Source organism: Malaclemys terrapin, chromosome 3, assembly GCF_027887155.1.
Source record: "Malaclemys terrapin pileata isolate rMalTer1 chromosome 3, rMalTer1.hap1, whole genome shotgun sequence".
NCBI classification, from domain to species: Eukaryota; Metazoa; Chordata; order Testudines; family Emydidae; genus Malaclemys; species Malaclemys terrapin.
In genome coordinates this window covers 55,450,584-55,522,672 of record NC_071507.1, presented here as the reverse complement: position 1 = coordinate 55,522,672, position 72,089 = coordinate 55,450,584, and the positions used below count along the sequence as shown (strand labels likewise).

The 72,089-nt window shown below is 45.7% G+C and overlaps 1 long non-coding RNA gene across 2 annotated transcripts; it reads left to right on the top strand.

Annotated features, from left to right (window-relative positions):
• The first annotated feature begins 14,485 nt into the window (after positions 1–14,485).
• Positions 14,486–54,782, top strand: LOC128833618 (uncharacterized). 2 transcript variants are annotated; one of them, XR_008444304.1, is made up of 3 exons: positions 14,486–14,585; positions 53,570–53,631; positions 54,462–54,782. It is a non-coding gene; the product is annotated as an uncharacterized LOC128833618 (long non-coding RNA). The 2 variants fall into 2 exon arrangements; XR_008444303.1 differs by lacking the exon at positions 14,486–14,585 and adding an exon at positions 52,886–52,948.
• Positions 54,783–72,089: the final 17,307 nt, after the last annotated feature.

Genomic DNA, 72,089 nt, shown 5'->3' with positions numbered 1-72,089 from the left:
TCTAAGCCAGCATCTCTCACTGTCATGAAATCCCAATAAACAGAACAACCAATCTACAATGAGAAGGGATAATTATTGTTTTTGCGGTTCTGAATCAGGCTTTATCCCCCTAGTGCAAATATTCTCCCGCCACCCTATTGTCATAAGTGCCTTGCAAGCTTTGGCTGTGGTGTGTTATCATGTACAAAGAGCAACCATAGTCTTTGGGTCAGAATTACCTCTATTTTGCACTAAGAAAACAATGAAAGAGTACAAAGCTAAGGTCCCTGTGTGTGAGAGAAAGCACAGTGTGTATGTCTCCTCTGTAGCAGGTGGCCTCTGAACACAAAACTTCAGCAAGGAGAAGGGACCTTCTCATCCTGAAAAGGTTCAGAAGGCAGAAACAAGTCATAAAAGGGTTGATGTAGCTTGTATCTTTTTGTGAGACAGTGGAGCGGGAGCAGTATAAGGAACATGGTGGTGGGGAGAGGAAAGCCACAAAGGAAGTGTATGCTGAGCACTTGCTCTCTACCAGAGCTGTAACCACACAGTGTTACCGTAGCAGCGACCACCAGCTTCATCTGATAAATATAACCAAGGAAGTAAAGAGCACAAGAGGAGAGGATGTCATAAGCCAAGCATGAAAATGTCACAGCAGCTTTGGTTTTATTTTCAACACTTCCTTCTTTCTTCTGCACTTGACTTGTTTATAAAGCCCGGTATTTCCTGTGGAATCAGTTTGTACATGTGTAATGCTATCATTCTCCCTCTCCCAAACATTGGCATGACCCAGGTGCTTCCCTGACTCCAGGCGTTCATGCAAAATGCCCTCTTGGAGTTGGTGGGAAACTCATGAGCAGGGAATGCCTCCAGAATGAGGGCTGCAGCCTGCTTGCTCGAAGGAAGAGAAACACCAGAGGCCAGATCCTCAGCTGGGGGAAGGCAACACAACTGCATTGACTTCAGTGGGGTAGCATCAGCTGACACCAGCTAAGGTTCTGCCCACTTCTCCCCCCAGATGTTTGGTTCTGGGCATCTCTGTACCAGGAAGGTGCAGACAAATTGGAAGGAAGGAATCTGGTTACAAAACTCACTTATGGCCCAGTCTACACTTCAAACTGGAACTATGTTGCAGCTGGACTGGGAGACAACCAAACTGCAATCACCTGGTCTGTCATGAATGTAACTTTTATTTTTTGTCCATGCAAAGGGGGGGTGAGGAAGTGGTTGGAGTAGAGTTAGGGTTACCATACGTCCGGTTTTCCCCCGACATGTCCGGCTTTTTGGTAATCAAACCCCCGTCCGGGGGGAATTGCCAAAAAACCAAACATGTCCGGGAAAAATACCGCCAGCCGGGCACTTCCCCTCCCCTGGCTGCTGTGCTCCCTACCTTGACTCTTCGGCTCTGTTTAAGAGCCGAGCTGCCCGAGCGCTACCAGCTTCGGGCAGCCCCCTTGCTTCTGGACCCTGAGCCGCCGACCGGGCACTTCCCCTCCCGGGCTCCAGCTGCTCTGCTCCGGCGGCTGGGGTCCGGAGGCAAGGGGGCTGCCCGAAGCCGGTAGCGCTCAGGCAGCTCGGCTCTTAAACAGAGCCGAAGAGTCAGAGGAGGAGCACAGCAGCCGGAGTCTGGGAGGGGAAGTGCCCGGCCGGGGGCGCAGGGTCCGGAGGCATGGGGGCTGCCCGAAGCCCGAGCGCTACTGGCTTCACGGTTTGCTGGGCAGCCTCCAGACTCTGGGCCCCCGGCTGGGCGCTTCCCCTACCGGGCTCCAGCTGCGCTGGGGAAGCGCCGGCCGGGGGCGCAGGGTGTGGGGGCTGCCCAGCAAACTGTGACGCCGGTAGCGCTCGGGCAGCCCTTTTCGTGCGGGTGGGAGGGAAAAGGGAGAATGCGGGGCGCTCAGGGGAGGGGGCGGAGTTAGGGCGGGGACTTTGGGGAAGGGGCAGGGACTGGGCGGAGTTGGGGCAGGGAAGGGGTGGAGTTGGGGCGGGGCTAGGGGTGGGGCCAGGGCCCTGTGGAGTGTCCTCTTTTTTTATTTTTTAAATCTGGTAACCCTAGTAGAGTTGTGTTTCAAAACCTTGCTTTCTTTGACTCTCTCCATGCTGAGGCTTGAACTGGGCTAGCTGCAATCAAGTCCAAAAACATTTGCCTAGGGTAGTTCCTCAAGAACCCTGATTGGCCATTGTTTTCCATCATGTTTGATGCCAGCACAATTGCATTATGGTTGCCATGTCAACTCTGGACATGCTACAGAGGGGCAAGACCCCATCTATACTTCAAGGGGCCCATTTTGCAGTTAGCATGGGGAAGGCCCTGAATATGCTGTCAAATTGAATGAGGCGGTAGCTGGTCCCATGGTATTGTTGTAGCGGCAGTACAGACAGGGCCTTGTTTGGCCTGTAACCGTGTGCTTTTTGGATGCAAACTGTGTTGCAAATGGGTTTGTTTGGAAACCCTTTCAAACATGGTCACAAGCCCCACTCTGCAGAGGGCCTGTCTCTCAGTCCCTCTCTCATGCTTCAGCTCCAAGGCAGCTCTTTACCCTTCCCCTGGCCTCTTAAGTAATTGGACACACTCTTATTTTTACGTGGCCAGTTTAATCCATTAATGCTCCAGCCGAGACTGTTTGTGACACTCTTGTGAGGAGGGAAATTAATGACAGAATTAGAGTAGGATTTAGACTGTAAACGTGGCCTGATGGAAAGGGAGGACAGGGTGGGAGGTGGAACACAGTGCGAGCTACGTATTTCATAGAGTGCAGCTCTTCTCATAGGACACGCTGGGGCTTGTTGCTCCAGCCAAACCTTGATTTATTATCCCTATGTCTGAGTAGGAAGGAATTTAAATAGTTACCAATTTTGTGACCAGTCTGCCCCCCTCCCTCCCCATCTTGCTAATCTGAATTAAAATGGAGTTTGCCAAATAATTCAGAAGTCTTGACAGAGATTCATGGGATTCATCGTAACTGGGTGTTCAATCTGGGGCTACATAAGGGGAGGGGGGAATTTGGGCCTGGGTACCTGGAATGCAAAGTGGGTAATATGGGTGGGAGTTATACGCCCCCCCCCCTCAAAACTAAACACGCAGGGGGTAACATTCTCTGCAGAAGGCCATGGGTTCCTCAGGACATACCTCCAATGCAACCTGAGACTACTTAAATAATCAAGGGGTGTGACCACATCACCCCCCAGGACCCCGATGACTTCCCTGTGATGTTGCACCCCATAATGCTTTATAGAAATATGCTTAGAGTGGAAATATGACATAACTGGAATATGTTTTATGCTAGGTATGCCATGTAACATATTTTTGCAAAGGTTATGATCTACTGAATATATCCATCCTGTTTGTATGCATGTATCATTTTTATATCTGAAGTTATGAGTGTTGGCTCTATGCTTGTATTTAAAGTGTTTGCTGGAGGAAGCACATAAGGCAGATTTGGACAACTTAGTGTGAAGGGGTTATTCAAGTAATTGGGAGAACTTAACTAACAATGGACTTTGGGAAACGCCAGTCCACATCTGAACTTTCCTGGGAACGTTCAAACTAACATGTAAACAGTGGCATCGGCCTGCAAAAAAGCTGAATCATTCATAGACATGCGACTTGCCCAGGTGGCTAGAGACCCCATCTTGTGGCTGTGATGTTGTACAAGACAGAGAATATAAAAGGCCCTAGAAACCCCTCCATTTTGTCTTCAGCTGGCTCAAAAGATAGCCTCTCCACCCTAAAGAGATGCCTGAAAGACACTGTAACAAAGGACAGTAACTATGGGGGTCTGAGTGATTGCTGGACCCAGACTAGGAAGGAGTCTAGTCTGTAAAAGAAGCTTATTGGAACATCTCTGAGGGTGAGATTTACCTGCATTTAGTTTCCTGCTATGTTAGTCTTAGACCTGCGTGTTTTTGTTTTATTTTGCTTGGTAGTTTACTTTGTTCTGTCTGTTATTACTTGGAACCACTTAAATCCTACTTTTTATACTTAATAAAATCACTTTTGCTTATTAATTGACCCAGAGCAAGTAATTAATTCCTGGGGGAGCAAACAGCTGTGCATATCTCTCTATCAGTGTTATAGAGGGCAAACAATTTATGAGTTTATTCTGTATAAGCTTTATACAGAGTAAAATAGATTTATTTGGGGTTTGGATCCCATTGGGAATTGGGTGTCTGAGGGCTAGAGACAGGAGCACTTCTTAAGCTGTTTTCAGTTAAGTCTGCAGCTTGTGGGGGATGTGGTTCAGACCTAGATCTGTGTTTGTAGCAGGCTAGCGTGTCTGGCTAAACAAGACAGGGTACTGAAGTCTCAAGCTGCCAGAGAAAAGAGGCTCAGAGGCTCATCAGGTGCAGTCCCAAGGGGGTCGCTGTGACCCAACCCGTCACATTTCCATCCTGTTCAAAAGCCATTTCAGCATAGCCCTCCATGGACTGGCTCCAGCCCTTCTCAATTTCTCAAGCCCAAGTATTCTCTTTGGATCTTCTCACTAGCTTGCAGCTATTGACAGAGAGCCTTCTCCTCTGGAGCTCATTCCCTTGGGCTCAGCCTCCCTGTGTCTCTTGGCCTCACTGACCACCCATACACCTGCCCTTCACCCAGCTATAGATACTCCAATGTGCTGAGGAAGTGTGCCCCACCGCAATGAAATATTAGTCAGTGATTTTGATTAACCCTGGTCAAAAATTCACAGAGGTCCATCTAACAGAGAGAGGTGCAGTTTAGTGCCCTGAATGGTGGCCCGGAGCCAAGAAGTTCCAATCAAAACTCTGACACAGATTCCCTTCATGGTCTTGGGCTAGTCACTTAAACACCAATCCATCAAACCACTTGTGCTTTGTTGAACTGGTGCCTTGGCTTCATCCCATCTCCCAGATGGGGATCAACATTGTCAGTGTTGTGCTGGGCAAATCCATCTAGCCTAAGCCTGAACACACTCCTACGTTTTGCATCCAAAAGTTCGACTCATGCTCAAAAGCTGTCAGATTCATTTTCCACTGTGGAAAAAGGTGCAGGGTGAAACAGCTTGGGGAGTGGGGGTGGAAAAAATGGAGCAGGGAAGGGGAAGAATGAGAAAACTCTAGAGAGTGTGTGAAATAAAGTCCAGAGAGGGGGATGAGAGAAAATACATATGGCATGTACCCTCTTGAGCCATCTGTGATTTGGTGGGGAGGGAGAATCCCTCATACAAGCCTGATTCAGGAAAACACTTAATCACACACATAATTTAAAGCATGTGCTTAGATTGCATTGACTTCGCCATGTGCTTGAATGCTGTTCTGAATAGGTCCGCTTTCCTGAACTGGAGCCACGTAGCAAAGGCATCCCTCTAGCTAGGAAAACATATGTTTTAAATATAAATTCCCTTGGGGATAAATTAGTTTAAAGTACAAGAAAGAAAAGGTTTGTGAACTCAGGTTCATTTAGTGAACCCTCTGATCCCAGCAAGAACTGGAGAGGTTATGAACCCGTGAACTTTGCGAGGTTCTCCCTTCCCAAGCTGTGAAGATCAGTTAGGTCCATGAAGATTAAAAATACTCCCCTCCTTCCGGATGCAATAGGTTTGAATGGCTCAATCCTGCAAACCATTGCATGCGCACACACACGGCTTGACTCATTTGAATAGTCCCATTGAGGCCTATGGATGTATATGGGCTTGAGTGGTGCAAATACCTTTTGTCGATCCGCCACACACAGGTGAGTTTCACTCCTAACAAATGGCAAAATGGCACAAATCTATTCAGAGGAAATTCAGGGAATACATTATTCACTAGGAATTATCCTCTCTGCTCTTACTTTTAATACATAAATGCTGCAGCCTTAAGTAAATATTTCTCTTTAGTATTATTCCACCATCAGTAGATTTCCCTCTGTATTATTAATTATACCTGGCACTTCTATGGGGTCCTGATTCAAAACCCACTGAGGTCAGTCAGAGCCTTTCCTTTGCAGCGGGTCTTGTTGGATCATTCTCATAGAGCCTATTGCCAGACGATCTTCAAGCCAGACCCTCCACCAACGAAGAAAACAGGAGTACTGTCATTGTCTTAATGAGAACAGGATTTAGCCCTTAATTAATATAAGCTTTGCAATACCACCTGGTAGGTAAAGAACAGGTAAAACAATTATCTGTGTTTGTACAGCACCTAGCACAGTGGGGTCCTGGTCTATAACTTGGGCCCCTAGTTATAAATAAATAATAAACAACTTATTTTTATTCACTCTTCAGCTGGCTGCAGATTCAGGAGTGGAAACCAAAGTCTTCATGTCTGGTGTGTAAAGCAGTTTGCAGTCATACAATAGACTATATTGTATGACACTATAGCAGGGTGGAAGCATCATTAATGGGAGGGGTACTTCACATATCGGTAACTAGAAAGAGAGGTAATAACAATGCTTCTGAAATTTTATTTCGCCTCTTGCTGTCTAGTTTGCTTCCCAAGTGCCTGATCCTGCAGATATTTCAATGAAACTACTCACATGCTTAAAGTTACTCTGTGGGTGTCTGCAGGATTGGGGCCTATTTATTTCAATCAGCTGTCATATTCATGCAGAGAAAAGCAAACCCTGGGAACTGACTGCCAAGTTTTTGGCTGTGACTAAAACAGCGCGAAGGCCTGGCACAAGGAGAGGTTACTGACAAGAGCTGATAACATGCTGACTTTGCTAATTACTGTTTTAAAGTCCAAAGTCATCGGAAAAAATGACTAAAATTACTTTTTGCACACCAACAACAAGAGAAAAGCTTACCGGAATGTCTGAGTCATTATTCCAACCACTCTTAATTATATAGAGATGCATATTTTATACACTATATTACTTCGGGAAGCGCAACAGTTATTATTATAGACCCAGCTGATTCTGGGGTTTGGTGAAATGGCTGAACTGAGATGTGGTTGTGTTTTGAGGGGGGTAATGCGTAAATTGAAGCAAAGTTTCAAATGAGCAAACGGAACTTTGAATGTGTTTCAGTTTCTGGCTGGGCTGTGAGCAGACTGGGGTCAGTCAGTCTATCTGACTCATTCACCTCACACAGTGTGTCTCTTTGTTCTGCATTTGTACCTCACCTATCACAATGGGGGCCTGGTCCATGACTGGGGCTTTTTAGTGCTACAAAATACAATATAATTTTATATATATTCTGGGCATAAAAGAAATGTTCTAATTGGCTGAAAATCTTGTCTGTGCAGAGGACCAGCACAAGACCTATGCACCAAATATGGGTTTAGGTGAGACTGAGGCCAGGTCTACAGTAGAAAATTTTGCCTGTCTAGTAATGTTGGTTAGGTGTGTAATTTTTCTGCAACATTCTTACATCAGCAAAATAGAATAAGACACAGTTGTACTGGAATAAAAGTGCTTCTGCTGGTATAGCACGGGGCTGACTGTCCTTAACCATCAATAGCAACTAGTAAAACATTTGAATCAATAGTAGTTAAAGAGAAACCATGATCAAAGGAAAGTGAAACTAAACCTATAAACCCCAATTTCCCCTTGAAAAGAAGCGTCAACAAACTAGCCAGTGCAAAATATCAAAGAGCAAAAATCCACCAAGACGTTTAGCTGGAGCATTCAGCCACTTTCCTTTCTATTGCTTCCTTTTTCCCATTAAGGGCCTGATCCTGCTAAACACACGTGAGTAACTTTTGTTCATGTGAATGGTCTGACTGAAGCCAGTGTGGGAGCATTTGCAGGACTGAGATTTAGACGATATATTATTCAGGGCAGGGACTTGATTTCTTAGGGCTTGTCTACATGACAGAACTAGACTGATATAGTTAAACCACTCTAACTTCCCATGCAGGTACTCTTATTTCAGTGTAGCATATACCATTTTTTAAGTGAAATAAACTAGAAACAGGCCCTTTTATACTGGAATAAGAGTGTCTAGGGGTATGTCTACACTTAACAGCTACAACGGCACAGCTGCAGCACTTCAGTGTTCACGCTGCCTTCTCCAACAGGAGAGAGGGGTCTCTCATCGCCTCCCCGAGAAGCAGTAGCTATGTCAAAGGAAGGATTCTTCCCTCTACCTAGTGCTGGCTACACCGAGGGTTAGGTTGGCATAGCAATGTCGCTCAAAGGTATGGATTTTTCACACCCCTGAGAGACACAGCTACGCCAATGTAATTTCCCAATGTAGACCAGTCCTAGATGGGGAGCTGTACTGGTATAACTACAGCAGTATAACTCATACCAGTATAGTTCTGCCAGTAAATTTCCCTGTGTAGGCAAGCACTCGTTGTCTTTAAAGCCCCCGGCACGTTGATTACAATATAAAATAATAGGGCCAGATCCTGAGCTGGTGTAAATTGATGTACTTCCACTGAAGACAACTTACAAGCCACTTTGCAACAGCTAGGATGTGGCCTGGGATACTTAGGACTTATATAGCACATCCCATTTTCAAGGCACTTTACAAAGCTTGATGCAGGAAAGCCCTTAAGCATGTCCTCTAGTGCCATGGATGACATACTAGTCAATGCCTCTTGCTCCCCACTTCTGTTGTAAAGGACTCGCACTTCACTGCATGTGCCTGATGTTTATCAGCAAGGGATACAGGGAGCTGCATCCTTTCACCAGCAGAACTTTCCGAGTCCAGAGATGATGGCCCAGAGCCTGGCACTTAGCCAGTTCATTGCTAGCTCCCAGTAACAGCCCCAAGTAACTGGTGTCATTTATATTCTTGTTTTTCCTGGGTTACTTTTGCATCTATGTGACTGGGCTTTCACAGTAAAGCAATAAAGATGCTGAGGCCCCGGTTTAGAAAAGAGCCGTGTGAGTAGAGTAACGTAGCTAGTATCTTGAATGCAGTTACAGATAGCTGCGAGGCACAAGACTGTGGAAACCTCCAGCATAGAAAGGGTTAGGAACTCAATTGCATAATTCCTTTAATGGGTTGTTTTGTCATAGGCCATATCATAAACAGGCAGGCGCTGAGGAGAGGGGGAGGAAGAAAGATTCCTTAGTCAGATTGAAGCAGGACTGGGACTGTAATTCACTGCTGGGTGACTAACTTAATTACCTGCTTTTTGCATATTCCCCGCTCCCCCTCACTACCCAACGTGGTTTGTTTCTTTTGTGGTTTGACCTCTTTACTCTTCCTTTGTTCTAACCACCCCTCCCTGTCCTGATTATAGACACTCGCCCCCTCCTACCCAGAGCCAACGCTCCCACACCGTTCTGCAAAGCAGGCAAAGGAAGGAGCTCCCTGTATGCACCCAGGGCTCCAGCTGCATTGATAAGGAGAGATGGGTGTAAGATGCTGGAGTGGAGTGTCTGGATTCGGGGGGCCTGTTTCTGAAGGTCAGAGTTGGAGCTGGATCCAAGCTTTTCCAGGACCGTTGCCTTTTTAAAAATACCTGTAGTAGTTATGGTAACGGTCCCAAACCCTGCAACTAAGGGCTTGTCAACGGGGTGGGGGGAGAGAGACTGGAATAGCTTTTGCTGAATAACAACTCCTCACTAGCTCACAGGACGGACACCCTTATTCCATATGAAAAGTGCCTTTCTGCAGTTTACCTTAATTCACTTTTGATGTGAATTAACAGAACCCGCATTCAGGCACTCTGAGGTTATGTCTACACTGCAAGTGAAGGTGTCCCTGTAGCACAGGTCAGCATACCCACGCTAGCTTTAATCCAGCTACTGCAGGTAACCGTAATAGTACAGACATGGTGGCATGGGCTAGCCGCCCAACTACAAGCCCGCTAGGGACCCTGGGTATGTACTCTGACAGCTAACTTGCACTGAAGCCTGTGCCATCACATCTACACTACTATTGTTACCGATGATAGCTAGAATAAAGCTAGCTCAAGGTGTGCTACAATCACAGCTTCACTTGCAGTGCAGACATACCCTTACTGTAGAATAAGAGTGTCCACATTGGTAATTACCAGTGGTGCTGGAACCCTTTTAATAGTGGGGGTGCTGAAAGTCAGCCCCTGTCCACCCCCACCCCCAGCTGGGGCTGGGAGCTATGCCATGTTTCTGGGGGGACCCAGACAGAGGCAAGGGGGCAAAGGATGGGGGTGGGCATGGGGCCAGAAGCAGAACTCTAGGCATGGGGCCTGCAGCCAGGATGCCGGGAGCAGAGGCCAGGTGCGGGGCTCTGGGCATGGGGCCAGTGGCCAGGCAGTGGGGCCAGTGGCCCAAGAGCAGAGCCCCAGGTGCATGGCCCAGGCACAGGGCTAGCAGCCGTGAAATGGGGCCGGCACCTGGGACCTGGGCGCAAGGCCAGCAGCCAGGGTGTGGGGCCAGTGGCCGGGACCCACATCCTGGGTGCAGGGGTGGGAAGCAGAGTCCCGGGCATGGGGCCCCAGGAGTGGGGCGCCGGTGTGGAGCCCCAGACACGGGGCCAGCAGCAGGGAAGCGGGGCCAGCGGCTAGGACTCAAGCTCTGGGCTGGGGAGTGGAGGCCTTGGTGTGGGGCCAGCAGCCCCGCGTAAAACCTGGGGTGCTGCAGCACTGCCCACACTCCTAGTTCCCACGCCTATGGTAACTACAGTGGAATAGTTATTGCACTTTAAATTTACACCCTAGCTATTTCACACTAACTTCCCCATGAATTCCCTGTGTAATCAAGCCCCTGCAAGAGTGGCCTGGCAGTGTTTGGCACTATAAGTCTTTCTACACCTCTGTATCTTGTGTGATTTCCAGCCCAGTTCTGCACACCCAAGATTCAGATAATTTGGAGAGGGCTTAGGGAAACAAACAAATGTCTGGGTCCTAAGCCAATCCAAGCTGCCAGAAATCTGAGAGTTGTTCATTGCCAGTCATTTTATTGTCCTGTTTCTGAGGCATGGGAATAAAATCTGAAGGACACAGACTACAGAGGGAGCAACCCATAACACTGCTAAAGGGGTTGAGCAGATTAGAAGATAAGTAACAGTGCTTTGAGATCCTCACACAGAAGGCACCTCACGCTCATAAATTAATTATTTAAGCCTCCCAGCACCTTTGAGAGGTAGGCATTATTCTCCCAGTTTTACAGATGGGGAAACTGAGTGTGGTGCGGTGAAGTAATTTGCCCAAGGCCACACAGTGAGTCTGTAGCACAGCCCAGAAGAGAACCCAGGTGTCCTGATTAGAGTGGTGTGAACTGTTTCGTTACCAAGTGAAACTCAACCCATAGGAAACTATTTTCAATATGACCATGTGGGGTGTAAGCTGGCTTGCCTGTCCCTACCAGAACCCCGCCCAGCAGCGTGATTCTTACCGCGTACAAAGCCTACTGAGATCACTGCTATTCACACTCGCTCCTGCTCACTCACTCAGGCGACCCTCCCGGCCCCTTTCCCTGCACATGCTCACAATATCATTAGCAGGGAAAAGTTCAAACTGGGTCAATGTGCTGCTGACACACTTGGCGGTTCAATGTAAGGTGCTCCACCTAACATCCTGCAGCCACCCACTCCAGACTCCTGGCCAGGATGTTGGAATACCCAATGGAGAGACTGCCCCATAGACTCCATCCCAGGTGCTATGCCTGAGCCCAGTGCATGCTGGGACAGGACTTTGAGCTTAACCAGTGCTGTGTGCAATATCCATGCACTGTTCTGGCAGGCTCAATAGAGCTCCTAGTTATGTACTTGACTATTCAAGGCTCGGTGCTTTGCTGTAAAGATGTTCCCCCAGGTGACTGGGAACCCCTGAAGAACCTGACCCAGCTGGATGAAAAATTCTGATAGCCAGATTACAAATTTTAGGTTGGGTTTAGCCACACAGCTCTATTACTGCCCATCCACTACTGATGGATAGGAAGCTAAATGCTCCGCAGGAGAAAAAAGCAGCTGAAATCTGTCCATTGGAACAAGACCATGGATGAGCCATGGAGACCAGCAAAAATTCCCCAAGCTGCATAAAACATGCAGGGGAAGGAGAATAATGCATCATAATGTGGCATTTGGGTAGCTCAGTGGTTTGCGCATTGGCATGCTAAACCTAGGGTTATGAGTTCAATCCTTGAGGGGGCCACTTAGGGATCTGGGGCAAAATCAGTACTTGGTCCTGCTAATGAAGGCAGGGGGCTGGACTTGATGACCTTTTTAAGGTCCCTTCCAGTTCTAGGAGATAGGATATCTCCATTTATTTGTTTTCAGTTTAGCCTCCTAGTAAAATGATAGCTATTTGGTAGGCTGGATTCGGCCCTCACTGATGCCATTGTAAACTCAGCGTAACACCACTGAATTCAAACCTTTATTGCAACACATGTATTGTTGTTGTTACTGGCAAGAGGAGCCAGATTTGAGTTCAAGGGGGTTAGTCCAGGTTTGCACTGGTGGAACTAAGAGAGCAGAAGCTGGCCCTAGGAGAAAGAGAGTTTGCAGATACCATTAGTGTCATAGACACCACTGAGGTCTTGTCAGCACGTCCAGTCTATGACATCAATGAGGCCATTCTGATGTGGGCAGGAACCTAGGGAAGCACTTTTTGAAGAATGGCTCTTTTTGATGACCGAGAGAAAAATAACATGACCCTTGAGATACAGATGTCAAGTACGCTGAGTTGAACTCACATCAAAGATCCTTAATGCGAGTGGGGTGGGGTGCGGTGCGGGAGGGGATAATTTGTATGACTAATACCATCTGTTCCATGGGGCTGTGTGGCTTAACAGATCCGTCTGCCAGAAGTGGGTCAGAAGTGGAGGAAGAGAGAATTAGCTGGGGCCAGCAGCCTAGCTCTGTCATCCAGTAAAAAAACACTTCTTTTCTGAAGAAAGGAATGAGGAATACTATTGATCTCCCCCATGATCCAGGATTTCTGTGTGTTGTGTGGACGTCCGCTAGGCCTGTGTGACTGGAGGGGGATGAAGAAGGAGGGAGGGCTGAGCAGTGGGTGAATGTATCTGAGCGTAAGGGACAGCAGGGCTGCAAATATTTCAGTGCCACCTCTGGCTGGATTTGAGTGGCACTTGCAGTGTGGCCAATTATCACAATTTTATCATGAGTATTGTGGTAATTGGTGTTTTTTTTTTTTCTTTAAGCCTTGCCTCGAGGAGTCATGTGATTACATGAGATTCTCAGCTTTCATTGAAAAATAAAAGCATTTTCAGCTGGTGTATTAACAGAGATAAGCTTGACAAATGACCCCAGAAGGCGAACAAAAAGAACCCCCCAATTAATTGGCTTAAAAATCATGATGTTTGAATACTTGGGGTTGGCAATGCCCTAACAGGCAGAGCTGGGTGTGAATGAAGTGCACACTGGCCTTGTATATCTTCATTGGTCTGAGGGGGATCAGCTGGGTTTCCTTGTCAGTCAGATTTTTGACCCATTGTGCTTGACACTACACTCACCTGACCAAAAGATGGTCTCTGCCCAAAATGCTTAGAATCATAGTGCTCAGTGACTCTGGGCATCCAGTCCTAGGCAGGCCAGCAGTGTCCTCCCCTACTAGCTTACACTCACTTGCACAAGCCGGTACCAAGAATGCTCTGCTGGCCTTAATATTTTGCTGTCCTGAGTGACCTCTGGTGTGTGCCTGTAAGGATGTGTAGAACTGGTGTATCATTCTGATTGAAGATGGCAGGGATGCCCTGAAGGTACCAGGATCTGGAGCTGACCTGTCATTTCGGCGTGCTGCAGTGACCTCAGAGAAGCCTGCCATGTGTGCGTAATGAGGGGAGAGGTGTGTGGAGGGCAGGGTGTGTGGGGCAGATGTCTGTGTGTATCATACTAAGCACATTCAGCTGCTGCCCTGAAGGAAAATCCAGAGCTCCTGACCTGGAAAGATTAGAGGCTGAGAACACTATGAATGAATAAGAGAATGGTTGGCTTATTGACGATTAAGAGGAGGGAGGACAGAGTACGAACCAAATCCGCTGAGTCTGTGGGCCCAATCCTGGCCCCATTAATGTTGGCCAGAGTGGGGAGTGCTGAGCCCTTTCAGGATTGGCCTTTCTGTATGACATGGCAAAAGAAGAGAGAAAAAGGGGTGAGTGCAGCTTGGGTTTGACTCTTGTGTTTTGGATGGGGGCAGGCTGTGACTGTTACTCTTGTTCGGACAATTGTGGGTTTTAATTCATGCAAACGGTGCCCTGAGCCTTGGAGAGGTACTTTCCTTGTGGTATCACTACAAATCAAACTGAGTGATTAAAATGATCAGCCTGAGGGGGCAAAGGGAAGGGGGCAGGGGAAGGGGGCAGGGGAAGGACAAGGTTCACATGAAAGCAGGACACTGGTGTACTGGCTTGTGTAACACACACGTTGTGCAGGTTCCACGGCTGTAGCTGGTCTCTCACTCTCAGCGCTGCTGTGTGTTGTTCTAATGTCTGGGAGGGAGGGAGTGATGCTGTGATGACGATACAGGCTGATAATTACGGATGGGAGCTGAAGACATGGGCAGTTAGTAACTGCATGGTAACTAAACACTATTGAATTTGCAGTGTGCGTGTGTGTCTTTCTCCCGCCTTCCCCCGCTGGCCCCTTAGTGCAGTCACCTTCTGTTTGACTTTCTATCAAGTGATTTTTTTTTTTTTTTTTAGATCATTCATATTTTCCATCATATGGCAGGGCAGAAGCCTCCTTATTCGCTTTGTTTCTCTCCCTGAGAAGCATCATTATCACCCCGAGAGAGAGATGTGCACTCAGCCATGGCCACAAGCAAGGCTATAGGTGAGTCATCAATGTTTCTGCTTTCCAGCAAAGTCCTAGAAAAGCCTGTGCAAATGGGGGCAGAGGGGCCTACTTGCATTTCTGGGTCTGGGTGTGTGCATGTGCAGCAGTGCTTAATGTGTAATGAAAGAGGTGCCAGGCATGGGCGGCAGCTGAACCCCCTCTTTGGGGAAGCTAGCCCCTGGCCCCACCCCTTCTGCCTGAGGCCCTGCCTCCTGCATGCCAGAGCCCCGAAACCTGCCCCCATAACAGGAGGAGCCCTGAGACAACCCCCCCCACTCCCCTCGCGACTAGGGGATCCCCAGCTCAGCCACCCTGGGCCAGCGCCAACGCCAGGCCAAGCGCTGTGTCAGGCTGCTCCCTCCATGCCGGGTCAAGCCGCCCTTCCCCTCCTCCGCCTTCCCCCAAGCGCACCACACCAGGCCGAGCCGCTTCCCCGACCAAATGCCAGGCTGAGCCAGCGGCCCCAGTGCCCAACCGAGCCACCTCACTCCCGCGCCCACCGCTTGCTCACAGTGCCCCTTCTCACTCCCCCGCTCCTGAGGGGAAGCGATGTGGCAAGCAGCGGGGACCTGGGGGAGACGTGGAGTGCAGGTAGGTAGGTGGCAACAGCAGCAGGCGATGGGTGGGAGGCCTCAGGGAAGGGCGGGACTACTGCGGCCCAGGTGTCCCTTGGAGGCGGCTGTGCCAGGGAAGGCTTAGCCTTCCTTGGCCTATTATACCCGCCATCCATGGTGCCAGGGCTCAAGCAATTTTTTTTACATTCATAACCGAACCTACAGTGACCAGATAGCAAGTTTCAAAAATCAGGAATAGGAGCCTATATAAGAAAAAGCCCCAAATATCGGGACTGTCCCTATAAAATCGGGACATCTGGTCACCCTAACTGAAGCAGCAAGCCCAAAGGTGCCGGGGCTCCGAACTGCCAAGCCCAGAGGTACCGGGGCTAACCCCTGACAAGTCCCGGGACAAATTAAGCCCTGATGTGCACATATGAGCATGTGTGTTCACAGGCACGTTAGTGAGTGAGTGCACGTGCGTCAGTGTGCCTATGAAGTTATGTATTTCTAAAGTGCCTTTCCCCACAGTATGTATAGCTCAGACCACAAGGGTATTTAGGTGTCCAAACCCCACTAGGAGTTAAGTGCTTGATTACCTTTAAGGATCAGGGCCTAGGTGCCAGGTGGGTGCACATGGACATGTTTGGTTTTGTGCAAATGTGCTTGAGCCCATAGTGTATCCAGGCTGATGCATGTGTTTACATGCATATACAGGTGTGTGTGCATTTCTTTGGGTGCATCGAAGCTTATGTGCGTCGTGCGTGTGCCTGCTTGTGCACTTGCTAATGGATCTCAGAATTTCCACGCACTCTCGGGGAATGTTAGAGTAAGTGAGGCCTGGATTCTATTACAGACTCGCAAATCATTTGGATAATATAAGGACTGACCTGAACTTTTGCCCTATACTCCAATGTGGACCACATTTATGGATCAAAAAAGGTTTTGTTCATCTCAACTTCTGGGTTCAGAGTGGAAACCATCAGAATTCCTGGGAAAACCTGTCCTGGTGAGATTCCTAGCCCTGCTGTGCAGCTCTGAGAGGTTCCCAACCCAGAGAGGCTGAGAGAGCCTCACCCAGCACAAGGAATGAGAGTTCCCTAAGATTGTTGCTTGAAATCTCTATTGTCCCTCTCCCTCTTCCCCATCCCCCAGAGGTGCTTTGTGTTTCTGACAGCTCAGGACCCCTCTGCCAGCTTAGTTTACTATAGCTTTTACCACAGGTTGGCCCTGCAGAGGATCAGCTGAAGAGACAAGCAGTTAGTAACCGCATGGTAACCAAACACTGTTGAATTTGCTTGGGGGAGAGAGTAATAATAGTAGTTAGTATATTATGGCTTCAGAGCATGGCGCACACACCAGCTAAGTGATCCACATGACATCTCCAGAAAGTAGGTTAGCAGTATCCCCGTTTTATGGATGGAAAAACAGACACAGAGAGGCAGTGTGACTTGCCAGAGGCCACATTCTGCTTCAGTGGCAGATCCAAGATGAGAACAGAATTGTTTCTGGCCTAGTTCAGGCAGTTTGTACAAACATTCCACACCCTGCCCTGCCACTCCACTTCACACCTAATCTACAGGTCCCCCTGCTCTGCCAGTCCTTCCTCACCCGCGTTGGCAAAACTGATAGATCTCAGGTCTACAGCTCCCCCTATTAGTCAAGTCCTTCTCCAAACACCAGCTCTGTCAACACACCTTAGTTCTGACCTCCAGCATCCCTGCTATTCCACTCTTGGGCTCATCAGCTCTGAAAATGTACCTGGGCTCTGAGAGTGACCCATTCCTCCTTTGGGTAGTTCATTCTGACCCCTGACAAACCTGGCAAAGTGTCTCTGCTACCCTGCACCTCCTTCTGCTTACTCCACTGCTGGGCCTGGTGAGCAGAGTCTAGCGATCAGTTGCTGAATTGTGACAGGTTTGGGTGGCGGTTTTGTGATGTGAGCAGAAGGCAGGATGGTCTCTTCCCCCACTCATTTTCCCTTAGGGGGCATCATTTTATAACTAGGTATGAAGCCCTCTTATTCCCCTCATCCCAGACTCTGGCTGTATCACTCCTCTCCCTTCTCATCACCTGCCCAGAAGCCAAGGAAACAGAGCTTACCATGGGGAATGAGGGCTGAACTATGAAATCAGGTTTCAGTGCATGGGTATAGATCCTGCCCCTGCCGTGCATGAGCTGCCATGAGTCCAGGGAACTCTGCAGTGGCCACTGCTGTTACAGGCGGCAGATTCAGGCACCAAAGGCGGCAACTCTCTTCACTTGCAAGCCCCTCATTTGCTCACTCGGGTGTCTCCTATCCGTCCCTCTGCAGTTCCGGGAGGTGTGAGGACTTGCTGCAGTAGCAGGGGAGCAGCAGACTGCGATGGTGGCCTCTTTTGTTGTCTGCCCACACAAGCTGGTGGCTGTGGAGGAGTGGGGGATGTTTGAGCCATCAAGGACTGTGGGTGCAGGAAGGGGAACAACATAGGAGCCACTGGGGACTGGTGGGGAAGGAGAAGAGGGCTTGAGTGGCTGACAAGAGGGTGAGGGGGAGACGGGATTGTGTGTAGTTTAAACCTAGGCAGAGGGAAACCTCATTTTGAAACAGTGCTTGAGGGTTCATCTGCCTCAGCACTGGCAGCTCCATGCCCTACAACAAAGGGCTTGTTGAAAAGAGGTGGAAGAAAAAAGGAATTAAAAGAACTGGGAAATTCTTAAGATTCTTTCCACTGGAAAATATGTCTCCACTTATCAGTCAGTGTCAACAACAACAACAGACACCTGCCTTTAAACTCTGAACAGCAAGAATCAGGACAAAGGTAATTTAAGGCCTCAGCTAGCTTATAATCAGCCAGGTTTCAGTTCTGGCTCATAGCTAGGAGCAGGAAAGCTGCCTGTCATTAGTGTATGTATATGCATAAGAGATGGCCCTGAGCTGGAAGATCAGATCAAGACACCTCTGAACCGACGTGTGGTCTGAATTTCGTGACTTGGGCACGCTGGCCCATTTCTTACAGCTGTCTCTCTGCACAGATAGAGTGTGCAGATGCACATATGACTGTGTGAGTGAGGTGCGTGCACTCTAGCTGTTTAACTAAAATAAATAAATAAACTGTGTTAAAAGAACACTAAGTTTGCAATCTCGAGCACTCAAAAGTTAGGAAATGTCAGTATTAAGGTTGCCTGTGCCACCTTAATTCAGCTCCATTGTGCATATGCATTATAATAGTCTTTAATTACATAATCACATACTATTATTTCCTCATTAAGTGCTCTGTGCATTTAATAAGCAGCTACTCAGTATTTTGTTTTCTTCTGACTGTTCAGTGTGTGGCCCCTTGCCTTATTCACTGCACACCATCCAAACCCCAGTTTGAAGATAGAATTGTTAATTTCCTTATGGGCTTTCCTGTGGTGCTCATCACTATGGTGTCTGAGAGCTTCAGACAATTTATTTTCACAAAACCCTTGTGAGGTGAGGCTGTGTGTGATCCCCCTTTTACAGCTGGGGAACTAATTTTGGATGCTCACTTTGAGATGCCCAAGACCTGATTTTCAAGAGTACTTAGTATTTTAAAGCACTTAATATGTTCAAAGCACAGCTTCTATTGACTGCGGTTGCAGCTGTGACTCCTCAGTACTTTTACAAATCATACCTCAGGGACTCAAGTTGGGAACCCAGAAAATAAGGAACAGAAGTGGCCACCTGGAAAAAAATTGGTTTAAGTGACTTGCTCAGCACTACATAGGAACTCAGTGGCAGAGGCAGGGATAGAATCCAACTCTCCAGGGCAGCATTCAGCTGCCTTAAGCATGAAACTGTCCTTTCTCTTGCAGAATTCATTTGCTACACACCTTCCGACTTCTGCCACAAATAAAGCAGAGGTCCTACAGACAACAGTCCCCTTTGCTGCACAACGCTGAGTCATCCCCAGAGCAGGGCCATCCTGTGCAGTGAACTAGGTCATGTCTAGAATGATGTGCACCTATGTCTTTAAGGCACAGCCCTGCGTTGAATGCCTTGCCAAGAGAAATTGCCTCACAGGAGCTCCAGGAGACATTGGGCACGGCTACACCAGAGAGTTTACAGTGGCACAGCTGGACCGCTCTATACTGATGGGCGAGAGCTCTCCCACTGGCTTAACTACTCCAGCCCCCACGAGTGGCAGGGAGAAGCTCTCCCATTAATGTAGCACTGTCCACACTGGCGCTTATGTCAGGTGTAACTTATGTCACTCAGGGAATGTGTGTGATTTATTCACACCCCGGCGCGGCAAATGTTTTGCCAGCGTAAGTTGTAATGTAGACGTAGCCATTGTGTCTCATCGGGTAGACGAATCTGGCCAACTCCAGGGCTCCTTTGGAGACTCTAACGTTGTTGTAAGCACCAGCTTCACTTAGGGCTTGAGCCTGTGCCCTTTGAAGTCAATGGCAAAGTTCCCATAGATTCAGTAGAGCAGGATCAGGCTCTTAGTTCTTGTCTTCAAGAACTGTGCCTAGTCCTGGCTCTTTGCACCCCATCTTCCAGCTGCTCAGCACAGTCTGGCCTCTTAGTGTGTAAATTACTAGACAAGCATCTGTGTAACTCTGTGTGATTGGTGTGTATTAATACATTTGTGTGCTTTGTGTTCAAGGCGCTGTACAGACATTAATCAATCTTTGCAATGTTTCTGAGGTTGGTAGGCAATGTACTTGTAACCAAGTTGGTCCCAGGATATTAGTGAGACAAGGTGGTTGAGGTAATATCTTTTATTGCACCAGCTTCTGCAGGAGACAGAGACAAGCTTTCAAGCCATCCAGAGCTCTTCTTCGGGTCTGGGAAAGGCACTCCCAGGGTCACAGCAGCATCCAAGGTGGAACACATTGTTCAGCATAAGTAGTTAGTACATATTGGAAGGGACCATTCAAGTTAGAGTGGCCCATTAGGCAGGCAGGCAAGTGTTATTCCCATGTTATAGATGGGGAAATTCAGGCAGCAAGGTGAAGTGCCTTGCTCAAAAGTTCATGCAGCAAGGAAAGGATACAACCTGCTGACTTAAGCACCTGTGCTCATTCCTCCTGAACAACACATGCCCCGCTTGGATTCTGTGTTCTGATACAATAGTGATGATGCCAGGCAAACAATGAATGATGGAGCTATTTTCTATTGTTCTCATAAACACGGTAGTTGCTGAAACTTTACCTCTCCTACGTAATGTGTCCACTCCAAACTCATGCCAACACAGTCTGGGCATGCTGGCCTATGTTGGCCACCAGCTCCTCCCTTTGGATCCTAATCCCCAGGAAATGCCTTGCCCTCTAATCCTTAATGCTTACGTAGAATTTCTTTATGGGACTTTTCCACTCAGCTCACATTCAACCCAACAAAGCCCTGCCCAGGGCTGCTTGGATTACTTCACATCCTTCACTTCTGCCAGTCCTTCCAGTTCTCCTTCATTGCCAGGTCCCCCACCCACTTTCCTTCTTGCAGCTTGGTATCCATATACTGATATCAAAGACAAGAGGACAAATCCAGATATGAGAGTAAATTTATTCTCTCCCATCTCCCCTCAAATATCTGATTACTGCACAGCTCTCTTTAGCAGAAGTGGGCAGGAAGGTAGAGTGGCTAGTGATGAGAGCAGGAGACCAATAGGCAGAACACCTCCTAGATTCTATTCCTGGCTTTGCCACTGACTCACTGAGTGACCTAGGGCAAGCTGCTTCCTTTCTTGCTGACTCAGTTTCCCCATCTGTAGAATGGAGACAGTGAATCACCTTCGTAAAGCACAAGGAGAACATCAGATGAAAGGCTCTGGATAAATGCAATCTGATTATTATAATAAACGTTTATGCTGTCCGCATTGTTTCTACTGCTGTTGCTTTTCCTTAAAAGTGTTTAGTAATAAGGTCAATGGGAGTGAGGCCTTTATTTACATCCTGTTCAATTCTGAAGCAAGACGTTCCCAAGGCCATCACATCTGAAGTCCTTGCTCAGGTGATTAAGGCACTGGGCTGGTATGCAGGAGATCTGGGTTCCTTTTCTGGCTCTGCCAGAGACTGCCTGTGTGACCAGGGGCAAGTCACTTCCCCTCTCTATGCCTCAATTCCCCATTGGGAAAATGGGTAAAATGATACTGGCCTCCTCTGTGAAGTGCTTTGAGATCTGTGGCTGAACAGCACTGTGAGAGAGTTAGAGAGACAAGGTGGGTAAGGTAATATCTTTTATTGGACCAACTTCTGTTGGTGAGAGAGACAGGCTTTCAGAAGGAGAACTCTGTAACTCAAAAGCCTCTCTCTCTCTCTCTCTCTCACCAACAGCAGTCAGACCAGTAAAAGCATGGGCAGTGGGTATAATAGGCCAGGGGAGGCTAAGCCTCCCCAAATAGGATACAGCACACCTCCCTTTGGAGGCACGCCACCAGCCTGCTGCCTTTGGAGTGCTGCCGTCGCTCCACCCTAAGGCCCCGCTCCTGCGTTCTGCTCTTCCCTGTGACCTTGCCCACGCTGCTCCTCTTCCTGCACTCGGACTACGTCCACCTTTTCCCCCAAGGCGCCCCCCCCCCCGATTGTTGCTCACACTTCTCCACAGCTTTACATGTCAAGTTAGTTCACATTTAATTTCATTCTAAGGCTAATTAAGTACAGTACAGGATATGGACAGATGAAAACAATGCAATCAACCTCTCTCTTGATTTCTATCAGCACAAGTGAATTGCTTTCAATACATGTTGACCCACTCAACCCTTCTTGGATATTAAGACACAAGTGAATCACCCTGGTGCTCTGATCTGAGATGGCCTGTTTGTGTCACCAAGCTGGTAACCTGTTTAGACAGCATCACAGTGTTCTTATTCCTTTCTCCCACCTTTTGTCTACTTGAACTGAAAGGCTCAGATCCTCATAGGTATTTAGGCACTTAACTCCTATTTATTTCAGTGAGGGCTAAGCGCCTCAGTAGTTTTGAGGATTTGGGTCCAAGCTATTTAAGGCAAGCGTTGTCTCTCACTGTGTATGGGCAGTGCCCAATTCAAAGGGGCCCAGTCTCAGCTGTGGCCTCTACTGAAAACGACAAAGGACTTCTGCATTTGGCACATAATGTAATCAGTTGACTGATAAACCTACAGAAAACTCAGACCATTGCCTGAATCTCCATCCTTATTTCATGTTACATTGCTATATTTTTCCCATTGTAGTGTGAGTGAAGATAGAGGGCTATATCCTAAAATTTTGCATTCCTTCCTCTCAGCTGATGTCACCTTACCATTATTTAAAATGTTTCTTTTATTCACTAATCAAACACTCATTCCCAGACCCCTCCACTGAACAGCTCCTGCTAAAAGCGGTAACATAATTCAGCATCGCCTGGTCCCTGTAATGTTACAATCATTTGTCAAGGCTCATTTGTTTCAAGGTCTTCAAGTTGTAAAGCCTGGGAGGGTTTTCACTTGGTCTTCAGGAATGTTGGCCCTATGTCAAAGCTAGATGAAAGGAAAAGAGAAGAACCACAGAGAAACAAAGGCAAATGTAGTTCCATTCAAAAGAGCATATTAAATAGTTCGTGTTAAACACAATGAAACCCATACAGGGGAAAAATAACAAACTCATGACCATTCACCACCTCAGTGTTGCCAACTCAAGGAAAACACTAAAAATTGAGCTGCTGGAATCAGTCTGTTGTACAAGAATCTCAGTTATTTTCCATTTTAAAAGGAAAAGTTCTAGCTCTCATGGTAGCCTAGAGTTTGAAAAGGTGAGCGGAGTACATGCTGAAGGCTCGCGAACCAGAAGCCAAATAAAAAGAACCCAATATTTAATGATCTTTTTAAAAAAAGATCATTAATTTTTAAAACTCAGTTTCTGGGGGCCAGGCTCATGACTTCTGCATGTTTGGGATTGACAATACTGGTCCCCTGCCCCATTAATGATCCACTAGAGAGGGGCAGCTTTCAAGTGTAGCCATTGCTCCAGGGGTAGAATAGGCCTTTCAATCCTTGGGTTCCAAACCTGTTGTTTTGCCCTGTCTACTCTATCCATTTGAACCAGTAATTTAATTCTTCATCTTAGTGACACGGTCGACTCTATGGATGATTTGAGTCTACACACAACGTGCACGTTGCTTGGTTTGCACCATTGGCAGCTATTTGTTTTGCCTCTGTCAGTGCCCTAAGCCCCGACTTGGTTGTCTTTCCATCCAGCCCACTATTCTTGTGCAGTATAGAAACCATTACACAAGCCTGAGTGACCTGGTTGTTTGCTCGGTTTTCCTTCCATCTGTCTGTGAAGTAGGACGTCCCAGAGTATGTGTGCTGAAGATGCTGCTCTGGGCTACATTTTAGGTACGGAGCTCTTTAGAGAATCTGACTGTAGGTGTCACAGCGGGGAATTATGCTGAGACCGCAGCTCTTTTGAAAGTCTGGCCCTTATTTAGGTGGCTAAATGGGAGCTCAGCTCCAAGATCTGCCCCCACTTGTGACTGCTGAGCACTTTCAATCTCTGGGAACCCCTGCTGAAACACTACGGGAGAGCCTCAAAGCACAGGTAAAAACATGCTCCGACATGGATGCATAAACACTGTGCCGGGGTGTGTTGTAGGGTGACCAGATGTCCCGATTTTATAGGGACAGTCCTGATTTTTGGGTCTTTTTCTTACATAGGCTCCTATTACCCTCCACCCCCTGTCCCGGTTTTTCACATTTGCTGTCTGGTCACCCTAGTGTGTTGTGAAAAACTGCATTGTGGACGCAACTCCACCATGTTGGGTATAACTGTGTCTGACTCTTCCCAGAGATATCCAGGATTATGTTCCACCTCACCACAACCTCAGTCTTGTCTGAGCCTGCAGTGGATCAGTTCCCTCAAACCACCAGTCCCTTATCCACTGAAAACTCACAGAATTACCGGGCCTCAAAGAATACAGATTCAAGTAATGGTGAGTAAGAATATTGGAAACCAACGGTTACATACAAAAACATTTCCCACCAAAAGCTTTCTCCGGTGTTTTTCAGTCAAGCCTGGTTAAGATCCTTTTTCATAAAGCAAATGCGCTGTTTACTTCCTCAGTGAAGGGTACCAGGGTGTCGTCTTTGCCTCCCCCAACTCTAGTGGAGCAACCCTTGAAAGTGGACCTCAAGATTAAGTTTGCTTCCCCCTTTCTTTCTCTTCCTGTTAGTTTCTTTCTGAAGTTCTGACAATCCTCCATTTGTATTCAGGTCAGACTGGTGCTAGGAGACCCCTTGTGAACGGGACAATACTCAGTTTACACATAAACAGAGCAATGGCAAAACCTCTCTTCTGACAGAAAACCTGATTTTCATCTTTGCTGCAGACTAGTACGTAGACGCAGACTTTAAGAAGGTACTATGTGTGCATATGCACCCACACACACATGCATGTTTCACAAGGACATTGATGACCAATGAGACGCTGGCTTTCGTTTAAGACTTCACATGATATTGTTTGGTAAACTCCAATATACATACCAGACTCAGGAGATTTCTGTAGCCCTTGGGCACTTGCTCTGCCCCCCTTGACAGTTGGCACTAAGAGGCTCTTGGGTCACACTGGCTCAGACTAGAGCACCACATTGAGGTTACAAAAACACGGGTATGCTAGTAGAATAGCTAAGACTTTAGTCACATGAGTAATCCTACTGAATTCAATGACGCTGTTTGTATAAGTATTACTCATGTGAGTAAGTGTTGCAAGATCTGGAGTCAGCAAGGAACGGATTCTCCAGGGCCAGGCAGGAACCTGTGTTCTGGTTTAGTGGAGAGGAGAAAGGTAAGTGAGGAACAGGGACTGGGGCAGAGAGAGAATACTCCGCATAGTAATTAATGCCTACCTCTTATGTACTGCTTTTAACCATAGATCTCCAAGTGCTTTACAGAGGAGGTCTGCAGTGGTGAAGTGACTTGGCAGACACTTGGGAGACTTGGGTTCTATTCCCAGTTCTGTCACTGACCTGCTGCGTGACTATGGCCAAGCGCTCTGTCCCGACCACGACGTGGATCTAGTTGTATTATCTAAAGCAGAAAATAACAGACATTTTGAATTGTGAAGCTACAAGCTCACCTCCAGGGTGTTAGTGACTCAAACTCCACCAGGGCCCCTAGATGGGAGTACAGTCCCTTAACTCAGTTAGTAGTCAGTTATTCTATGAACAAAACCCCCTTTGCCCCTTAGAAAATGTCACAGGATTTTTATAAGGCCCATAAATCTTCACAATAGCTGATAGGGCTGGGCTGACTCATCAAGGATCCTGTATCCCATGGCTTTCCTACCTCTTCCAGTTAGCCTTTGTTCAATCACATGAATGAAGCAATTGTGTCAGTCCTCTCATTTCTCAGAGCTATGCCTCTCCTAGGGCTATGGACAGCTCAGGACTGAAGATAATTTTGTCTAAGGATGGATAAGCTTTGGAAAGTTTAGGTTTGGTTTAGAATTGGATAAGGATCTAAAGCTTATACTGTTTATTTGAAACTTACTTAGCTTTAACCAAATCTTCAAAAGGCTGATTTCCAGAAGAAGAATAAGCTTAGTCACAAAGTTTCTTGTCCTTCTTGCTTTAGGTTTGTGGCTATGAAATTGTGATGCCTGTTTTCCTGTATGCTGCATCTTTAAATACCTAAGCACCTACCCCATGCACACAGAGCTTGACAGCCATTTTGTTTCTCGGAGTGCCTGGAGCATGTTACAGTGGAGATGTATACATTGTGCTCTCTCCGGGAGACTTTTTAATTTTGTTCTTAATCCAAAGTAATTTTAGACTGAAAGAATGTGTTTTGCTCTTTGTGTATGGAAATATAACAGGATTGGAAAGGAAATACAATGCCATAAAAATATCTGTTCTAATAGCATTTTGCCACATCAGCTTTCAGACCTGGAAAGCTAAGTGCAGCAGTACCTCAGTACCAATACTAAATAATCATCATCATCATGATGCAAGGTACTATTCAGTGTACATAAGGGTATTACAATCTGGTCCTTCGTTTGTAAGCTCTTTGGGAAGCAAAGGGGGCCTTTGTTTTGCATACATAGCACCTAGCACAAAAGAGGCCTGATCAGAGCATCCACACACTATCCTAATATAAATAAAGAACAAACAGCATCAGCTGTTTTGCTTTTCATTGAAACTACATGGTCAGTTTCTCTTTCTGGCTCTCATGCACTCATGCAATGCTGTTGTGTATTTGTGTTTACAACATCAAAAGTGTTTTTATTGAAATTTTAAAGAAGTGAAAATATTTCTATTCGTAATGTGACAAAATCTTCAGTTCACATTGAGTATACTTCTGTTTCAGTAGACGAAAAGCAAAACAAATACTCTATAGTGGCATTAATGTTAGGTCAAAGAAAACAAACCTAAAAAAGAACAAGAGTCAAGTTTCCAGGACAGAGCACAGTGTGTTTTGTCTTCTTTTTAAAAGACTAAAACAACAATCAGAACAAAGTGACTGCTGGCTCTGCTTACAGGCAGGGTTCTTAGAATTTAATAGGGCAGCACACAGAGAATAAAAACTTCACAGTTCCAAGCTACCTAGTCCTCAGACGTCATTTGAGTCAGCGGCAAAACTCCCATTGTCTTTGATGGGGCCAGGATTTCACCCTCTAGCTCTTAATACAGCCACCATTTTTGTTCCGTTCGTTTCCTAGACTTTGAGCCTAACTGCTTGCATCCCTTTCGCTGGCAGAGGCTTAGGCTTAATCCAAAGGAAAACAGTGCTGGCAGCCACTGCAGCATACAAACTGGAGAAAACAGCTGGGGAAAAAATTGGAAGGGATTTCAAAATCCATTGTCAGAGTAAACTGGCCAGAAAGATAATCTCTCCCACTATTAACCAGCTTGACCCAAGACTGCAGAAGGACCACACTGTTCTATCTTATCTGCTTTGAAGGCACTTCGGTGACCTCCATTACCATGAAAAGAACAGGAGTACTTGTGGCACCTTAGAGACTAACAAATTTATTAGAGCATAAGCTTTCGTGGACTACAGCCCACGCTACAGCGTGAACTGAAGATTTTGTCCCATTACAGCGTGGGCTGTAGTCCACGAAAGCTTATGCTCTAATAAATTTGTTAGTCTCTAAGGTGCCACAAGTACTCCTGTTCTTTTTGCGGATACAGACTAACACGGCTGCTACTCTGAAACCCGTCCATTACCATGGTATCTGATACCCTCAGAGTCTTTAAGGCATTTATCCTCTCTACATCTCTGTGAGGTAGGGCAGTGCTATTATCCCCATGTTACAGGTGAAGAACTGAGGCACAGAGAGGCTACGTGACTTGCCCTTGATCATACAGGAAACTTGTGGCAGGTCCCCAAATTCAAGGCAAGGCTTTACCTGTTGGGCTATCCTTCCTCTCTGTTCAGGTGAAGACTAGCACTGGATCAAGGCTGCTTCACATAGGCCTCTATTTTATATTTTCCTCCCTCAACCTATCACATCGTGGTCACTCCTAAATGCTTACTAGAGATGTTCTGTGATGCATGGCCAGCTGTATCCAGGGCTAGCATGAGGTAACTCCAGACATGTTGTTTATGTTACTGTGGCAAAGTTGCCACCCCAACATGCCCCCTCCTAACAAACTGTAGCAGTGTGGCAGCTTTTGCCTCAGTTTCCCCCTTCTTTTGGCCTACTCCAGCCACAGAGGCATCCTGACCTTCTGGCCAGGCCACTCTACAATGTCCTGCCCCTCCTGGGGCCATAGAGTCCTTCATCAAAGTGCAGGAAAAATGCATACAAACCAAACCTTCAGCCCCACTGGGCTCAGCAGACAGTCACCTCAGCACAGACGTGCTGCTGCTCCTCTTCCTCCCTTGTTCGATCAACCCCCAATCCAGGGACTGGCACTCAGGATTTCTGGCAGGCTTCCAGTTTGCCCCTGTCAAACCCTATCTGATCTTTTTTCCCTTGCTCCTTTTCAGTCTTCTTGTTAGGCAACTTCCCTCCTCTTCTCCTCTGGGTCTCTTTTCCCCAACTGGGTTCACCCAGCTATTTATAGAGACAACTCTGCTGTCCCCTAGCTGGGCTTTATTTCTAATTAGGCTTGGCCCATCCTCCAAGTGCACCCAAGCTGGTTAATTGGCCTCTCGGGCCCACATTAACACTTTTGCAACCTGTGCGGGGTAAACACCCTTTCATGATTACGACGACCCTTCATGGGTTTGAAGGGGAGCGGTCTCCTTCTCTCACAAGTGACTCCTTACCTTTCCTCAGTCTGCCCAGACTCCAGGTCTACTGTGAAATCACTTCTCAAGACTTGCTCCTCTCAGTTAGCCTCTCAGCCTTGACCTCTGCTGCACCATTCCTGCCCCATTTGGGACTCCAACAAATGTTTTATGTATATAATAAAAAACCTGAAAGATATGTATGCCACAAACCCCTGATTATCATGGATCTTTCTTTTTGTACCTGCCATACCCCCCTTTGTCCATTCTTCCTTGTTGTAGCTTTAAGCTCCTTGGGGAAGGGCTCTCCTTTTGATTGTCTTAAAGCACTGCGCTCTCCTCTGGTGTGATATCAGTAATGATGTATTAGGAGGCCTGGTTGCCATGGATGGGGGATTTGGGGAGCTGTCCATGTCCTGTTTGCCCTTTGGACGAATAGAAAAGCTGACCCTCTCTTTCCATAGACTCAAAGCATGTGCACCAACTCTGTAAAGGTCGTGGAATGTGGTTATGCTACCAAGAGACCCTATGGAAAGTTCCTTCTCTGCTTTCTCCCCTCCTCCATGCTGAAAGGAAACCCCAGGGAGTAAGAAACAACCTTTGAAGTGTTTGATAAGATCTCTGTCTCTCTAAGTGACTAGTTGGGAAGGTAGGGTGGAAAGGGTGGAGACAGTGACGGTCATCTCTTTGGCTTTGCCTCCCGGCACAGCCCCATCCTAGGTGAGGTGCCTGAGGCAGTGTGGTCTGGTGGGATGCTTTGCGCTCTCTTCATCTCTCCCCGAATGGATTAGAACAATGCAATAAGGCGACGAGTGCTGCCACGACAAAAATAATAATTCCCCTTTGATGCACACTAAAAGGGAGGTGGAAACCACCCCAGAATAGAAATGCAATTCTCACTCCCCTCCTAAATGGAGGCTGCTAACAAAGAACTGAATCTTTGAAATCCAAGTGGCCTGGCTTAACTCTTCCCCTGCTGTTTGAGATATATAGATAGGTTTTTTTTATTTTATTTTTTTAAATGAGTGGGTCATACACGTTCAAATGCAGGAGAAAACAACTGGGTGCAAAAATACATGGAAGGAAAGAGCATTGCCAGAGAGCAGCAAGGGAGCACAGGACTGAAACAGTAGGGGCCGGCGTGAGCCAGGAGCATTGGCAGAGCTGCCTGGGGGCCGAGGGATGACAAAGCAGCGGGGTTTGTGAGACAGGCTGGAGATGCGTTGGCAGAGCTGGGGAAGAGAGGAGACTTGGAAAAGCGGGGTAAAGACTGAGTTGCCTCAGCAGGGCTATGTGGGAACTCAGAAAGGAAAACAGCCAGGAATATCGGAGGACGTGGGGCAGAGCTGTCTGACAGGAGGTCGTACAGGGCCTGCCTGGCCTATACCTAGCTCTAGCCATAGCTCCTCATTCGCACTTTCATGAGTATTACGTTAACCTGCAGATAGCCCCCCCTCCCAAAACGCCTTTTCCTTTGCACACTGAACAGTGGGCTATTGTCACGTGAACTCTTCTGTCCTGCTGGACCCTAATTGCTTCAGAACGACTGTACTGGAGCAACTACTGAAGTCAATAGAACATTAGATTAGTGAAGTGCTGTTCCTAGCTACTGATGGAGTATTCTGAAGCACATCTGGATGTGTTGGGTGTCTCAGGGCTGCACTCATTGGAACAGGCCTTGACTTAAAGCAGGACTTTCAGTTGGGATTTTAGCTTTCAAATACCTTGTACATTCAGGGAAATCCATTCACTCTTCACTTGGTTTTCATACCTGTTTGTGTTTAAAGAAAGGCTTCATTCCTCGTGGACCATCTGTTCTTTTTATTTCAATCAAGCAGTGATGTTTTAGTGTTTGAATTTTGGCCATCAAGTGGTTCAGTGAGTTGCTGAGTCTGTGTTAGCCAGTGGTACAGTGAAGGGATGGTGCTGAGTGTTTGAAAACCAGTGCTGCAGAGAGGAAGGGTGAGCTTGTGGTTTAGGCATGGGACTGGGATTTGGGAGATCTGGGTTTAATTCCTGGCTCTGCCACAAACTTCCTGTGTGACCCTGGGCAGATCACTTCATTTCTCTGAGCCTGAGTTCCCCATCTATAACATGGGGATAATAACACTTAATTTATCCCATGCATGTCTGTCTTGTCAATTAGAATGTAAGCTATTTGGGGATTACTGTCTTTTAATATGTTGTGCAATAATAAATGATCGTATAATAAATCATAAGAAAATCACTTATGCTTGACAGAGAGCCCCAGCTATAGACAGGGACTGTGTCCAAAACTGAAGCCAGCTGTCTGTGACATTCACTCCCAAGTCGAAAGCATATGGATTGGAAAGAGGTTCCTAAAGAGTGAAGACTACGGCACTAATGAGGTGGTTAGACAGCTCAGGCGATGCTGCCTGCCTGCTGTGTTTTGACGCAAAGAGGCTGAGGGAGAAAGCTTGGCAGCCCCCCGGACAGAGCAAGGAGAGCAATGATAATGACGTCAGAACAGTGCGTTCCTCTCTGTATGGCTTCCCAGTGCAGGCAGCTCATCTTTCAGGCACCAAGGAGCTGCATAGTTTCCATTGAGACTGTGATGGGCTGCAGCGTCACATGCACATACCTCTCGGGCGTGACTGTTCTCTAGGGTGGACATGAGGCAGCAGCTCTCCGGGTTTGCCTAGATTAAGCAAGGAGGTCGGGGTTAGCAGCTAACCATGATCTTTTCCCTAGTATAGGTGTGTAGATTGACATACATAAACTGACTTCTCCTAGAGTTGACTTTGACCAGCTAAGCAGAAGTAAAATGTGGTACCCTACACTGATGGGAAAAGATCAGGGTTAGCTAACACGTGTTTAACTAACATCAACCTTCTTTCCTAAGCTAGACAAACCCTCCAGGGTGATCAGCCAAGCACCCACTGTCAACAGAGAAACCATGACTTGTGTTGTCCCTTGAAATTCAGAGGGTGCAGAGGTAGACTCATTTTCAGAACAGTCACAGTGGAAGGCTGTGTGGTCTAGAGGGCAGGGCACTACACAGGGAGTTGGAGATTTGGGTTCTAGTGCCATTTCTGCTGTTGCTCTGTGGCCTTCGAGTATATGATGTTACCTTTCTGCACCTCAGTTTCCTCATCTGTAAAGTGGGGATTGTGACACTGTCCTTCCTTTGTAAAGCACTTTGGGGTCAATTGATGGCAACCACTGTATAAGAGAGAAGCATTGTGATTACTTTTATTGTATTGTTGGTAATGCCAGGATCTTTTCCCCGCTACGCTACCTGCCAAACCAGTTAGCATCATTTGAGCAGAGGCAAAGCTTCCTGGAAGTTGCATTCCTGAAATTATTGTTTTATGTGGAGATACAGGAGCGGCACTTGGACTTGCCACTTTTTAAACTTTCAGCTTCTGGCTGTGTGGAACATCTCTTGTGTATGGCTGTGGGGTGCAACTGCCGAGATCAAAGGTTCTCCTCCATGTTGGAAGGCCGTGCTTGGGACTGTAGGGGGCAGATCAGAGAGCCGCAGGCTGTAGCAGACACTAGGGTCTGGTAGCTGTTGTCCAATTCAAGCTCTCTTGCTTTAATGTAAAGGACACACAAGACAGTCTCAGCATGAAACAATGTAGGGCGACGACTCCTGGGTGTCGTGACCTTGTTTCAGCACAATACAATGTCATGATGCCGCCATGCGATGACATAAGTGTCCCCGCACTGCTGTGCACTCAGACACCACGATGATCAATGCGGTATAAGAACCTGAATAGGCTAGAATAAACATTGCATTGTGACAGTGGCTTGACAGCCGTGATGACGTTTTCCATCTCCTGGCAGCAGGTTGTAGGACATCGTCCCCATCTACCTGGTATGCAGGGCAGTTGTAACCATGCCGGTCCCAGGATATTAGAGAGACAGAGTGGGTGAAGTAATATCTTTTATTGGACCAACTTCTGTGGAGCACGTGCAAGAAAGAAAACATCCTCTCCAGAGGTCTCACCGTCTGTAACCCTCTGACCGCTACATACAACTCCAAATATGCTGAACGCAGAAGTTGGTCCAATAAAAGATTATTACCTCACCAGCGTTACTTCCTACCTTGACAGGCAAGTGGGTAGCTAATGAGAGTGTGAACCAAACCCCATGCCCATTAGCTGCATCCCTTCCAGCAGACTCCCTTGAAGTAAGAAAGAAGAAAAGTGAGACTCAGTGCCCCTTTTCTCCAGGGCTAAGTGAGGGGTTAGCTATACCAGGAGTGCTTGTTTTTCCACTATACTCTGCTTCTGAGATACATATTAACCTCACTAATATCCCTGGAGGGGAAAGAGCAGGGTTTAGCAAATAAAGTCTTGTGCAAAGGGAGAGCCAGAAATAGAAAGGGTTGAAATATAGAAGGCCCCTGGCAATGTCTTCCTCTGTCCTGGAAGAAAGATTTTCTTATGATAAAAGACACATTCTGACTGGCTCCACCATAGCCCCAAGCAATCGGAGGGATGTGCAGGCCCATCAGCTAGGCATTTTTCCGTTACATAGTAAAGACCTGCTCAGAAAAGAACCAGAAAGGGGAGAGAGGAAAACAAAAACCCCAGCAGCCACAACTAGATTCTTTTTTTTTCTTTTGCACAATATTAACACTTCAGCAGCACCTTTCATCTGCAGATCTCAAAGCACTAGAAAAACCCTAATTAATTGAGCCTCACAATAATATCACAAGTTAAGTAATTTGTTCAAGGTCTATAGCAGTGCTGGGAACTGAATGTCCAAGACTTCTGGTCAGTTACCCATCTTTATTCTGATGCCTCCTTGTCGTCTCCGGGATGGTGTAGCATGCAACAGGCATACAACCTCATTAGAAAACAAGCACACGTCTGGTATGGAAGGATTCAAAGCAGTTGCATGATGTTTGCAAAGAAACCCAGAACTTCCCTGCTTTTGGGTTTTGTTCCCAACTTGAAATTCATTTTAGGATTGTGAACTTTCTGAAAGTCCCAGAGGTTGGATTATGGGTTTGCACTGAAACAGCTGAAATTTTGGTGGTTTGGGCTGAGTTTTGCCTAGAGGTGTTTTTGATTTATTCAAACCTGAAACTCAATGAGAAACTTTGGAGAGAGGGAAGGTTTGAGGGGAAATGTAGGATGACTGAAAGGGAATAATATGTTGGGATGTTCGCATGAGCCTCTACAATCCAAGACGGCTGGATTTGACACAGCTGTGAAAGGAATGCAAACATGCAGTTTGATCTGCAATGAGCTCCCTTACAAGTGTTAAAGGATTATGAGACATGTGGAGTTTTGTAATGATTAGTTCTGTGCTTTTAAAAATATGGGTCACTTTGGTTTTTTCTCACGTTATATGATATCCCATATGCAGTGGTTTTTGGTAAACAGAACATGTCAATAACCATTTCGATAATGTTTTTGATAAAAAAAACTTTTTTTTGGGGGGGGGGAGAGGAGATTAATGAAAAATGGCTCCATTTCAAATGCTCTGAAATGGAAACTACTTTGAAATTCCAAAACCTTTCATGAAAATAGCCTTTCATTTTTCAGCCAGCTCTAGTCTAACATATAATATTTCGAAATCCTTGTGCTAACTTCACCCAGCCTTCTCTGAATACATCACTCAAGTGTTGTCTTAACATGGTGGCATTTGCAGGGTCAAGCCCTAAATCTTTACTCCGGTGAGTAGCCCCAATGACCTCATTGGGATTACTCAACCTAGTAAGCAATATATCTGGGAGTACGTGTCTGCAAGATCAGACTGTGAAATTGTACGCTTTTTGGGCCCCAGACTAAAGTCTTTTCTCCTTTTCACCATTGTAACTTCACCCAACTACATGAAAGCAGTATTCATTCCATGCTCTTTATTTGTCTATTAAGCACATATCTCTCAACCAGCCAAGGTTCAAATGTGGGGCATAGTGTGTGACAGAGATCCAAAATGAGAGCCACAAAACAAATGATTCATGCAGGAAATTCAAAATGCTGTGTGGCTCTTTTTGGTATCCTCAGTTCTATGATTTTGCATTTCTGAGGTAACTAATTTTCAACAGTAAAGTGATAGGACACCAGATGAGTATGGCACATAGATAACTTTGGGACTAAGGCCTCTTCTACACCTAAAACTTAGGTCGACCTAGTTATGTTGCTCAGGGGTGTGAAAATTTCATATCCCTGAGAGAGGTAGTTAAGCTAACCTAAGCCCCCGTATAGACTGCTTTAGGTCCACTGAAGAATTCCATTAACCTATCTAGCAACAGAGGGTCCTGTGGCACCTTTAAGACTAACAGAAGTATTGGGAACATAAGCTTTCATGGGTAAGAACCTCACTTCTTCAGATGCAAGTAATGGAAATTTCCAGAGGCAGGCATAAATCAGTATGGAGATAACGAGGTTCGTTCAATCAGGGAGGGTGAGGTGCTCTGCTAGCAGTTGAGGTGTGAACACCAAGGGAGGAGAAACTGCTTCTGTAGTTGGATAGCCATTCACAGTCTTTGTTTAATCCTGATCTGATGGTGTCAAATTTGCAAATGAACTGGAGCTCAGCAGTTTCTCTTTGGAGTCTGGTCCTGAAGTTTTTTTGCTGTAAGATGGCTACCTTTACATCTGCTATTGTGTGGCCAGGGAGGTTGAAGTGTTCTCCTACAGGTTTTTGTATATTGCCATTCCTGATATCTGACTTGTGTCCATTTATCCTCTTGCGTAGTGACTGTCCAGTTTGGCCAATGTACATAGCAGAGGGGCATTGCTGGCATATGATGGCATATATAACATTGGTGGACGTGCAGGTGAATGAGCCGGTGATGATGTAACTGATCTGGTTAGGTCGTGTGATGGTGTTGCTGGTGTAGATATGTGGGCAGAGTTGGCATCGAGGTTTGTTGCATGGGTTGGTTCCTGAGTTAGAGTTGTTATGGTGCGGTGCGCGGTTGCTGGTGAGCATATGCTTAAGGTTGGCGGGTTGTCTGTGGGCGAGGACTGGCCTGCCTCCCAAGGTCTGTGAAAGTGAGGGATCATTGTCCAGGATGGGTTGTAGATCACTGATGATGCATTGGAGAGGTTTAAGTTGAGGACTGTAGGTGATGGCCAGTGGAGTTCTGTTGGTTTCTTTTTTGGGCCTGTCTTGTAGCAGGAGGCTTCTGGGTACACGTCTGGCTCTGTTGATTTGTTTCTTTATTTCCTTGTGTGGGTATCGTAGTTTTGAGAATGCTTGGTGAAGATCTTGTATGTGTTGGTCTCTGTCTGAGGGGTTGGAGCAGATGCGGTTGTACCTCAGCGCTTGGCTGTAGACGATGGATCGTGTGGAGTGTCTGGGGTGGAAGCTGGAGGCATGAAGGTAGGCGTAGCGGTTGGTGGGTTTTCGGTATAGGGTGGTGTTAACGTGGCTTTATTTGAACTGTGGTTTCCTAGAGCACCTCACCCTCCCTGATTGAACTAACCTCGTTTTCTCCATACTGATTTATACCTGCCTCTGAAAATTTCCATTACTTGCATCTAAAGAAGTGAGGTTCTTACCCACAAAAGCTTATGCTCCCAATACTTCTGTTAGTCTTAAAGGTGCCACAGGACCCTCTGTTGCTTTTTACAGATTCAGACTAGCACGGCTACCCCTCTGATACTATTAACATATCTAGTGCCTCTTGGAGAAGGGGATTTACTACAACAACAGAAGTACCCCTTCTGTCACTGGACCAAGTGTCTGCGCTACAGAACTACAGTCAGCACTGCAGCTGTGCCTCTGTAGCATTTCTGGTGTAGACCAGGGCTCGGCAACCTCTGGCATGCGGCTCGCCAGGGTAAGCACCCTGGCGGGCCGGGCCAGTTTGTTTACCTGCCGTGTCTGGAGGGTTCGGCCGATCGCGGCTCCTACTGGCCGCAGTTCGCCATCCCAGGCCAATGGGAGCGGTGGGAAGCCGCGGCCAACACATTGCCGACCCCTGACGTAGACAAACCCTAAGAAATGAGGGACACTTGACTGGTACCTGAGTAACCATTATGCACACTAATAATGCTATATAAATAATTAATAGCGCCTTTGATCTTGAAGTATTTAGCAATGTATACATCAGCTATTTGCAGGGAGCAGTTAGCAAGAAAACAGAACCCTTGAGGAAGGGATCACTAGGAACAATGGGATAAAACTGAGCAAGGGGAAATGTAGGCTGAATACCAGGAAAACATTCTTAACAATAAGGTCACTTAGACTGTGAAATGGGGAAATGGCAGAATCCCCTGAACTGGTTTACTCAGGCTTGGGATGGACAAAACACTTGGGAATGTTCTGTGGAGAACAATTACATTCAACGTTGTCAGGGAACTGGGCTGCAAAATCATTCTAGTGGGTCTTTTCTAGCTCTAATCCTATGGGGATCTATGCAGGGGGCAGGCAAAATCTCTGTTTTGTCCTCCTGCATACAAATGTAAGGGTTTGAATACGCTGCAAAATTATTTTGGTTTAAGGGAGGGCGTGAAGGTAAAGTGGAATGGGTATTCTTTGATTAATTCCCTCTTATCCCAGAATAAAAGCATCCACACGTGGAGTTGATCAGGGCGAGTTAATGAGGAATAGCCATTTTGGAATAATTTAAACAAGCCTAAATCGTATGCTTTTATACTGCAGTATGTTAATTTTTAAGGCAGGAAGGAAGAGCAGCAGCAGGCCGGAGAAAGGGTTTTGTTGGCAACATCTGTACTTCCACTCGCATGCAGAGAACTGAGCCGGGGACACAACTACAAGGACCCAGAAAAATTCAGAAGATAGGTGGTGGTAACTGCCGAGCATGCTCAGTAGCTGTTGGAAGCCTGGGTGGAAGTCACTGTTCAGCCCAGTTCTTCTTGACTCAGTGTGTCCCCAGAACTGAGCTAATCACAGCTCACTGTGGGAAGGTAGAGGCAAGGCAAGATTTTAGGCCTAATCTGCGCACAGATTTTGTACTGCTATAACTGTTTTGGTTTGGGGTGTGATATTTTCCTAAAATAGTTTTATAGGTCCAACCTCTGCATGCACACAGTTATACAGGTATAAAGATGCCTAATACACTGGTATAGCTTATTCCCCTTCCTGCATGGGAATAGCTATACCTGTCTACGCCCATTTATACCTATATAACTATCAGGGTTGCCAATTTTGGTTGGCTGTATTCCTGGAGGTTTTATCACATGACCTAATCTTTAATTAAACATTAATCTTTAGTTCCTGGAAGCCCCAGGACAACCCTGGAAGGTTGGTAACCCTAATATCTATGTCTGTACTGTACCACTTTAACTATGCTGGTATAACTTTTATGTGTAGACAAGGCCTCAGTGAGACAGAGGAGCTACGGGAATTCTCAGGGGACTCATCTGAATGACAGATGGTGCAAAGCATCCAGAAAAGCATGGTTGCTCTCATTGTAAAGTTGTAAGAATTCCTATTGGAACAGACAGAATGAGGAGGGTGTCCATTTGCAGAGGACTGAGGCCTCGTAAATGAGTGAGAACATTGTACTAAATGAACTAAATCTGTTTAGAAAGTGATACTCTATTGGGTTAGTTGTTAAGAAATCAATTAAAACTAAATTAATCTGACACTCTTCAGCTGAAATAAGAGCGTCCTGCAAAGGAGTGGCATCAGTGTAACTAAATCTGTTTCTAACCTTATACGGTCTTAACTCTGCTGTATTCCTTTAACTTTTGTATTTGTCACTTTCCCTTTTAATATTTGGGTAAGAAATTTGTACTGTCAACAATTTTGTTTAGCATTAATAAAAACTTAATAAGTAAATCTCTGAATCATGGTCTATAAAGCAGAATACATTCTTTCCTTGCCAAGAGGAAATTAATGAGGTGAATTGCTGCCTGCAGGTACAAAGGAGCAAATATTTTTAGCTTGCCCATTTAACACAAAAGTGAATCTGGATTTTAAAATCCATGGAATAAATATAGAATCGGAGAAGGGATCAGTTGGTCTTTGGAAGTCCTGAACCCTTTGTGTGATGTCTTTGTTTAGAGTTTGTGGATGAAGAGAATATAGTTATCTGATGAGACATGAGTGCTCTGATCTTTCTGTATTGCATCCACCTAGCTGAAAAAAGAAAAAGGCTTGGAAAATTGGTTATATCTGGCCCTTAAATGGCAGCAAGAAAGTGCGAGTTATTAGATCAGGCCTTCAGCTTCGATGGTAGATTGATCTGGTGGCAGTGGCAGTCTTGTTTGTGTGCCTAAGACTAAGTATAAACATAATTTGATTCTTGAAATGATTAAAGTCACAGCGTGGGAGGCTGTTGCAAGTCCTTTGCTACCTCAGAATACATATAGGTCTTGATGATATTGGAAACATGTCCACAATAACCCATCATCAGTTGACCACTCAGTCCACTTATCATCCTGGCCTAGTAGAGCTCAAACCAATTGTTAGAAGTGGGTTTTTAATTTTTTTTTAAATCTTTTCCACTCCTTAGACACTGGTTCAAACATTTACTAAAGCTGCATTCAAAGAAAATACGCAGGCTAAAGACCGTTCTCTGAAGTGGTGTCTTAGGAGAATTGCCAGAGGTATATTTATAGAGTAGAAGTTAGCTGCTGAAACACTGAAATATTCTCATTACCGGGAATAACATGACTACGGAGGTACAGGATACACAAGTCATGTACGTACTTCATGATCAGCTAGAGGGGACCAGCTGGCTCAGGAGTTTGGGATGGAACCTAGAGACTTTCACCTCTAAATTGCCAGTTTGAATCCAGTCTAAGTATAAAAAGAGTGAAAGTCAACACCATTTGAAGGCTGTTTGGTGGCCATGTGGAATCATCCGGTGACATCAATCCAGTTTCTATTTAACCTTTAACCTGTCTGGTCATTCAGTGACAGACCTGCGGGTGGCTATATTACAACAGAAAAACTTCAGAAACAGACTCCAAAGAGAGACTGGTGAGCTAGAATTGATATGCAAACTAGACACAATCAACTCCGGTTTGAATAAGGACTGGGAATGGCTGAGCCATTACAAACATTGACTCTATCTCCCCTTGTAAGTACTCTCACACTTATTATCAAACTGTCTGTACTCGGCTAGCTTGATTATCACTTCAAAAGTTTTTTTTCTCTTAATTAATTGGCCTCTCAGAGTTGGTAAGACAACTCCCACCTGTTTATGCTCTCTGTATGTGTGTATATATATATCTCCTCAATATATGTTCCATTCTATATGCATCCGAAGAAGTGGGCTGTAGTCCACGAAAGCTTATGCTCTAATAAATTTGTTAGTCTCTAAGGTGCCACAAGTACTCCTGTTCTTCTTTTTCCAGTTTCTATTGGAGACTTGTTCCCACCCTAACAACCACTAGCATAACTTTAATTCAGCCATAAAAAGGATGCCAAAGATTGAATGGGCATGGTGGCTGAACTATCCCGTCACTCCTAGAAGTGATCTCTCTAGATCATTGTGGTGTCATGCCGGTGATGAACTGTCCAGGGATAGATAGAAAACTTCATCTCCAGGCACGGTGGTGGCATTTTTCCCAAACAATAATGAGAGATGATAGTTGCATTCAATCCTTGGCTTACCTACTGAGTCTGCCGCTGGTGATGTCAATGGAGCATCTGTTCATTCCCAGGTGGACTGAGACAACTAACTCATTGCACATAGGTCACTGAACAGTGACTTCTGGCCCCCAGTGATAAGAATTTCCTTTGTTAGAAAACCACTTACAAAAACACAGAAATACAAAATGAGGGTACTCATGTGTTACGTTTTAACCTACCATGCTGGATGTCTTAGGTGGCATGGGTTTCACAGCAATGCCAACAGGGTAGTAACAGTATGATGACCATTATTGTGAGGTACTGTCATCAGCTATGAAAATATTGCCACAAAATTAGACTTCATGTATTCTGCACCAGGGACACCAAAGTAACAATAAAACCAGCCAGCCAGCACTTAGATTCCTTGCAGCCTGCCAGAACCCTTTAGAAGCTCACATTTTCTGATGGGAACAGACTATGACAGGAGGCCGCAATTGAAAAGAATGAGCGTAGCATACACACAGGGAACTCGAGGTGGTGATGCTCAGCCATTTGTCACATTCTGAATTGGTGGTAGGGAACTGACAAACGCTAGCAGAGCTAAGCCATCTAGTCCTAGTCCCAATGTGAGTCAGTGGGGCAAGGATTTTATGGTGGTTTAACAAACAGTGAATGGGGTTTGCTTTTACAAGCTAGGCAATGAATTATTTGCCCTAAAGTAGTTCTACCCTTTGCTGGAAACTCTCCTCCCTCCTCAACACCATCTTGCCCACCTTGCAAATGCACTCTCCCTTTCCTCTCCAGGTTCTAGTAACACTTTCCAGGTAGACACTTAATTTCATTTTATTTTGTTGATAGTACAGTAAAACTACCAAATGGTGTTGACCTTGGGATCTAATCAATCGACCAGGTCCTAAAAGGGAATGCCCAGCTCAGAGACACTCAGAAGCCACCCAGAACTACTGACCAAAAGAGCGTAGGGTGGGAAACCAACCCAAAATAACGTGATCATTCTAGTCATAAAAGGGTCAAGCACTGGAGTTAAAAGCCTTTGTGGAAATGCACAGAAATCTAGGTTGGTTTGGCTTTTGCTGCCTTAGAAAGTTCTGGCTTTGGTATGGTGTTTCTTCGGACAATGATAGAAGTGCATTGTGATGCTTGTAAAAGAGGTGCAGAGAGGGAGAGAGACTGGGGTGATGGGAAATTAGAATCACATTTGCCTAAATCAGCGATTGATCGTTACAGGGATCCATGGGCTGGTGTACACCGGGAATGTACGTCGGCATAGGAAAAATCCACACCCCTGCAAGACATAGCTATGTCGATGTAATGTAACCCCCTGTGTAGACAACAGTAGGTAGACAGAAGAACTCTTCTGTTGACCTAGCTGCTGCCTGTCAGGGAGGAGGATTTCCTATGCCAATGGGAGAGCCCCTCTCATCAGTATAGGAAATGTCTACACTGAAGTGCTGCAGCTATGCCAGGGTTGCATTACAAGTGTAGACAAGCCCTAAGTGTCAAACTTATATGGAGGGTGGAGGGCCCAGGAGCAGATCCTAGGCCGGTGTAAATTGTCATAGCTCAACTGACCAGCCTAGAATCTGACCCCAGGACTCTACAGTAGCAGTCCAAGACAGTAGTGAATGGCAGGGTTACTGCAGGGCTTGAGATCGTGTCTGTAGAATATGGTTGCATAGGGCTTTTTAAAGGAATGTGTTTTTGTTTTCCTTTTATAATGAATTGGCCCCTCCTTCCAGTATACCCTTAAGTCTAAGTTCTACTTTAACTTACATCCCTGCAACCGTAATGACATCTGTGTCAGAACAGAATTTAGTCTTTAACCTGTAAGCACCATTACACTCAAGACTTATCCATCTTGGCCTACCCCAGCCATTGATTAAGTGACCTAAGTGTTCACCCCAGGTAAGGGTGAGAAGTGGGGTTCCTGAGACTTTCCCTCAGCCCTTCATTCATCATTCACTTACTATCCATTCACCTCTTCTTCTCTTTGCCCCCTTTGGAGCAGATGCATCTGTGCACATTTCTGCTGGCTGCTAGGATTCCAACAAGCCGGCATCACCCAGGGTGGGCTTTGGGGAGTCAACTCTCGCACAGTATCAGGGGGTAGCCATGTTAGTCTGTATCCACAAAAACAACAAGGAATCCGGTGGCATGTTAAAGACTAACAGATTTATTTTGGCATAAGCTTTTGTGGATAAAAAAACCCACTTCTTCAGATGCATGGAGTGAAAATTACAGATGCAGGCATTATATAAAAGACACATGAAGAGAAGGGAGTTATCTCACAAGTGGAGAACCAGTGTTGACAGGGCCAATTCGATCAGGGTGGATGTAGTCCACTCCCAATAATAGATAAGGAGGTGTCAATTCCAGGAGAGGCAAAGCTGCTTTTGTAATGAGCCAGCCACTCCCAGCCCCTAGCACAGACGTCCTGTGTGACCTTGGGAGAAATTCAGGCCCTGGCAAAACTCCTATTGACTTCAACAGGGTGAGGATTTCAGCAAATAAGTCCAAAGTTATGTTGTTGGTTTTTCTGCATTTTCTCATGTTCAGTGGTTTCCACTGGAAGCTCCTTCCATGTATGTATCTGATGCCTCCTTACGAAACCCAGCTCTCACCCTACACCCCTTTCTTGGTGTATCTGTCTGTTCCTAATGAAAATGGCTTGACATGCACCAAGCAAATCCCAGGCTCCTCTCTTCTGTCTGCCTTCCTAGAGAGTGTGCCAGCTTTGGCGGTTACGTCACAAACTGGAACAAAGACGCCTCCCTGGGTTTTGGGCCTGATCCGCATTAATTGACCTCTGAGTGCTTGGGGAGTATTTAAAGCAGCATGTGAGAGGGGTTTTTAGCTCAGCATTGATATTCCTCCATTATCAGCCTCCAGAGCGTGTTGCTTATGCACCCGTCTCGAGCTGTTAACAGTACTGGCATGCGACGTTCCTATCTGTTATCAGTATGGACAATAAGATGCGGGCTATCGTCTGTCTTGCAAAGATGTTCTGCTGCCATTAGCTGCTTGTCTCTGCTCCCGAGACCACCCTGCCTTGATTATACCCCAGCTGTTCCCTTCCCCTGTCTGCAATTGCATACGCTTCACTCTCCTTTCTTAAAAACTCCTCCTAGGAGCAGCTATTGGAGTCTAAAATCCTTTCCCTTGCCTAAGTTATTCCACCTCTTTATGGGGGGATTTGGGTGAATTTTCCTCGCTGTCTAATCACGTCCAGACACAGGCCTCCAGTGGAGCGCTCTATCTTGAATGGTGCAGAGGTTCTGGGATTTGGTGTTTCAGTGGCAGTGCTACCTGCAGGGAATGGACTATGCCACCACTTCTCATTGTCCCTGGAGAACTCTGGCTGGCTACCATTCCTCAAAGGTGAGGACAGAACTTGGAATTGCTGGACTGAAATACATAAGCCTCTACTGCTTGAGCTAAAGGCCCAAGTTCCCTTAGGCAAAGCTGCGCAGGCTCATGGACCTGTAGCTAAAGCCCAGCCACCACTAGGGGGTGACAGAGTGCCACACTGAATGGGTTTTACTTTCCTGCTGGCCAGGGAAGCTCATCCTGACCTTCAAAGGAGGAGGAGCTTCAGAGGAGGCTCTGCCATCCTTGGAGATGGGGGGTGTCCCAGTTGTTGCACCACTTTAACTATATCTGTTTTGTATATAGTTATAGTGACACAACCGCCTAAGTGTGGACAGTTATACGGTATAAAGGGGCTTCTACTGGTGTCGCTTATTTCTCTAAATGTGGGGAAATTCTGCCATCTTTACTCACAGTGAGCAGTGTCGTGCTCCAAGAATAGTCCCACTGAAATCAGTGGGTCTATTCACAGAGTAAGGCTCCAAGAACTCCCAGGTTTGATGCACTTGCTTAACTTCACATACTGTATGTAGCCCCTGACTTCCTGTCAATGCATGAAGTTAAACCCATGCGTCAGTTTTTACAAGATAAGGGCCTAAGGAACTACTCCAAGGGCCAGATTTTCAGAAGTGCTCAGCTCCCATGGACACTTACAATGAGGACTTTCTGAGATGTTTTGAAAATCTGGCAACACATGAGTCAGGATGGCAGAACCTGACCCCCTTATGGAACTTTTGGAGAGACTGATTGAAATGACTAGGCTGTAAAAGAGCTTTTGGGATTTGTTGCAGAGATTAGAGAAGCCAAAGTAAATGTGGAAGATAACATGTTTACACACATCCACCGACACAAGTTTTTTTTCCCCAAAATAGCCACTTGCATTTTATTTATAGCTATTCTCTGATTTCTTCTGGGACTGAGCTGAACATTTACATAAGGGAAAAAAGGAGAGCCGATGAATAACCATTGCATGTGCAGGCTGGAATCATCATTAGACCTGCCACTGTGGACAGATGTCTGGATCAAACAGAGCACCAGCATTAGCAAGTATAGTTTAACTTTGTGAAGTTTTTAACTCACGCTGGGCAAACCTCAAAAAGTTCAGAGGTTCTTTTCCAAGCACCAAAAAGATACAGGGCCCACAGTCCTTATGCAGTGATCACTGAGTCCTGAGTCTCTTTGGCCCATGTAGACTCACAAGGCTAGATCGTGACATAGTTGTACCTTATACACGTGCCATATTACCGTAGTATCTGGTCATCTCACAATATTTAATGCATCTATTTGCACAACACCGCTTTGAGACGGGCAGTACTGATATCCCTATGTTACAGATGGAGAACTTAGGCATGGAGAGGCCAAGTGGCTTGCTCAAGGTCTCAGGCAGAGTCTGCTGTGGAGCAGGGAACTGAACACATGTCTCTGGGTTGCACTCGAACCAGGGACCATCTTTCCTCTCTTGAACTTGGACTATATGCCCACATAGAGAACTAAGAGAAAGGAAGCACTTACACTTCTGCATGGGCTTTCTGGAGCTTGTCCAGGTGCCCATGAGTTTGTGCTGCATGATGCCCCTCTATTCTCCTCCCAGAAAAGGTGGCCAGGGAATGGTGGGGAACGGGAGCCAGCAGTGGAGACTGGCAGGAAGTGGGAAGCATGGAGGGGATTATGCCTTAAAGGTTCAGTTGGAATTTTGGACAAAAATTCCCTGCAAGCTCTGATGGTCCCCTGAGAGAGGCAGGGTTGTCTAGTGGGCTGAGTACAGAGTCAGTCCTGAGACACTTGTGTATGGAGGTCACTTTGGAGTCACAGGGCATCCTGCACAGAAAGGGCTTTGCAAAACTAAACCCCCCTAGTTCCAATCCTGGATTTTCCACTCTTGCTTTATGGCCTGGAACAAGTCACTTCATCCCCCTGTTGCAACTCCCTCAAAGTAGGAATGACAACATTTTATTCATCTCACAAGGATGTGGTAAGGACTGATTAATGTTTGTAGGGTAAGATTCACTCCTGCTGCCTACATAGTGCCGGCAATGCTTACTTGCAAGCATTCAGTTAAATCCTCAGTGGAATTGAGTGAGGCCCTGCCTGTCAGCCCTGCCACTGAGCTTTACTAGCGCAAATGCTGGTGGAAAGTGAAATTAAAAACTAATTTCAGTATTCTCACCAGAAGTGCTTGTGTAGCCAAGTGGAAAATGTGAGTTGCCGACCCCACTCTGTGTCGATTCACACAGAAGATGGGGATAAATTTGTCAAATAGTATGTTGGTTGGGAATTATTTGCTCTCTTGTGTATTCTCATTCTTATTTTGTTACATATCAGAGCATCTCTAATTGCTGCTACGAGACAATGATAAAGAATCACAGAAAAGGTCACTTTCTTCAAACACTGAACAAGAAATTTTATAATAAAGAAAACAGTATTATCTTTCAAGCTACCTTGATTTCCTCCCCATTTGCTTAGATCCTTCCCTCAGCTCCACCCTCTCCTGGCTTCCTGGTACAATTTTAAAGAAACGGTATATCTATCGTCAAGAGTGTTACATGAGGACACAGTATCACCTTGTTGCAAGGTCACACGGAGAAGACTTCATGACAATAAATTTGGGGCTCTTCACCTGTCCCACAAGGTGGGCTCTAGTGGGCTCCGGGTGTGTTTGTGTTTTATGGTGAGTGGCAGTAATCCTTATTCTCCTCCTTTATGATTAATTCAGTCACCACCCCCTCTGCCTGCAGGGTTGGCAACATTACATTTCATCATGATGGAAGTGATGGTAGCGTCACACGCGCTGGATTGCAGTGTCACAATGGCTAAAGAGAGAGGCGAAGGAGGTGGCTAGTTATAAAGGAGAAGTCTTGTTCTCTTTAGTGCACATAAAAACCTTGAAAAGCAACAGAGGGTCCTGTGGCACCTTTAAGAGTAACAGAAGTATTGGAGCATAAGCTTTTGTGGGTGAATGCCCACTTCATCAGACGCAAAAGCTTTCACCCATGAAAGCTTATGCTCCAATACTTCTGTTAGTCTTAAAGGTGCCACAGGACCCTCTGTTGCTTTTTACAGATTCAGACTAACACGGCTACCCCTCTGATACATAAAAACCTTGGCAATTGCCAATGATGGGAAAGGAAACAGAGGGGAAAGGACATGACAGTTTAATGGGGTCTTAGAAAAATAACATTTTTTTTAAACTTTTTATTCTCGCATATTTAGTCTTATGTAACACAGCCCTGAACCTTGGACAGAAATAGCGATCCGCTTTCTTAACAGCCTGGCTTACAAAACTCCCACGTTTTAAACTCTCCAGGCTCCTCTCGAGCAGAGGGCTGTCAATCAGATCAGACACTGCTTGCATTAAAGACAAATTTCTCTTTGTTTACGGAGAACTCGCTGCACTTGGTAAATGGTGTTAACTGCAGACCAGCGTCCTAGCTCCGAGGAGCTGACAGTCAAAACAACATGGACCTGGTACAGTCCAAAGCAATGCATCTGTGTCACACACAAGCAAACTAAGTGGTGTAGAGCTAATGTTATGCTTCCCATTTGTCCACTGCTCGTGGGCGGGGGGAGTAGATTACTATTATTTACTATGTTTGGATCTTCCCTACCCAGAATCGGTGCCCAAACGTACAAAACCCAATTCCTGTTCTTCTGCAGCCTTTGTTGCTGGCCATCTTATGCAGTCTGGTTCCTAAACAAGGCCTGTCTGCATCACCAGTGTAATTACCAGTCTCTGCCATAAGCCCAGGAGCTGAATGGGCATGGAGGTTCAACTCCCTTCCCAGCTGGGTAGATAGGACTGAGGCCTACTTGTCGCCATCCTGATCACAGCTTGCACTGCCAGAGCCTGTGCTGGATTTGTTCTGTAGATAAATAGGGAACTTTAGGTTGAATGGCTTCCATTTTCCCCCCCTTTGCACTTTGAGCACTGGTGGTTAGAGATTAATGTCATGCCATCCCCTCTCTCTCCAGCTCTCCCTTGGCAGCAGAGCTGTCTGTGGTTGAAGGCAAGCCTGGGCAGGTAGGCGATACCAATTTGTTTGCCAAAGGTAACATTGTGTTGCAGTAGCACAGGTTTGCTCTGATTGGACCTGATCCACTGCACACCTTTGTTTTCTCAATACAGTGTGAGGTGGAATCGGACCACATTAAAAAAATAACAAATACTCACCAACAAAGCTGTGCATACAAGTTTCTTCCTGGAGCTGGTCACCAGACACAGTAATTACTGAAGGAGTTCAAAGTTCAGACCCATCATGGGATGCACTAGATTCTTTCCTCGTTCCATTAGGCCTCCTTGCTCAGAGCACCTCTTTATTTGTCCTCTGGTGACAGAGGCAATGTCAGCTTGGCTGGAATACACTTGGAAATCAGCAAGTCAATGAACCATGCAATGGTGAGTGGTGGTATTGGCAGCAGGTGTGTGTGTGTATGTGGGGCACCTGGGAACAAATGTTCTATTGAGATGTTGATTAATTCTGAGAAAGCCAGGCTAACTTGCTTGTCTCTGAATAACTCATGAAAACAAGCAGCTTCATAATGCCTCTGTATTGGTGATCCATGTCCCCCAAATTTATTCATTAAGCAATCTTTTCAAACAGTTAAACTCTGGAGACTTCAAAGCCTCAGAGAGAAAAGACAACTGCCTGGAACTGACTTTCCACAGTCAGATAAATGGGAAATTGTATTCCGAAAGCCTACGAGTGATTCTATTAGGAGTCGTCTTCGGCCACAGGAGAATACAGCAGTGTGTTTATGGAAAGATTTATTTTTATCTTAGCAATGCAAAGGACAACATGCCTGGCCATGGCTGGAACACTTGTATGGTTAAAGACATGAAAGACAATGAGTGGAAAATTTTCAAGTTCTCCATCACGTCAAGATATCACCTTAGTACGTGATCATATGTCACATCTCTCTCTCTCTCTCTCTCTCATGCACACACACATGTATCTTTCATGTCTATAGCCATATGGGTGTCCCAGCCATGGCCAGTCATGTTACCTTTTGCATTGCTAAAATAAAAATAATCTGTCCACAAACATATGATATATCAAGTATCATCATGTAATATTGGGGAGGAAGGAAGGGCTAGCGACTAGGACACTGGACTGGGATTCAAGAAACCTGGGGGCAGTGCCCAATTCAGACACACACTTCCCGTGTGACCTTGGGCAAGTTACATAATCTACCCCAAGCCTCAGTTCCCTATCTCTAAAATGGGCTTAGCACTTCCTTACCTCACAGGCTTTAAGCAGGGTCCTTTGCCATGGCAGCACTTTAACATCCCTGCCCCTTTTGCCTCCCCCACCAGCGGCCCTGCCGGTAGGGTCCGCACTGGCAGGGCCGCCGACGGGGTCGGGGCAGCAATGTTAAAGCCCTGCCGTGGCAAAGGACCCTGCTTAAAGCACTGCTATGGCAGTGCTTTAACGTCATTGCCCCTTTTGCCCCCCGGCCGCCAACAGGGGGGCAAAGGGAGCAGCTGCCCTGGGGCCAGCGATTTAAAAGGGCCCGGGGCTCTGGCTGCTGCTGCTGCTACTGCAGCAGCAGCTGGAGCTCCGGGCCCTTTAAATTGCCACTGAAGCCCTGGGCAGTGCAGGCCAGGCGGTGTAGAAGGGCTGGCTGGGTGACACTCACACCCCCCAGCCCCGCCCCTGCCGCCCAAGCCCCAGCCCGTCCGGCGGCTAGAGTCAGCCTCCGTACTGGTAAGTCTTCGGAGTTACATTCACCCCTGGCCACAGCCATACTATTTTTTACACCGGACCCCTACTCATTCATTGCATGGGATGGAACTGCTCCTGGGGTGAATCGTGGTTGCATAGCGAAGCGGACCATTGTGTGTAGGGACCCCTGCCACCTTTGCTGCAAAAATTGGATGGTGTGTTGTTCGGGTGAATGAGGCAGGGGGACTTCAGAAAGAGAACGGATGGTTTTTAGACAGTTGAATACCACTGTGTCGAATTGGATTCTATCCCTGCCCCTGCCATAGAGTTCTCTGTGGTTAAACCAAACTTTTCCCAGGTGATCACTAATTGTGTGTTCATCATTTTCTGGGTGTCCAACTTGAGACCTTGGGGTTTTATTTTAAGAAGTGCTGAGCACTCACAGCTGCAACTGAAATTAACCGGAGCTGTGCTTTGAACATACAAAGTGCTAGGTGACTGAAATGAGGTACCCCAAATTAGTGGGTAGTTTTGACCTTAATCGCGCGGTGCCTCAGTTTCCTACCTGCAATATGAGGGTAATACCACCCTCTCAATTCACAGAGGTGTTGTGAAGATAAATCCATTACTGTTTGTGAAGCATTCAGATATTATAATTATGAGCGTTATAGAAAAGCCTATGAGGAAATTAATAATTCTGTCTTCAGAGCAGGGTTTGAATGGTGAGTAGTAAACAAGGCATTTGGCCACACATTGAACAATAAGGAGAAAACAAAATATTGAATAGCTGCTCATTACATGTACAGTGCACTCAATGAGGCCGGGGTCCAGTGGAAAAATTCATATGCAATCATGTAATTAAGGACTGTCTCATAATATATACACACAAGGGGGCCAAATTAAGGTTGCACAGGTTACCTTAATTCTTGCATCTCCTAACTTTTGAGTGCTTGACTTCATAACCTTAATAATGTTTTTAATGTTGTTTTGGGGTGTAATATGATATGTACAATATCATAACATGATATCTCACACAGAGGTTTGATTATATGCACCACATACGGGTGTGTACAATTATGTTCCTGGATGTCATTTCTCTATTTGGATGTGTATATTTTAGGTACATGTGTGCATGTATAAATGATATAGATGTATGTATTTTTTAAAGTGTATCTTCACTCTGTGTGCATGTGTATAAATTGCTGGATTTACAAGGATCTGCACCTTCCTGGGAGCTCAGGGCATATGCTGAAAATTTCATGCCATTCCATTCATCACTGCATGTGTTGTTAGGCCTTGCTTGCAAGGAAGCAAGACAAAGAGTAAAGGAAGGCAAATCTTCTGTGAAGTCTTTCATTGGTGATTTCTCCCAGATGTCTCTACGTCTTTGAGCTTGTACCATCACCAAGTCCATACATGTCAGTCTTTTGAATTCGATTGTAATCTTGTGTGCATAGCACTGATCACATTGCTAGTGCTCAAAAATAATCTCTCTCTCCACTGCAGTTCTATAGTGCACCCATTACTAAGCCAGTCCCTATGACACATGCTGGCAGAGGACTTCCCCAGAGGAAAGGAAGATGCTCCATGTGATTGTGGTCTTATCTCAGGCTGGCTGGCCCTTTAAGCAAGCTGGGCTTAACCTGGCCCAGGACCTAGCAGTTATCTCTCAACCAATCTTGATCTGGTCCGTAGGCAACTGCTGAGGTACCACTCAGCAAACTTGTTTTTAAAAGCCCTGTGTAACTGAGCTTTTTCTCAGCAAGGGAAAGATCTACGTGCTCGGTCACATTTCTTCCCACAATGCTCTGCACACGTTCTAAACTTTTTATAGAAACACTCTTGGGTATTTTTTTTTTTTGGTTTGTTTTTTTTATTTTCATCTGTGGGGATTTATCCCACCAGTTGGTCTAATCAACTCCCAAAATTGACTGATTATGGGAAGCTGTGCAGAAAAAATAACTCGTGAGAACTGGGAAAATAGAAGCTTGGGACATGCAGGCTATTAATAAAAGCTTGTTCTGCAAAGTCCTGCAGTTTGAGTTTGATGCACTGAACAAGCAGAAGGAGCTCTTCCATTTGGGTTAAGCTCCTGTGACAATTATGGCAATGATTACTAAGTTTCCTTCCCCCAGGTTGGCTTTGTGGGCATCCAGTAGCACTGAGTCCCAAAGAGCCTCAAGACTGCAGATTGATTTGACAGTCTGATGCTGATGCCCTTGATAATAGGGGAGGTTCTGAGGAAGCAAGTTCCTTCCAAGTCTGTGCCTCGTCTTACGACCCTCAGTCTTGCCAGCTTTAAGCTTTAGCCAGTTACAGTTCGTCAAGGTGATGGTCTCAGCTAGGTATTGAGAGATCTGGCAGATGGGGCTTGTTACGTGTGATGGAGAGGAGAGAGAGAGCAGAGTCATCCCCAAGTGTGTCTGTGTGTTTACTAGACGGCTATTAGTATGATTTCCCTGACCGGTGTGAAGATGGGCTGTTTTGTCTGGATGATCTGTTCTACAGATTCTCCCTCTGAGCAATGTATCATGCCATGTTTTAATAGCGCAATCCCACCCCGGGGAAGGGAAGCGGTACTAGAGTCCCACTAGCATCAAGAGTGTTCAACCCAGTTTGAAACTAGCACCATTCTGGTCCCAGTGTGGACAGGACCTAAACATAATTTTAAAAAAAGAGAACCTGTGATTGGGTCAGAACCCCATGTGCCGCTGAGCAGCCCTGCGCAGTAAGAGGTTTTCTGCTTTCCTAATCCTGGGGTCAACTCGAGACCATCTTGGGACCTAGCATAACTGAGAGTTGCCAAAGGTTCACTGGCTGGAATGGTTCCATAGGGATTGTCAGAGTGCAGAGGCATGTTCCTTCCCACCTTGACAGGCCACCTATGCGTGGGTGGGTGTGTAACCGAAATCCTGTTGTACATTGCCTATGGATTCTTCTGCTCCAGCTTTACACTGCCTGAGCAGCAGGGGTGCTGGAACAATTTGCATTGTGTGGGTGCAGAGAGCCATTGAACCAAACTGTAAACCCTGGATATAATGGAAACCACATCAAGAAAGGGGGTGCGGCAGCACCCCCAGCATCCCTAGTTCCAGCACCTATGCTGAGCAGCACAAAGCGGCTGTACATAGTTGCTGGAACTAGGGATGTGGGGGGTGCTACAGCACCCCCTGGCTTGAAGTGGTTTCCCTTATATACAGTTTGGTTCAATGTCTCTCAGCACCCCCACTATAAACACTGTTCCAGTGCCCCTGCAGCTGTATGATAGGCTGAGAATCTGGCCCCTCTTGGGATGTGGGCATCCCGAAGAGATGTCCCTGATTGGTACTGGAATGTTGTAATGTTTCCCCTTTCATGTCTGTCTTTCCATGTATGGTGTGTCATTCCCACAGCTGCTTTTAAATTCTTTGAGGAATAAAACCAAGTGCCTGGGAACTGCACACATGAATATACCTTTAGTAAAGGCAACCCATTCAAAACAATGCATTCGCTATACCATCATCTTGAAGATCAGCCTGCGAATGAATTGCCTCCCTTCTGACAGCAGGATGCTATAAATATAGCAAAAGGCTATGCTTTCTGTGCCCCACATCTCCCAGTCTGATTTTAAAAAAAAAAAGGTACTACTGCCAAATCAGAGAAACCTAGCAGTAAATTAGCGAGGGAGTCTTGTGTGACTTTTTCATGGTGAAGACCAGAGCATGTCCCACTGTGAGTTACATTGGACTCAGATAATAAATGGATCAGACAAATATATATGGAGGCATATACTGAGTAGGGGTTTCGGTATTTAATTTCCCTTCCTCAAACCAAGATCTATAATATGCTTCCTGATCTCTGTGTGTTTTTCAATAGCTTTGTGGGTTTTTTTTTTTTTTCCTGCTGGATCCTTTTGGATGTGGTTGTACTAGCCAAACATTTCACAGTAGCTACAGCAGAGATTGTTTTACAACTCTGAGACGAGAGTACAGAAGGTGCCATAAACTATCCAGCAAGCTGTTCGGTCAGCGGGTGAATACGTTAGCAACACTTCTCTGCAAGCTGAAACAGCATCAGAGAAAAGCACACTTCTTCACAGCCGGAACGTGGCTGTCAGAACAGGAGTGGGGGTGTGTGGCTTGCTTTTATTTTATTTGGACCTGCTATCAAAGGAGGTAAGGGAGCTTCTTGAACTGCTCGGGCTTAATCCAAGTGGCCCTATCACAAATCCAACACAGGGTCTCTACCCGTTCTTCAGAGTTGTCTCCTTTAGGCTTCAGTGTATCCCATTGCTATGCAGCAGAATTAAATGGCTAGGCAGAGGTTAGACCAGAAAGTATATGCACAATTACACTTCCTCTCTCTCTCTCTCTCTCCTGCTGCAGCAGCAGCAAAAACAGAGTTAGACCCTGGAGCTTTTCCCAAGCAGAACCCAACTGTTCACTTAAGACTTGCTGACTCTGAACTGGACGCGTCACTTAGACAGTCCCAGGAGTGAAGATGAGCTAATTAAGCCTCACAGTTAATAGCAGTATCCCATTTTACAAGGGAAAATGCCTCTGGAGAAGCATGCTATGCGAAGGCATCACAATCGCTGCCTGTGGAGGCTGTGGGTTCTTTTTAATTCCCTGGGGTGAAATTTCCCTGTGGCACGAGGCCTAGGCCCTATCTAAATCCTCAAGGCTTAAGCAAGACTTACATGGTGCCTAGGCCTTGGACTGGCCTTCACAGTGCTGCCAACTCACATGATTTTATTGTGAGGCCTGCCATAATTGGTGTGTTTCTTAAACCCTCAGCTCCTGGAGTCGTGTTACGAGGTGGCTACCCTCCAGCCGGATTGGGGATGGGACCGAATCTGGTAGGTATGGACAGGGGCCCTACATGCAACTTAGGCAGATGAACACCTGTCTTCCCCCAGCTGTGGACAGTGCTGGGGCTTAGGTGGGAGACAGGCAACTGGATGCTTAGAGGGTGGCAGCAATATGCATACTCAGAGGCAGAAACGTGAAAGGCAGAAACTGAGGGAGTTTGGGCACCTACAGTGTTAGGCAGGAGTTCTGTGGATTGTAGTGGAGCCTAAAACTGGGACTTCGGCTGGGGTTGAGGCACCTAAGTACTCAGACCCTCTGTGCCTCAGTTCCCCACCAGTAAAATGGGGCTAATAGCACTGCCCTGCCTCGCTTACATTAAAGATTGTGAGGTGCTCAGGTCAGATATTATAGTAATGGGCGGCAGCTAAGCACCTAAAAGATCTATCTAGATAGACTCCAATGGATTCAGGGTCCGGGCTTAGCGATCACGTTAGGAGGAGTCAGCCACAGTGTGGGCTCTTTCCTGTGTTAGCGAGGGAGAGAAATGGTGTGTCAGCTTTAGTTATTTCCCTCTGGGGACAACAATGAACAACTGCCAGAGCAATTGGTCAACAGGTGACTAGCTCACAGAGTAGGAAAATATGATTTGATACAAGCTTCATACAGGGATATAATTCATGGCAGCAGCTTAAATACCAGCCCAAGTTATGCGTCTGCCACTAAATCAACAGTTTGATTCTCACCTCATAATAGCTCTAGCCATATGAGCTGTAACTGACTTTTTCACTAGATGCGTTTGCAGGACAGTATGTGTGGACTCAGCTTTATAAAGGAGTTCTGTTTGCTGAAGGATTTTCTTTCTTCTCCATATTTGCAGCCCACGCTCCAGCGTGACTCCCAGCAGCTGCTGGGACAATGAAAGCTCTGACCAACTGCAAAGGGCACAGCTGCATCACAGAGCACGCACACTTGTCTACTGCTTTCAAACTGGGCATTTAAGGGCTACTCTAGGAAGGCAAACAGCAACAGAGAGCAGGCATTTTGATCATTAAGGGTGAGGGCTTTTTGAGGCTCCCTACGATCTTAAATCTCTATTAAGAAACCAGTGTACACTTTCATTAGTAATATACAAATACAGTGACTACTTTGTGTACAGGGTCTACGGCTCACAGGACAAATCTTCCATTTTGGGGCTAGACGGCCGTAGGTTCAAGTCCCTCGCTGGTACATAGGCTCATATGCACTCTGGCCATTGCTGTAAATGTAGAGGGTAGTGTCACTCACAAAAGCCATATCCTTAAGGGTGATACCTTGAGCTGCATTGTCCTCTGTTCACCCCCAGAATGCAAATGAGGCATATGACGTCCTATTTATAGCTGTATAAAACCTGTCCAGGTGCCATTGTTACTGACTCTGCCATCAGGACAAATCTTAAATTCCATCGTCCGTATACATTAAGGAACTTTTCTGGGTTTCCCAAACCTGCTAGAGCCCTAGGCTGCCTCAATCTGTGTTTCACCTTTGGGCTGAAATATGCCAGGTCCAACTTTACTGCTGTGGCTGTCACTAGATTATTTGGATCCCTCAATTGATTTATCATTACTTCAGCATTGCATCTGTCCCCATTTATTATCCTATATATAACCAGATGGAACTACCAGACTGTCTCCATGGCAAGAATGCATTCTAGGCCACAGGTGCCTCTTTGGCCTGATTAAAAAAAAGTTAGAAGCAAGTGTCAATTAGAAAAGCAGAACATGGAAACTCTTTCAAAACATGCCGGCATACTTTTGCCATTGAGAAGAGTATACCTAGTGGTTCACTGCCTGGATCGAATCAGGAGAATCATAGGTGGCAGAAAACTGAACCTTTGCTGTTTGGACCTGGAAAAGACAAGTGTTGGATGAGATGTTGCACTCCATATGATTTTATGAAAATATGCTAATGAGTGTGAATATAATGTAACTGGAATATGCTTCATGCAAAAGGTCTCTTGTAAGGTATCATTACAAAGCTTATCTACTGAGTGTGGTCATCCTATTTGTATGAATGTATCATTCTTGTATCTGAAACTAGGAATATAAAATATAACTCTGAGGTCCTACTGTAGTTATGCACAGTGTGGGCCATTAATGGTGATTTAGAATCTTGATGGCTCCCATCAACTAGAACATAAGAATGGCTGTACTGGGTCAGACCAAAGGTCCATCTAGCCCAGTATCCCGTCTACCAACAGTGGCCAATGCCAGGTGCCCCAGAGGGAGTGAACCTAACAGGTAATGATCAAGTGATCTCTCTCCTGCCATCCATCTCCACCCTCTGACAAACAGAGGCTAGGGACACCATTCCTTACCCATCCTAGCTAAACCCATTAATGGACTTAACCTCCATGAATTTATCCAGTTCTCTTTTAAACGCTGTTATAGTCCTAGCCTTCACAACCTCCTCAGGTAAGGAGTTCCACAGGTTGACTGTGCGCTGTGTGAAGAAGAACTTCCTTTTATTTGTTTTAAACCTGCTGCCCATTAATTTCATTTAGTGACCCCTAGTTCTTGCATTATGGGAATAAGTAAATAACGTTTCCTTATCTACTTTCTCCATATCAGTCATGATTTTATATACCTCTATCATATCCCCCCTTAGTCTTCTCTTTTCCAAGCTGAAAAGTCCTAGCCTCTTTAATCTCTCCTCATATGGGACCCATTCCAAGCCCCTAATCAAAACAATTGACTGTAGATGGCTCTGTTTACTTGCAAGCCTTCCTGTGAGTCAGGCCAGGAAGAATGAAGGCTTGGGGTACCACAGGACATGTGACCATGTCATCTGGTACTAGAATCCATCTTAAACCTGGTGCTTTTCCATTTAGAAGCAGGGGTGGGGACCCAAAGAGACAAAAGATTCCCACCTTGTGCCAAAGGTATATAAGGGGGTGGAACAGAACAAAGGGGCTGCAATCATGAGAAATCCCGTAGCTACCACCTGAGCTAGAACAAGGACTTTACCAGGGTACAGGATTGGGCCCAGACTAGAAAGGAGTCTAGTCTGTGAAAGAAGCTTATTGGAACATCTCAGAGGGTGAGGTTTCATCTGTAATCAGTTTCTTACTGTATTAGGCTTAGACTTGCATGTTTTTGTTTTATTTTGCTTGGTAATTTACTTTGTTCTGTCTGTTATTACTTGGAACCTACTTTTTTAATAAAATAATTTCTTACTTATTAATTAACCCAGAGCAAGTAATTAATACCTGTGAGAGCAAACAGCTGTGCATATCTCTCTGTCAGTGTTATAAAGGGTGAACAATTTATGAGTTTACCCTGCATAAGCTTTATATAGAGTAAAACAGATTTATTTGGGGTTTGGATCCCATTGGGAACTGGGCATCTGGGTGCTAGAGACAGGAGCACTTCTTAAGCCGTTTTCAGTTAAGTCTACAGCTTGTGGGGGACGTGGTTCAGACCTGGGTCTGTGTTTGTAGCAGGCTAGCATGTCTGGCTCAACAAAACAGGGTACTGAAGTCCTGAGCTGCCAGGGAAAATGGGCTCAGAGGTAGTCTCAGCACATCAGGTGGCTGTCCCAAGGGGGGTTCTGTGACCCAACCCATCACACACTGAAAGGTTTTCATGTTTATCCAAACCTCCTGATTCTGACCCCTGGCAGGGTGAAGGCAAAGTGAATAGCTCCTGAGAGGATGGGCCAAATTTAGAGTTGTCTAATCTGGTAGAGCTCTTTTTGAGCCACTACGTAGCCATGTTACAACAACAACAGACTCCTCTAGCCCAGACTTATATCCGCTTGCATCACCTCTAAATCTGGCACAATGTGTGTGAATATAAATCTTCTTCAACATATAGAACCCCTTTCCCTTTGAGATGATCCCGGGGTTTGGATCTACAGGTGTAATCCTAGTGCAGTATATAGCCAGGGTGACTACTTCATCTCTCTGTCCAGATCTACCATCACATCTTCCTGTTAGAAATGTTGGGCCTGCTTCTTCTGACACTTCTGTGGATGTAAATCAGGAGTTATGCTTGTATAAAACTGGTTTATGGGGTGAGGCAAATCAACCCCCTTTTGAGTAGCTCCTCATTTCTGTCTGTTACTCACATCCAAATAAACACACACCTGATTTCCTTCTGTTACCAGCTTATGCTGAATGATGTCTTTCCACTTGTCCAAAGTGTATTCCTTTGTATTCATCCTTAAAATTAATCCTTTGATCAAGTCAAAGGCATGAGTCCATTGTGCCTGTCAAGCTCTGAACACAAACACCTTGCATAAAAGGTAGTAAGCCCCCATGATTACCTTTAAAACCTTTGGTGGAATCAATCCCTTTTAATATGATAATTACAAATTCACTCTAGGGGATCCTGTTTTTTCTGAGAGGTTACAATGCTTTGATTAGAGGTGATGTATATGGAATATAGAATATCACATGAATAAACCATTCCTACATTGACACCAGGCTGAACCAAAAGGAGGAAGAGAGATTATAATGTGATATGGACCAGGAAGCTCCCCTGGGTGCATTTTTCACATTGTTGTAACCTTTCTTGCATTGCTTAGGGACTGTGGGACTGGCCTCCAAGCACTGTTGTATTAAACTATGTTCTGTCCTGGCCACGGATCAGGCCAACATTGGTTAAAAGAAAGAAAAGGCTACATAGAGTTTAATAGAAAAGGTTTTTCTATGTGATTCGGTCATGTATTTCCAAGCTGCTCCCTAGTTTTGACTTCAATATCCAGGCCTTTTTGAATGCACTCTGTTTATCTATTCGCTGCCAGTATCCTATGCTGACTAAAGGGGTGGTGGTGAACTTTACTTGCGGCCCTTAGGTGGAGTAGGTTAGATCTCAGCCCCTGGCAACAGAAATGAGTTAATCCATTGCTCCCTCCAAGTGCGAAAGTGTTTCCACTGGTGATGTTTATGCAAGGCAGTGTGCATGCTCAGCAGAGGGAGATTATGTAAAAAGGAATGGTGACCCAGTGAAGTGTAATTAGCATAGCCATCACATAGGAAAAGAACATGTTTATACAGATTATTTCCAATTTTCAGCGACACCTTCTCACTTGCTTTAACCAGATTTCTCAAATGGGGACTAATTAGCACTACCTTGGAAGCTCAGCTCTCCCTAGGCAGTAGCTTCGCGTATTTCGTCTGAGGGAAGCTGCAATAAATACTATATCAGAAGCTGATAAAAAGTAAGGAAGGATTTTAATGCCCTAAAACTAAATAAAGAAGGAGAAGAAGTTCATCTGCTCTGGCTTGGAGCTGTGCTTTGCTCTTCCATACAGCAGCAAGAGCTGTGGTGTACAATGTCTACCCTGGTTCCTGCACTTACACTAATGAAAAAAATAAGAATAAGTATTTTACATCCATATAGACCTTTTCAACTAATATACAAACAGTAGGGAGAGATCACTTTGTTTGCTGATGAAATGCAGCCACCTCTGGGTTCAAACCCAGCAGCTGTTTAACAGCACAGAGCATCACTACAGAATACTTAATACTACATTTACAGTGCCAGAAGTTAATAATTCACTTAATTACATGCAAAATGAAAGATGCCACTGCTATTCTGAGCATTAGATTCCTCTTGCTAAGTGAACAAAGGGCAAGAGGATGCCTGAGACTTCATCTTTCAAAGCTCATGTACATGGAGGCCTATGATCACAATGGTGAGTTATCAGCTAGTTTATGGAAGTTAATTATGATGATGATGATACAGCCCACAAATCTAACTAATCACTGTATTAATCTGAGGATCTCAAAGAACTTTAATAATAACAACCTTAATTAAACCTTTCAGGATCCTGTGAAGTAGGCAAATAGTGTTATGATACTACAGATGCATAAATGTGAAGCACAGAAAGTTTAAATGAGCTGTCCAAAGATGCAGAGCCAGCCAGTGGTGGAACCTACAAACCTTGACTCTCCATCCCTGGCTGTAAACACTAGACAACTGCACTCTTTTGTAAAGAAAATCCTCTTTAAACAGACCTTTTGTTGGAAGTAATTTTCCTAATAAGTTGATTAAGGTTTACCATGATGACTGTTTGTTTCCACACAAGCATTCTTTTATTACTGCAAAATGCCATGTGGTGTTGGTTACACCCAAAATATCAATATAAGCATAAACGCCTTTTTATTCTGTAGCCTAGCAACAATGCAGTTATAAGCATTGGCTGAATACTTTCAACAGGTTCAGGCCTGGGAGATGCCTCCCCATCATGGCATGACTCCAGAGAGGTAAGGAAAATCGCTGATAAAGAACCCCTAGAAACCGTTGCTTGTTTTATATGCTATAACAAACAAGTGATGTCATTGCTGATTATTGGACCTTAGTTAAAGTCAGCTGAAGCAGTTTAGAGCTACAATCTGCTCTCTTACCCGTATTTTTTCCAAAAGACTGGACTAAGCATTTCTAACCAATTGTTTACTGAACCTGGGGCCCTCTTAACCATGTTTTCTTTATTTCCCAAATAAGATAACACTGCTATTCCAAAAGGTCTCTACAAATTTAACATAAACAATCCTTTTTTCCTCAGGAATTCATTCTTTTTGCTTTGACCTATTGCTCATGCTAATCTCCGATAGTTCACTCATGTCTAATGTGGGCCTATACTCCTACACGTTTTGTTTTCCTGTGGTGCATACAATGATTGTCTTTGAGTGAGTAACTATCTAGCTTTTGTGCAGGCTCCCTGCAGTTTGATTATTATGTCTCTGCACTGTGAATATCTCTGGACATTTCTAGGGGATCAAAGCGTCAGAGATGGACCGATGCTACAAACTTCAAAGCTGGATTTCAACCCCTACCCCCACCATTCAGACATGCTCAGATTCTGACTTTTGTTTGGGGGCCATCTTTACACACCCTGGCTCAGATTAATGAAAAGAAATCACACACAGGGTTCCTCCCATATTTCAGTGAATAGAAGTGACATTTCTTAGTTTCTGAAACATTATAAATATCGCTTTCCTTTTAAAGATTGATCTTTAGTTTCAAGTCAGTAATTTCTAGTTCTGAAAAAATGGTTTGTCCTTAAAAAAAGGGGTTTTTTTTGATCCATAATAAAGATTAGATAAGTCATTTTAATTTTGTCAGTAACTAGAATTATTCATGGTTTCATAGAGTTTAAGGCCAGAGGGGGCCATTAGGTCATTCAGTCTCCCCTGTATAATTCAGCCCATTACGTTTCACCCAATCACTCTTGTATTGAGCCCAATAATTTATATTTTACTAAGTGTAACTTCCAGAAAACCATCCGGTCTTGATTTGAAGACATTAAAAGAGGGAGAATCCACCACTATTTTTCCATAATCGCATTCCAGCTCTTGTACCCTAGAGACTTAATCCTGGTTCCACTGAAGTGAATGAGACTCTCCCCATGGACTTAAATGGGAGCAGGATGAAACCTTGGCAGAATGTCCCCGGGTTGGGGATGCTAACCCTTGAAGGGATTGTTTAGTTACCAAAAAAAAGCCTTGAAATTTTAAAAGGACATCCTGGAAACCTTTCTGTTGTAGTAAGTTTGGGAAAAGTTTATTTTTACAAAACTTATATTTTGCCCAAAATTAACATCTCCTTTAAACAGACCCTTTCCATTTTCAGTGTCTGATTTGTATGTAACAATTTGATTCCTGTAACTATGATTAAAATTAACTGTATACATTTTCAATAGTGCACACATTAAGTGGATTAAAAACTGGCTAACTGAGAGTCCCACTCCACACCAAAAAGGGGAATTATCATTAATTGGACTATTGCCAGTGGAGTTCTGCAGGGATCAGCACTAGGCCCAACACTGGTCAGCATTTTCATCAGGGATCTGGAAGTAAATATAAAATCACTGCTGAAAATCCTGCAGATGACACAAAGATTGGTGCAGTGGAAAATAACGATTAGGAGGACAGGGCAGTCATTCAGAGCAAATCTCTCTCCCTCAACAGCAAACACAACCAGTTTCCCCTATGCACATTTTAAGTAGTGGAATAATAAATTTTAAAGATCTTCAGCTGTAACTACCCAAAGTGATGGTTGTAATATAGTCAGTGAAAATTGTTTCCTTATTTTGTATTGTACTAAACATGGTTAATCTGACACTGTCCCCTTAAATCAAGCAGTCCATCTCCAGGAGCCTGTGCAGGTTGGTTCCCTAGGCTGTATTCTCCCTCAGTCCAGACTAGTTTAAGTGACTCGGTTTACTGATTACTACCCCTCTTTCTGTGAGATAGGGTTCCATACTCCAGAACTCCTCCATGATTTTATACATTGAACCAAAAATCTCTTTGCTCAGTTTCATCCCATAGTTATACCCCCTTGGTGCCTGTATTCTTCAAAACTTAGCATTATTCTATTTAGATCCTTATACCACCCTCATCACCATAGTATGTGAGCATCTTCCAGGAGTGTGTTAAGCAATGTGACGCTCTCCCCAGGGGAAGTACTCACTTTCCACACTCCCCTTTCCTTGTCTCTGGCCTTGACCACACTACTAGGTTTGTTCTTGTTCAAAAAAAAAAAAAAAAGATAGTAGAAATAGAGAGTCCTGTGGCATCTTTAAGACTAACAGATGTAGTCTGTACATCTGTTAGTCTTAAAGGTGCCACAGGACTCTCTGTTGCTTTTTACAGATCCAGACTAACACGGCTACTCCTCTGATAGTAGAAATAGAGGAGTTCAGAGATGGCTGACAAGAATGATGAGCGATATGGTAAAACTCATATGAACAGAGACTGAAAGATTGGGACTGTTTACCTTAGAGAGGAGATAAATAAGAGGGGTTTTGATAAAAGCATGCAAAATATACCATGGTATAGAGAGAAGGCACATTGGGAGCATTTGTTCTCCCTGTCTCAAGAAGAAGGTGACTTACAAGGAAATTGAAAGGTGGTCAGTTCAAACTAATAAAAGGAAATAGCTTTTCTCCCCATGCATGGTTAGCATGTGGAACTCATTGCCATAAGAGTGAGGCCAAGCAGGATTCCAAAAAGGATTAAATATTTATGAGTAATAAGAACAGCCGGAGTTATAGCAATAAACATTTTAAGCGCTTGCAAAGGGGTATAAATCCGTAAACTGTGGGGCATAAGCAAACCTTAATTACTGGCAATTTGGAGGAAACTTTCCCTAGGGGAAAGTTAGCCAGAACTGCCTTCAACAGGGTTTCTTCCTCTGAAGCATCTGGAATTGGCCAGTGTCAGAGACAGGATACTGGAATAGGTGGACCACTCATCTGAGCCAGTGTGGCAATTCTTACATTTCCAGGTTTGATAATCTGTCCCCATAAAGCTTAATGTCACTGACCTTTCAGGAAGTAGAAATCTTTATTCCACAACTGATCTCATTTACTTTGAAGCATTAATTTAACATACAGAAATGAATCTCTAATCTTGTAAAGCAAAGTAACAGTAAGTTATTATTTAACCAAACAATCCCCAGGAGGGACTTTAGAAGAACTAATTGCATTTAAAAAGTTCCAGAAAAAAACCTGCAGGTAGCCTCACAAATGCTTAAAAAACCAAAGTAATAGGCCTGATTCTGATCTTGCAGAGGTGTAAACCAGGAGTAATTCTGTTGAAATCACTGGAGTTACACTGGCATATAATCAATAAACTGACCGCCACTGATACAGCATTGTTAAAATGCCCTATAACTATTTAACCAGCTTTTATTTTTCTGTATAATCTATGGCATATGTACGAAAGAAATACCAAAAAAGCGACTGGAATGGGGGCAGAAATTCAAGAAAGATCCTATGGAATGATGCATGAGCCTTGTTTAAGGGGGTGTGAATGTTGTAGAGAAGGAAGAATCCTTGTCCGTTCCCCCCACTCCACCCCTGTGGACCCAGGCTAGAGCCAGGCATAATCTGATTTTGTTTTTTAATTGCTCCATGGAGCTATTCCATTCTATGATGTGCTGCACTGTAGTTAAGGTTGCATTACAGAATTCTGTCTTTAACAGGAGCTTTAAACCTTTATTTTGTGGAAATCTCACTGAGATGGCAAAAACCTTAATAGAGAACACCAACTGTGAGCACTATTTGAGTTTTTCATGGTGATTTGATTTAAAAAAATGCATTGATACAGAGAAAATAAAAGGCAAAACCTTGACAGTCACATCAGCAGCATTAAGGTAAAATAAAGCGTGGTCTACACTACCGAGTTAGGTTGACATAAGGGAGCTTCTGAAGCTTCCTTTCCTGTTTTGTTTGCAAGTACTCATCTGGCCAAGTGACCATGGCTACTCCACTGAGCAAACGATCCCTGGCTTGGACCCTGCACTCACCCCCCCACACACACACTTCCCACAAGACCTATCGTCAAAATGGAGAGAGCTGCACTGTGGGATAGCTGCCCACAGTGTGCTGCTCTCGTTGGCGATGGAAGTGCTGCAAATGTAAGCACTATCTGACGCCTGTGCAGGGTCACCCCTACCAATTATGGTGCCCTTCGCAGCCCGAGCCCTGCTCTCCCCGCACCCCCACCCCCTGTGGAGGGTCTGTGCTGCGCTCAAGACCTGCGGGGCTGTGGAGGTAGGAGCTGTTGGGGGACACTTTGGGGGGCCCCACAGGCCCAGAGCAGCCCAGGGGATTAGTGGGGGAGGGGCTGGCGCCAGCAGCAGGAAGCGGAACGACCCATCCGGCCCCAGGCCGCTCCGCTCCCCACAACCCAGCCGTGTCACTCGGGGGAGGGTGCTTGGGGGAAGGGGTCTCCCCCCACACTCACTGGCGGCGGGAAGTGGGGAGCCACCGGAGTGAAGCAGGCTGGGGCAGGGTTGCTCTGCTTCCCACCACCGCTGGTGAGTGCAGGGGCAGGGCTGACCCCTGCTGTCAGTGCCAGGCCTCCCCCTCCCCCTCGCTAATCCCCTCGGCAGTGTCCATCGCTGGGGGAGGGGGTTTGGGAGAAGGGGTGGAAAGTGGGGGCGGGGCAGGAACGAAGGGAGTTGTCCCGTGCCCCACACCCCCCTAGGAATGCACAGGGGGGCCAGTTAGGGGATGGGGCTGGCCGCCAGTGCTGCCGCATATGAAGCACACAGCTGCATAGGCCACCACAAAATTTGGGGCATGAAATTTGGTGCCCCAAATTTCGTGGTGCCCTAAACAGCTGCATATTCTGCGTATGCCTAAGGACGGCCCTGCACCTGTGGAAGTAAATGAGTACACAAACCAAAGCTTTTCTTTCACCGGTTCCCTATCACTGGTGAAACTGACAGCGCAAAAACTCTGCAAGTGTAGACATAGTGTCTACAGCCTTGTTCACGCTGATGTAAGTGCCCTACTACACTGATATAATAACTCCACCTCCACAAGAGGCGTAGGGCTTATGTCAGCGTAGTTAGGGTGATGCAATGTCTCTGTAGACGCTGTATTGCTGTGTAGATCTGAGAGCCCTGGCTCTCATTCTTCTCCCCCCCACCCCCACACACTGCCTCTCTTCAGTCGGTGGAAGCACTCCTGGTGAGGATGTGGTGGCTGTAAATCAACCTAACATAGGTCAACTTAAGATTGTAGCGTAGACATGCCCTAACATCCTGAATACATGGAATGTGTGCCTGATCTGTTGGTATAATTGGTAGAAGTGCATATGAGATCACTGTTAAGGTGATGTGTTAAGTGCACATTTGATGAAGGTCAGGTACACAGTGCTTTTTGGTATCTGTTGGAGATAGAAGCAAAAACCATATGGAGCACTGGTGTGTGTTATTGACAGTGTTGTAGCCAATATGCAGGTAGAAAGAAACACACAACTCTTTCCCCTTAACTTTGTCTATTCAGGTTCTTACATAACATCTATCACTGTAACAGAGCACCTTCCAGAAAAACACTAAGGCCCACATTTTTAAAAGTATTGAGGCATTGCTGCTCTCAGCATTGCAATGCCTAAGTCTCATTCTCTAAAGGGATTTAGGCACTTATGAGCCTAAATCCCATTGCCTGTCAATGCCTAAATAGCTTTAAAAATCTGGCCTAAGGTCTTCATCCTGTTCCTATTGAAGTCAATGGCAAAACTGTGATTGATTTCAGTGGTGTTGGATCAGGGCCTATGGCCCCATTTCAGCAAAGCCATTAAGCACATGCTTTATTTTAAGTGACTGCTTAGCTCAAATCAATGGAAAATTGTGCTTACATGTAGAACTTGCTGGAAAACTGAAATCCCTTCCTGTGATGATTCTCGCTTTTTTTAAAAAAAAAAAAAAAGTTTGTCCTGATCCAGGATGAAAAGTCAAAAACATTAAATTTTTCGTGGGATGGGTTTTCAAGCAAAATCCCATTTCAGGAAAATCCAAACAGATTTTTTTTCAGCTTTCCTGCTGGAAGGCCGTTGTCAGTTTCACAAGGGACTGCACCAGGCCACTTCACCTCCCTTCCAGCTCCAGCCAGGGTGAAGAGGCAGCGAGCCCAGGTACTGAGTCTCCCTGCCTGCCCCCCACACCTTTGCCTCTCTGGCCCTGAAGCTGGTGGGGATTGGAGGTAGGGCTTCTCCAACCTTGCAGCTGGCGGAGCGGCTGAGAGACCCAGAGTTGAGGTGCTCAGTCTGAGGGGCCCTCCAGGCAAGCTTTTGTCAGTTTTACTGACTGAAAGGCAGGCAGCCAGGAGCTGTCATTTCGATATTCGCGGGGGGAAATCAAGTGTGTTTTATTTCCAAAACTGAAATTTTTTCACAGAAAATTTTGCTTTTGCCAAATGGGCATTTTTTCCACTGGAAAATCATTCCTATTGAAACTTTTTTCAACCAGCTCTTCCTAAGTGCTGTATGCCATGTACTTAACCGCTTTGCAGATTCTGGCCCCATGCAATGTGACTAGCAGCTGTTAGTCTCTTCTGTCATCATTATAATATAGATGGTTCCATACAAATGGCTCTTTGAATGCAATGTGTTTTCTGAGAAGCCACTCCACACACACACACACACACGCATTGATGCTGACATCCTTCCATGTGCTTTTGAGATGTGCACTTGCTTTCTCGGCTGGATGGCACAATGGGGAGAGATAAATATAATAGCTTTTGAATAGGTGCAGGGCTTTCAGGCAGACTTGGCTCATTCAGAGCTGCACTAAGCATTTTACTTTGCAAGGTTCCAGGGAATGACAACCCAGCGAGATAATAAAAAGTAAAGCAAACTCTAACAGAAAGGAATGGGATGAGCTGTGTGAGTAATTAAAGGTTACATGATACAGTAGCCTGATTTGCACAGATTATTAATACAGTCACGTTTGCATTATATAAAGGATAATTAATATGCTGCCTGCTTACTATTGATTACACCCATCGCCTGGCATGTGTAACAAAGCAACAATGGGTGAAACAGGCAAACCTCAAAAAAAACAGCTTTGTAAGCTCTCATTATCACTGCATCTTAAGGACACTGGGAATCGGGACTCCTGAGTTCTATTCCCATGTGGGTCACCCATTCTGTGCCTCAGTATCTCCATTTGCACAGTGGAGAAACTACCTCCTTCCAAGGGCATCATTAATTGTTTGTTTATTAAATGCTTCCAGACTCTGATGAAAATGGACTAAGGAAGTGAAAAGTAGTAAAACTACTCTAAGAAATCATGCCTCCCATTACTGTAATGTAAAAAATTGCAAGATTGACTTAATATCAATAATATTAAACCTACACAGCTCCAAAGAAAAGCTTAGAATGGGATAGTTTAGAAGATTGTCTGGAGGCTAAGGATCATTACCTCTTTAAGTTGCTGGCTCAAAACCAAATGAGGATGGAATATGACCAAGGGTCCTCATTAACTGACAGAGAAGTGAGTTGCTCTTTATAGTCCACTTTCTTCTGGACAAGCATCCAGTTGGCACCGGTCAGTGACCTTGTTGGAGGGAATTCAAGGATAGCAGAGAATTCAAGGACAGTATTGTATATATGGAGACTAAATTCCTCTTTCAACCCCAGAACTAATAAAATTTGTTTGAATTATTATTAAGCTCAGTTTCTGTAATATCTAACTGGGGGTGTGAGGAAGAAGTGTGCACACCTGTCTCCACATTGAGGGAGGGGGCGAATTTCATAATATATCTTTGAGTCTGCACTCCAAAGGAGATGGACATCTGAGTGCTGGAGCAAGTCCCTTAAGCTGAGTCTTCCCAGAGCTGATCTGCAGCTGGGTGTGGCCCTGCCTGTGTGTGTATAGAGGAGGTTTTAAAAGCCTGTCTCAGCAAGACAGGTTAAAAGGGGGCCTATGCTGGCAGAACAGGTAGATTCTGTGGTATCTCAGCACCTCAGGTGATTTCCCAAGGGGTCCAACCCATTACAGGCCCTCTGCCTATTCAGTGGTCAGAGGACTTTTGCCTCCTGGGCTGTCAGTCTGGCACCTTTCCCTACCCCTAAATTCGCTATCAATCTGAAAATGAACGAAATAAGACTCCTGTCTTCCTGAATTCACGTGGTGAGTGCTGAGTCTTGTAATAGCCCAGCACTGAAGATTAAGGTTAACATAACTTCCATTACCGTCCATGCACAAGAGCTGTCCAACATGATGTTGAATTGATACATCAGTTGTTCGAAGAGAAAAGACAGCACTGTGTTTTCCAGTTGTGGCTGCTCTGATTGATATGCTGCCTGCGTGTTTCTGATCTTTGCACAAGAGGATTTAGAGGTTGAACAAACAACAAATCTGACTCATTTAGTTAAGAGGAAAGGGAGACAGAACATTTTTGCAAATGTTAAGTGGCCAGGTTGCATGTTAAATAGGGCTATTGGCTCTGAAGAAGAGAAATGCACAAGGGCCCAGCTCCATGAGATGCAGTGCAATCGACTACTTTTTAACCTGAGTGTTTTTGACAGATTCAATGTGCCTAATTTTACATATGTTATACCAAGTTTGCCCTGGCAAATTTACAAGTATTGTGTCAGAGACTGGAATTTCAAACCTGTTTTCATTAGTTGCTGGGGTCTGAGCCTGTAGCCTCTGTTAGATTATCAGCTTTCTTTATTAAATGGATGCTGTGCTTATGAGAGGTGCTAGATTGTACTTGCTGAAGACTGAAATCCTCTATTTGTGAGTCAGGCACAGCATGTGCCATGGCAGTGGAACTTTCCACATTCATCACCCCACAACGGTGCCTTAGACCTGCACCAGAGGTCAGTGTCCACGTCCCTTGGATCAATAAGGGAATGCATTAAATAATGCCAATTGTGTGGGGGGCCTGATGTGGTAGCTCTAATAGATTGGGAGAGAGATGCTGTCCCTGGGGTATTTCCAGCCCAAGCGGAAGGAAGAAGGAGCAGCAATCTCCCAAGAAAAGCCCCTTTTTGTACCACCTCCAAGCCAGTTGTCGAGACTGAAGAGATTGGAATAAGTATTAGACTGCTGGCTGCTTATTTAAAGTTTCAAACTTCTTGAGGTTCATCCATCCCTAACCTCTGACCTTATCAAGGGAATATTATATATGTGGTGATTTCTTGAATTGATCATTGTTGCCTTCCTATATATGTGTCTTTTTCAAACAGCTTTCCCTGTTGCACCGGGGTACCCCTTAGAAGATCTCCCCAGGTTTGTGTACTATATATTTATTATTAACTTGACTGTGATACACCATAAGTTTTAGACACGCTATGTGCTGGAGGTGGCTATTGGGATGCACAAGCATCTCTATCAGTGGCAGGAAATAGATTTTCTGTTAACCTTCTGCAACATTTGGCAGGCATCAATTGACTACGATGGTAGAATGAGGGATGCACAATAAAGGGCCTGATTCTGCAGTCCTTTCACAGGCAAGGCTCCCATTGAAATCGATAGGATTTTTGCCACAGTAAGGACTACAAGACTGGGCCAAAATCTGAGCCAACCTGAATCATCACCCAAAATGTGCACATATTTAGTGCTCTTTGCCGAGGTTCAAATGACTCCTTTCTAAAGGTCGTTTTCTTGCCCTCGTTTGTATTTCAACTGTCCACAAGCTGATCACAATTTCATTGTTTCTATAATTTTTACAAACAGATTTCATCCCACTGGATTTTTCAAGAAGTATTCATAGCAAGTGATACATGCAGTATTCAAGGTCCAATATTGGAGCTCGGTGATTGGCTAACTAAGTCAGATGGCATGGTTTCTGTTCCCTAGTTGAATGACCTAAAGTAAACATGTCTGGCATGAATATTCTCATTTGTGAGCAGACACCCATGTTCTTTTGAACAGAGTAACAGATCCTCAGCTGATGTAAATCAAGTAGCGTCATTGACTTCAATGAAGTTTTGTTGACTTACCAGCTCAGGATCCATCTCTGAAGCCATCCCCAAAAGTCCATGAAAGCACAATACACCTGTATGAATGTCCAGGGAAAAGAGAGCAAGAAAGCATATGAACAAACAGCAGAGGCATTTGTGAATACTTTCCCCCACCATCCCCTTCATGGCTGTAAGATTAATTTAAGACAGTCTAATCCTTTACTAAAAGCTAACTTGATATAATACTGACTCTCTGGGTTTATAAGGGAATTTTTGAAATATGGTGCTGGATAACTGACAAAACCTCAGAATTAAAGACTGAGTACAAGTTTCTTCAGAAGTAACTTTCTGCTTCCAACTGCCATGGGGTTAACTAATTAGAACTAGAATTCCTGGTGCTGACAACTGGCAGCCTTGAGGGACTTCAGTCTGCGCTCAAGCCACTGCTGCCAAACCAACCATTTGTCTGTTGATGAATTGTTTTTTAAATGTGTTGCTGTTCCTATTAAGTCATTAAGGGGCAGACATTTAAAGGTATTTAGGCTCCTAAAGATGCAGTTAGGTGCCTAGCAGGGTTGTGAAAACTACCTAGGTGTTTAACTGTAGGCACCTAACTGCATCTTTAGGAGCCTAAATGTCTTTTAGAAATCTGGCCCTACCATTTAGGTTAGATATTAGGAAAAACTTGCTAGCTGTACACGTAGTTAAGCTCTGGAATAGGCTTCCGAGGGAGGTCATGGAGTCCCTATCATTAGAAGCTGTTAAAAACAAGTTAAACAAACACCTGTCAGGGAGGGTCTAGATTTACTTGGTCCTGCCGCAGCGCAGGGGGGATGAACTGGATGATTTCTTCTCGAGGTCCCTTCCAGTCCTACATTTCTGTGATTCATCAGTTTTCTCCCCATTTTAGAGCAATTGCCAAATAGTCTCTCAGTTTGAGGTAGCATTACCTGAGCTGAGAGGAAAGGTTCCCTTTGTTGCAACTAGACTTTAAAAAAACTACATGTTAAGCAAAAAAACCAACCAAACAACCCCACCATGTGTAGGCTTTCCCACTGACTGTCAACCAAACAACCCCACTGGGTGTAGGCTTTCCCACTGACTGTCAACAAGACCTAGGCTCCTGCACTCCTATGTCATTTTCGAAAATGGGAGTTAGGCCCTGTAGTGAGCTGGTGTGGCACCCCTCCGTCTCCGATAGGGCCGAGCTTCCTCCAACCTCAGCGTGGGCGGAGCCACCGGGTCCGGGGCCTGCCCCTCCAAGGTCACGGCCCCGACCCGGAAGTATAAAAGCCCGCCGGCAGAGCTCAGTGAGGCCCAGACCGCCAGAGAGAGCAGACCTCCCGGGCCGAGCTCCCGCTTGGGAGACAGTCGCAGGCCGCGAACCACCTGCTACCCCTCCACGCCAGTCGAGCCTACCTCTCGCCAGCTACCCCGAGGAGGACTGGCCAAGCCTGCCCTGGACCAGTTACCCCGAGGAGGACTGGCCAAGCCTGCCCTGGACCAGCTACCCCGAGGAGGAGCCAAGCCTGCCCCGTGCCAGCTACCCTGGCGGAGAGCTGCTGGACCGGCCCCCAAGCCCCGCACCAGAGGAGCTGATGCTGCTGGACTGGCCCGAACCCGGCATCGCCAGCGAGGTAGGCCCCGAGGGGGAAAATGGAAGTAGCCCGGGGGTAGCCGACCCCAGTCCGGCTGCAGAGGCCTGTGAGCCGATGTCAGTGTGTTTCGGTCAGGATACCCCACTGACCAGCAGCGGCAGTAACCGCTGCTAGGCCCGGGGCTGGAACGCAGTGAGGTGGGTGGGCCTAGGGTGACCAGACAGCAAGTGTGAAAAATCGGGACAGGGGTGGGGGGGTAATAGGAACCTATATAAGAAAAAGACCCAAAAATCGGGACTGTCCCTATAAAATCGGGACATCTGGTCACCCTAGGTGGGCCTGCGTTCCCCCCTGCCACCCCGCTCACGGGTGGCAGGCTTCCCCCTCACCCAACGCTCAGCTGTAGGAGCCTGGGCCTCCCCCAAGTGCTTGTTTGCTCAGCCCCTGCATCCAAGGGCCTGACCTGTGACTGTTTGTGCCCCGCCCTGACCCAGGGCCTGGGCTCCTTAACTGCTTGTCTGCTCAGCCCCTGCACCAGAGGCTGTGTGACTGTGTGTGCCCCGCCCTGATCCAGGGCCTGAGCCTGCTTAAACTGCTGGTTAGTGCTCAGCTCCTGCCTAAGGGCCTGAGCTCCCTGAACTGCAGGCCGCTCAGCCCCCGCATAAAGGGACCTGAGCTTTGACTGTCTGCGCTATAGTGAGCCGGTGTGGCACCCCTC